The sequence below is a fragment of the Antechinus flavipes genome, chromosome 3 (assembly GCF_016432865.1).
Source record: "Antechinus flavipes isolate AdamAnt ecotype Samford, QLD, Australia chromosome 3, AdamAnt_v2, whole genome shotgun sequence".
NCBI lineage: Eukaryota > Metazoa > Chordata > Mammalia > Dasyuromorphia > Dasyuridae > Antechinus > Antechinus flavipes.
Genome location: NC_067400.1, coordinates 450,178,913 through 450,251,001, shown reverse-complemented (window position 1 = coordinate 450,251,001; position 72,089 = coordinate 450,178,913). Strand labels below are relative to the sequence as shown.

Sequence of the window (72,089 nt, the reverse complement as noted above, 5' to 3'; positions counted from 1 at the left end):
GAAACTGAGATACAGGGGAGCCATAAATAACTTGTTTAAAATTATATATGGGATAATGGACACAACTAGAAGTCAGATTCAACTTTTCTAACTTTTTTTTTGAAATCATGAATATATATTTCATATCGTTTTCCTTTAAAAATAAAAGCATAGCTTTGCAAACGTGAATGTTGAAAATTATCTATGCATATGTTTTGAAAATAAACAGCTTCAATCCAAAAATAAAAATTTAGAATCATGAAATATTAGGTGCCCAAGACATCTAAAAATAATAAAACAATCAAAAGACTATAAAGAAGAAGAAAATGTGAAGTATCTTGTAGGAAATACAACTGACTGAGAAATCAGATCAAAGAGATACAATTAAAGAATTATTAAATTTTATATTTTCTAATTCTCAAAGTAAAAAAAAAATAAAATAATAGCATGTAATAGGCTCCACATAATACACTTAGGTGTTCTGCTTGTCTACAATATCTAAAATTTCCTGAAAAATGATAAATTTGGTAATTTCTTACAATGAAAAATACTTCATTCTATTTATATGGTACATTTATTTAAGTGTTTTCCACTTGATATCCCTCCCTCCATCCTCCTTTTCCCTTCTTCTCCCCACCCTGCCAAATATTCTAGTTATTTTCTTCTTTTCTTTTTCCTACCCTCTTCAGGATTAGCAACTTTTCTGACTTTGATACCAGCATATTTTTCATTGTATTATGCAGGTTTGTAGGATAAGAAGGCTGAGTCATAATGGCATTCCAAAAATGTTGGGTGCAGCCAAGCAGTATCAGAGGAAACCAGAGTACTAAGAAGCCTCCTAGAAATATAACCTTCTAGGCTTTAGAGCTTTTTGATATTCATCTAGGGTAACTGAGCGATTTTATAGATGATAAACTGAGCCCTAAGAAATGTGGAATCTTTTGTTTAAGGTCACACAAGTAGCAAATGGAAGAAGAAGGCACTCTTATGGCTAAGAGTTCAGCCTTTAGAATAGATGGTTTCTTTTCCTTGTCATCTTTGGAAATAGACCTAATAGTGGTATTGCTGGGTCAAAAGGCATATACTGTTTTATAATTATTTGGCATAATCCTAGATTGCTATCCCAAATGGCTAGATCAGTTCATAATTCTGCTAACAACGTCTTAATGTCCCCATTTTTCCACATCTCCTCCAACATTTGTCATTTCCCCCCCTTTTATCATTTTAGCCAATCTGACAGGTATGAGATTGTATCTCAAAGTTATTTTAATATGCATTTTTTCCTGATCAATAATGATTTAGAGCAATTTTTCATGTGAATATATGCAGCTTTGAGTTCTTCATCTGAAAACTTTGTTCATATCCTTTCCATTTATTAATTGGGGAATGACTTATATGCTTATAAATTTGACAAAGTTCTCTACATATTTAAGATATGAAGCCTTTACCCAAAAAACTATATTTTTCTCCAAATTTCTGTTTTCTTTCTAATCTAGGTTAAATTGGTTTCATTTGTACAAAAACATTTAAGTTTAATGTAATTAAAACTTTATATCTCAGAATGTTCTCTAAGTCTTGCTACCAAGTCTTTCCATATTATAACAAAAATATTTGGAATGAACTCAGGAAGATCTGGGTTCAAATCCTGTCTTTGATGCTTGAAAGCCATGTGATTTTGAATAAATCATTTAACATCAGTTTCCTTATATGAGAAAATGGGGATAACATTTTCTATTAGACTAGCAGTGTCCTTGAGTCAGTATATGCTGGTTTTGAAGAGATAATTGTAATGTTTTCAGTGAAAGCATTTATACCTTAGACATCAGCAAATGCTTAAAATGCCTCAAATTAGAGCTTGATTTTTTTCTGATTGTCTAGATTTAATAAAGTGATGAAAAAATGTTAATAATGTAGATTAAATTTTAAAGTATGTCATGCTTACATTCCCCATTTCACTCCATTCCCCACTGAGAGCTGGGCTATTAAACATTTTTAAATCGTATTTTATTTTTCCAAATATATGCAAAGATAGTGTTTAGCATTCACTTTTGCAGAGCCTTGTTTCATTTTTTTTTCTCTTCCCTCCTCCCTGCTCCTTTAGACAATAAGCAATCCATATAGGTTAAACAAAAAAGGTGAAAATACTATCATTTAATCCACATTCTGTCTCCCTAGTTTTCTCTTTGGATGCAGATGGCTCTTTCCATCATAAATCTATTGGACTGTGGTATATGAATGTTATGGAATATTATTGCTCTGTAAGAAATGACTAGCAGGATGAATACAGAGAGGACTGGTGAGACTTACATGAACTGATGCTAAGTGAAATGAGCAGAACCAGGAGATCATTATATACCTCAACAACAATACTGTATGACGATGTATTCTGATGGAAGTGGATTTCTTTGACAAAGAGATCTAACTCAGTTTCAATTGATCAAGGATGGACAGAAGCAGTTACACCCAAAGAAAGAACACTGGGGAATGAATGTAAAGTGTTTGCATCTTTATTTTTCTTCCCAGGTTATTTTTTACCTTCTGAACCCAATTCTTCCTGTGCAATAAGAGAACTGTTCGGTTCTGCACACATATATTGTATCTAGGCTATACGGTGACATATTCAACATGTATAGGACTGCTTGCCATCTAGGGAAGGGGGTGAAGAGAAGGAGGGGAAAAGTTGGAACAGAAGTGAGTGCAAGGGATAATGTTGTAAAAAAATTTTACCCAGGCATGGGTTCTGTCAATAAAAAGTTATAATAATAAAAAATAAATAAATCTATTGGAATTTAGGCTATTTAACATTTAGTAGCCTTTGGACCTGCCTCATAGGATTATTGTAAGAATCCTAGAATCCCAGAATTATATGTCATATATAGCTAAAAGGGACCTCAAAGATCATTGATCCTAACTCTCTCATCTAATAGATAAGGATACTAGGGCCAAGAAGTCAAATTAGTGCCCAAGATTACACAGCTAGTGAGCATCTGAGACAGGATTTGAACACACCTTTTTGTGATTCCAAATCTAATATTCTCTTCATTAAGAGATGTAAAACTCTTTGTGAACTGGGAAGTACTATATAAATGGCAGTAGTAACAATAGCTTCTTTCTCAAGAGGAAAGCGACAAGAAGAAGATGAACATTAGGAAAGGGAGTTGGTTTTAATGCTGTCCAGAACATGATCCTATATGTTACTATATTCAATTTCCATCACAACTTTAAAAGAAAGTTTTGTGCTGTCTAAAGTTCTGTATTTCTTGCATATAAAAAGGAAGAATATCTTCAAATTTTTCCCTGCAGGAAGCTATTTGGGTTTTAGGAAACCTAGGCTTGTAAATGGAAGAATAGATCTACAATAGAAAGATTGGGACATTGTGGGGTCACATTACCAACAAGATGAAGAATTGGAAACTTCCTCCAGTCTTCACAATTTCTCAAACCTTTCCAACATGAGAATTGTAAGCAGTAAAAAAAGCAATTTCATGTGTCTCCATGGTCTAAGAAATAGGGATCAAATACATTGGCTATATTCCCCAGTTGACCAGAAACAGATTAAAATATAATTGTAAAATATTTTTAAAAAAATTTAAATATAATAGAATGCCGATAATGTTAATGTGTGGCTTTCTAAGTCAATGCTGCCTACAGGGTTCCTTTTGGTTTTTACCAATGATTTCTTTGAAGTACAAACCATATAGTAGAATTATAGTCTATCTAATTATACATAATTAGACTATAGACTATAATTAGGCACTTTATTTGCATAATTCCAAATTATTTCCCAAAATTTTCTATTTGAATTTAACATCAATGATCTGACACCAAGAATCTTAATAAGGTAATAACCCAAAAAAAGCAACAGCAGAGAACACAATATTGTAACCTTTATTGCTCTCATTCAGAAAACCTCCCTGTAGTCACCATACTTTGGCAGGGTTTGGCAGTGCAACCCACTGGATTGCAATAGAGTTCAGCTTTTCTCCTCTGCAACCTATGCTATAGAAAACTAAAAGGCAGAAGCTTGTTTGTGGCTGATTCTGCAACATGGCAACATTCTGCTGCAACAGAGCTCTGGAAAAGAAATGAGAAACCGAGGATAAGCAGAACATGTATACATATCACTATTAATTATTTATATATCTTAGATATCAAGATATCCTTGTTGGAGGAGGATTTTACACTAAATGTATCAGTGTATTTATGTATATACACTATATAGACACTCATATACATACACAGTTCATACATATGCACATATATATGTATATATATGCAGTTAAATATATGTACATTGTATACAGGTGACAAATCACTAATATCAACAAATAAAAATAAACATCTTGAGATCTCATTCCATATCTTGCAAATTAGCAAAGATGGCAAAAGATGGGATTAGTCAATGTTGGTGGTGAACTGTGAAAAAAATAAACAATTTGGGAAACAATTTGGATTTATGCCAATAAAATGCCTATGCTTTTAACCCATTTATTCTACTATTAGGCTTTTACTTCAAAGAGATTTTGGTAAGAAAATAATCCTTCTATGCACCAAAATATTTATTTTGTTGTGGTACCAAAGAATTAGAAACCAAATAGAAGTCCATTGATTGGAGAATGGCTAAACAAACTGTAGTACATGAATATAATGGAATATTACAGTGCCATAAGAAATGATGGATTTAATAACAACAGATAATCAAAGAAAGATCTATTTGCAGTAATGTAGTGTAAAGTACAACCAATAAAATAACATACACAATGACTATAGCCATGAAAATGGAAAAACAACCACATACACACAAAAATAAAAAAGTGAATGTTAAAAATTACTAAATATAAGCATGGATCTAATGTAGTGATATTGCAGAAGCGGTAGGTACAGGGTTGTGGTATAATGCACCTATTTTTAGATTTTTTTCCAATGTATTGATCAGTTATGCTGATTTCTCCCCTCATCCCACTTTCTTTTTCATATTTAAATATATTATTTGTTATATAGTATGGCTCTCATAGAAGGCAAAAGAAAATTGAGGAAAAATGTGTTGGTATAAAAACAAAAGACATCAATTAAAATTTACTTTTAAAAAAGAATGAAAACATCTACATGATAAATCTGAAGAGAACTTGAGAAAAACATCTGTGTAAATCAAACTGATGAGTAACATATCATAAAGAAATCCTAGTTAGCTTGCTGTTTTGTAATTTGCTGCTACCATTGGTGCCACATTTATTGCTGGGCATTTCCCACCTGGTACCTTCATTAACCAGATTCAAGCCATTCTCCAGGAGCTTTGCCTCTGTAATTACTGCTCTTTAGAGCTGATCAACAGCCTTTGATTAAAGCCTCCTTTGTTGACATCCCAACCATTCCACTTAGTAACAGCAACTTCGATAAGTAGACATTGCTATTCATTGTCACAGTGAGCTAACTCAAGGGATCTAAGTGATAGATGAAGGCTAAGATATTCTATATGGCATGGTGCTATCTGTTGTGAGAAATCATGGGAGTTCATGCCTGATCTTTACTTCTATCATGGTGCAGAGGAGCATGAAAAGTAAGAACAGACAATAGCTGAAAATATATTGACAAAAAAGAAGTTTTGGGGTTAATAAACTGACTCATCTCCAGAATTTACCGTTACTTGACCTGAGGACTATAGATACTTTCTTTGCCCACCTAGCAGTGTCCTACTGAATGCTGGGGTGCTCAGCTTGCTATTTACTGAAGATTGATTTTCAGCTCCTGGTGTTCAGGTCATTGATGGGTAAGAACTACCATAGGGTGTCCTTAAATTTTATTCCAAAAAGTCTTAGTGTCAAAATATATAGCAAGAAAATTAAAAAGTTTCTTGCAAAAAAAGTAGCTTTCCCATAGACTAAGATACATGTGCAAACAAAGAAATAGAGGACATCTGGAAAAAAAAAAACATAGACTTCTGTGGATGAGAAGTTATTAGACCCTATGATCACAATATCACAGAATCTCAGACTTAGAAGAGAGCACAGAGACTGCCTAATCTAATTTGTGCTTGAATAAGAAACTTTTTACAAGATAGCCAACAAGTGTAAACAGTTGTTTACATATTGTCTCCCTCTTTGGAAATGTAAGTTCCTTGAGGGCAAGGATTATGTTTTGGTCCTTTTTTGTATCTCCAAAGTGCTTAACCTTGTATCTAGAGTACAGTTAATGATTAATAAATGATTGCTTATTCCTTTTGGATCTGTAACCCAAAAAGATCATAAAAGAGGGGGAAAAGCCCACATGTGTAAAAAAAAATTGTAGTAGCTTTTTTTTTGTGTGTGTTATGACAAGGAATTGGAACTGAAGGCATGACCATCAATTGAGGAATGGTTGAATATGTTGTGGTATATGAATGTAATGGAACACATTGTTCTATAAGAAATGAGCATCAAAATAAGGGAAGGGGACCCACAAGTGCAGAGAGATTTGTAGTAACCTTTTTTGGTCAAGGAACAGGAAGTTGAATGGATTCTCCGTAGTTGGGAAATGGTTAAATAGGTTGTGGAATATGAATGTAATGGATTAGTATCGTTTTGTAGGAAGTAATGAGCAGGCTGATTTCAGAGGGGCTGGAAGAAATTACATGAACTGATGCTGAGTGAAGTGAGAAGAACAATATATAATAGCAATAAGATTATGTGATGATCATTTGTGACGAACTTGGCCGTGTTCAGCAATGAGGTGATCCAAGACAATTCCAGTGGACTTATGATGGAAAGTCCCATCCATGTCCTGAATGTGGACTGAGGCATAGTATTCACCTTTTTTTGCTAATGTTGCTGTTGTTGCTGTTTGTTTGCTTGTTTTTTTCACTGTTGATTTGATTTTTTTTTTTTGCATATCATGATGAATATAGAAATATGTTTAGAAGAATTGCACATATTTAATCTATATCTCATTGCTTGCTATCTTGGGGAGGGCAGAAAAGGGGTAGGGGAGGGAGAAAAAAATTGGAACACAAGGTTTTTCAAAGGAGAATGTTTAAAACTAGCTTTGCATGTATTTGGAAAAATAAAATACTTTTTAAAAAATGATGAGCTGGCTAATTTCAGAAAAGCTTGAAAATACTTACATGAACTGATGCTGAGTAAAGGGGAGCCGAACTAGAACATTGTACATAGTAACAGAAAAATTATGTGATGATCAAATAAGATAGAATTAGCTTTTCTCAGCAATAAAGTGATCCAAGACAATTTCAGTAGACTTGGGATGGAAAATGTCATACAGAGAAATAACTGTTGAGACTGAATGCAAATTGGAGCATTTTTTTCACTTTTTCTTGTTTTTTTTTTCTTTCTCATATTTTCTCCTTTTTTTTCTGATTATTCTTTCACAACATGACTTATATGGAAATATGTTTTAAATGATTGTACATGTATAACCTATAGCAGATTGCTTGCTATTTTGGGAAATGGTGGGAAGGAGGTAAGGAAAGGAGGAAGAAAAATTAGGAACTCAGAATCTTATAAAAATGAATGTTGAAAGCTATTTTTATATGTAATTGGGAAAAATATTAATAAAAATAAATGATGGCTTATTTTTATTGTTGTAGCCTTTATTTAAATCTTTAAATGATGAAAAACTTACTATGTCAAGCCATTCCACTTTTGGACAATTATGATTATTAGGGAATTTTTCTTTATGTTAAGTCAAAATGCCTTTTTGTATAAAAGAATATGTCATGGGTTTTATCTCCCTATAATGATCTGCACCAAGACAATCTTGCTCATCAGGGGAAAATTTCTCTGTAGAGTTTATCTCCCAAAAGGCTGAACACTAGCTTCACGAAATGGTTACCTTAATCAGCCCAGATTACAACTGTTCAGATAATTCTTTCAGCACATTCTAAAAAAGAGAAGACCAGACAAGAAAGACAGAAAAATTGTGATTAATGTGTCTACCTACCTACCTACCTATCTATGTATCTATGTATCTATCTATCATGTCTTATCCTCTAGTGCTACCTTCTGGGGCTAAGCTGAACAAATCTAACCCTTCTTCCATTGTAATAGGCATCATTTAAAAGTGAGTAAAGGAATAACTTTCCTAAATATTAGTTTTGACCATGTTACAGTTCAGAATCATTCTAAATTTAGAACTTGAAGGGACCTTGCCCAGAATCGCATAAGTAACAACTGGTAGCACTTTGGTACAAACCCTAGGCTTGTGACTTTAAAGTCAGGATCATTTCCAGTATATTCTATTGTTTCTTTTCCTGAAAGTATAAATAATATTTCTGCATACAAAAATCAGAAACAATGGAGGAAAAATAAATTTTCCAATGCTTGGTAACTTCTCCAAGTAAGCCAATACCATTACAAAGGTATTTTAGGATAAAAATGGAAGGAGAACAATACATAGACTCCCAAATAGAAATGATCTAAAAGGATTTTTAAAACAAATCGTTTTTGTCCATAAATTTGAACTAATAGATACTTACTAACTGTATGATCTTGCACAAGTCACTTAACCTTGTTTGCTCAGTTTCTTCATCTGTAAAATCACATGGAGAAAGACAAATGGCAAAAACCATTGTTGTATCTTTGCCAAGAAAACCCCAAATTGGATCACGAAGAGTTAGACACCACTGAACAACAACAACAAAAATATTATAGCTTCCAACGGATTATGTGAGGAAATAGAAATGACATTAAAGAAACAAAGGGAAGTAGCTAGATTAGATCAATTATAAGTGAAGGGGGATTAGGCTGGAGGTGACATGATTGTATGAGTGTTAAAGCATTAATTCTTAAGATATCTGAGACAGAGCTAGATACCAAAAGATTAGGAAAAATCACAGATGTTATTGCCTCCCAAAAAACAATTGAGATGACATTAAAAACTGCCAACCCATATATTTACATTCTCATCTCTATGACATTTTTTATAGTACATGCATGACATATCAAGGGCATGCTTGATCAAAGCATGAGAAGGGACTAGGAAGATTGTAATATTCTCTTCTTTAAAATATAATGATCTCTGGGAGCAGGTTTCTTGGAGGGGCTTCTGGAGGCAGCCTTAGTTTAAACTTCAATAAATACCCCAAATGCAGCCGGGAGTTAAAGTCCAAATCCTTTATTGTTTCCTTCCTTGGGCCCGGTTAGCTTTCTTAGAGACTTATCTCTCTCCTTGGTTTTGAGAGCTCCTGCCACTAGTCCTTTGCCTCTGCCAGCTTCAGCCTCCAGCCAGCACAAAGGTGGAAGATGGGATGAATCTGTCTCCACCTCCAAGAGTGGGCTTGTGTGTCTGGCCCTGAGATCTTCTTGCTTATATGCTGTACACTGAGTACACACCAACCATTATATCACTGGGAAACCATTATTTGTTGTAGGATTAAATCAATTCTATACTAGATTTAAACAATGTGTCCTCAATTCCACTTAGTAACTTGTTTCAAATTCTGGCCCATAACATCTCCTTGTAGGATCAGATCAATCATACTGAACCATACTAAATTAGATAATTATTGTCTCTATCAATTCCACTGTCTTAGTACCTTATAAGAATCTTAACAGAAGATTTTTTTACAAATAATATTCTACCAGAGACTATCTTTTAATAGTTAGAACACCATTATTGGCATTTATAAAGACCTTCCCAAACTGGTGTAAGATGACCTTTCCAGATACTTTACAAATTATTTGCCTTCATATACTCTTTGACCTATGATTTTACTGTTTCTTTTTGAAGTACACCATTTCATTTCATGAATGTAAGCCTTGGCTTTGGCCAATGTCTTCTGATTTCTGCCTCTTGAAATCACTAGTTTTCTCCAAAAATCAGCTTAAACATCACCTGTTAGGACAAACTCTTCCTGCTCCATACAGCCTTTCCTAGTGCTTTTCCTTCCAAATTATCTTATCAACACATTGTCTTCTCCAACAGAAAGTAAGCATCTTTATGGGAGGAAGCTATTTTAGTTTCTGACACACACAATATGTGCTCAATAAATCTTAATAAAGGTCTATTTATTGATTGAGCACATAATTGGTTTTAGTATGGAAAATGCAAGATCTGAATGCATTTATTGTTTATTGAAGATAAGCATTTGCCATGATGAAGAAAGAAAGAAAGAGAAAGAAAGGAAGAAAGAAAGGAAGGAAACTTAAGAATAAGGTTCTTAGCCTGGGATCTTTAAACTTCTTAAAAATATTTTGATAACTGTGTTAAATGTACTGATTTCCTCTTTAAATCTAAGCATTTTTATTTTATACATTTAAAAAATAGTTTAAGAAAGAGACCATAGACTTTATTAGATTGCCAAATGGTTCACAATATTAAAAAGGCTAAGAATAAATTTCAATACTTTAGAGGCTTTTTTTCAACAAAGTATCTCCCACAAGCATATGTAAAAAAATCACATTAGATGCCTTAAAAGATGAAATAGCAGAGATATCTTTGTTCAATTTTCTGATAAGTAGTGCTTTGAGAAGCTATAAAATAGGTAGACACATTTGCTAATGGTAATTTTCATTATCGTGAAAAATGTTTAGCATGGAATCCAAATTTAAGATACTGCTCCTCTAGAAGCTCTCTTAAAAAAAACAAAAAACAAAAAACAAAAAACAAAAAACAAACAAACAAACAAACAAACAAACAAAAAAAACAGATTATAGGCATAGGACATCCAAAAACCTTTTAAATAATCTTTATAATCACTTAGGAAAAGTTTGGCCTGACAATCTATATAGGAGAAATCAAATAGATGAAGACTGCCTATGATATAAAATTAAACTAGATATCCTATTGAGTTGATCTGTTAGCATACTAATGTACACTGCTACTAGACAAGAAATTGGGCCCAGAATTGATAAGGATGAATAGTGGGTTAGATTACATTTGGAAAATTTTACAGTGCTTTTGAGGATTCCAGACTCTTCCTTGAAACTTTCTCTTTTTAACTCTGAAACCTGTCCTATTAGTCTACTGATGCTGTGTGCCTATGAATACTGCAGTATCACAGTTATTCAAGGTTAAAATTGTGTGTCATCTAAGTTATAGACAGACACATTGTGGACATATTACTCATTAACAAATGGATTTTTTAAAAAGACATAAAAGATATATCAAAGAGATGTCAAACCCTGAAAATAAATGACCAAAGAGGCACAGAAGTCATAAAACAATTGTCAACTCTAAAAATACCAAAGAGCTCCCAGAAGTTGTGCACCAACTCTAAAAAAATAAAATAAAACCAAAGAGCTCACAGAAATTATAGGCAAAAAGCCCTCTTTATTCCTTCGGAGGGGGAAACTAGACATGACTTCAGGTGTCTTCTCTGGGAAAGAGACCTGCAGCGAGACAACACATAGATAGGTGTAGCAGTGTCTAGTCAAAGAAATAAGTAGTAAGTTGTAGTCATGGTAATGTGGAAGTAACAGCAATAATGAGGCAAGTTTGATTCATAGCAGGGCTTCATGACTGGAATGTGGGTCCTGTCCAGTCTCAAGGACCATTGAGGGTTAGTGTGAATTCTGGTATTTTGTTGCTGCAGAGTTCATCCAGAATGTGATAGCAAAGGATTGTTGTTTTGCAGAGATTAGGATACAACTTGCTCACTTGGCTTCAACTCTGGAAAATAGGTTGTCTCCTAAGAGTAAAACAATGGGTGGTCTTGGAATGGGGATCCTGACAGATGACTGGAGAAATCTGCAGAAGAGATTAGAAGTACTCATGTAATAAGAGGAAGGATGACAAATAGACACTGCATGCTGCATTGTTCGGTTCTCAATCCTCTCTTCTGGTGGAGTACATGAATAAGTGAAAAGGAGCTGGATGGCTTGCAATTAATACTGTTGAAGAGTACTCATGTATATGAGATCTCTGATCCATTGAGGTATGTATAGAACATTTATTTATGGCTTTTTGTAGTGTCCCTACAAAATCCCTACCCAAAAAAAATCCCTACCCTGACTTCTGTTGTAGAGAAAGGAAAAATGGGAATAGGTAGAATATTCACTCACATGCTACATCATGGTGGTGCTAGTATCCAAATATTGTCATTGATGGAGTAAAAGGCTTGTTATTGATACATACATACATACATACATACATATATATATACACATGCATATATATATGTGTGTATATATATATATATATATATATATATATATGATTTTGGGAAAGTAGGCAGTTGAATCAGTCTCAAATTGCTCAAGAAATAGAGGAAGTAATAGATAAGCAGAAAGTAACTGAAAAAGTCTAAAATTTGCAGGAGAATTAGAAGTAACCATGCTTGAGGAAGTAGTTCATACAAGTCAGACGTATGGGTGGATATAACATCCAGTTTGAACATCAAGATGTAAAATTACATGATTTCAGCCTTTGCTTATCAATCTGGAAACCAAGAAGTATCAAAAACTTGCAGGGGAATGATATGTATGTGAATAAATTTGGAAATTTTCCTATTTAAAAAAATTTACAGTGTTTTGAGATGCTATAGTGTTATTGCAGGGGTAGAAGTATAGTTAAATAGGGAGATTTTTTTCCCTCCTATATGTATCCAAATAGGGCAGCCAATTGTGCAGTGGTAGAATGCTGGTCCAAGAGTCAGAAAATTTTTTCCTGTCCTCAGAGACTTACTTAACCCTGTTTGCCTCAGTTTTCTCATCTGTAAAATAAGCTGGAAAAAGAAATAGCAAATCACTCCAGCATTTTTGCCAAGAAGACCCCCAAAGGGGTTATAAAGAATCAGACATGGCTGAAATGATTGAAGAGCAACAATAAAATGCAACTATATATATTGATAACTATTATTTTCAGAGCTTTATAGATGGAATCCTTGATTTTTCTTACATTAGACTCTAAGCTATTTGCTGATTTTCAAAAAAGCTCATTCAGAACTCTTGTCTCTTTTCCAAAAGACTGTCTGTGGAAGGAGCAGCTGCATAAACAAACATAGTTCAATTAACTGACATAGGGGATTAATGAGATGCAGCACAAATACATTCTTAATCTTGTAAAAAGCCATCAGCCCTGGTGGAAAGGAATATGATTAGAAAAGGAAATATACATGTCAGAATCAGTAAAACAACCCCTAGCCCTGTAGAAAGAAACTGATTTGATTGGATAAAGATGAGATGTACTTGCTATGTATAAGTATTGGTCATTGTCCTCAACTTGACCAAAGCTTTTCAAAAAAGCTTTCAAAATAAAAAGCCCTTTATTAAAAAGGCACAGTTCTCAAGTCACAGAAGAGTTGGATTTTTTCTGAATATTTGAAAAGAGAATTTACATTTCCACTGTTCCTTTGTTCATAAAAATGAAGAGTTCATTACAAGTTTAGTCAACCCATTTGGTGGTCAGCTCAGCAGGACCATGTCACAGAAATATGGGGGTAGTGACCCAAAATTTCAATTATAACTAAGTTCAATTCCAGGGCAAATTCTTAGGCATAATTGCAAAGGCAATTTTTTTTATCCTTCCCTTCCACACCCTTTTTTATCTGCTCCTTTTCCCTCATCCCTTTGGTGCCTAGCACTTTCATTTGTCCTCATTTCAGAAGGAAAATAGATATGATAACTTTCTAGCACTTTAAAGTGAGATAATTTAATACCTTACTTTTGCAACTTAGTAGTTGCATTTTATAAGTGTCTGACAAACTAAATCCAAAATAATGAATCTCCAATAATGAAATTTCAAATTCTGTTCTACAGTTGGGGGAGGGAGAGATACACTGAAGTAATAGAATTTTTCTAGGCTGTTGAGACAATAAGAGATAGGCAGCTACTCTTTTTCCTATATATGAGATTGGCTTTGTTCAATTTTTCTAAAATGCTTTAATCTGTTATTTGCATGGCCTATCCCTGAAGAGGAGTCTAGGTCTCAATAGATATCCTGTTTCACAAGAATAGAATCTTGTGCCAATTAGGTGTGAACTAACTTTATAGGATGATTCAATAGAAGATTTACTTTTTCATTGGTGGTGTGGCACAAAGTACAACAGTGAATTGTACCTTTTCCATTAAGAACTGGTTTGATATTTATTCAATCCAAGAATTCCTTAGCTTCTAAAAAGAAATAATGAGTTAAGATCTAAACATTAAAGACCAATTATATTTTGCTATTTGCTTCTTTAAAATCTCCAGGAAGAAAGTCAGGGATAGGGAAATGTGTATAGAATAATAAACAGAAATTCATTATTATGTGCACAAACTAAGGTATCACTGTAATCTGTCATCTTTGCCTTGGGATCACTATAAGTTCTCACTATGGCAGCAGAGCACTTACTTTGTTAAATCCAGTCAGATTTAGAGGGCTTTAAATATGGAATCTGAATTTGCCACTTGAGGACCAACCTTGCTTAGTTCAGAGAGTATCATCACCAAAACACTGACCACCAGAAAATGATTTTTTAAAAAAATTGCAACAATATAAAAATAATTTAGTCATGGAGAGGCTGCAATTTGAATTGATGATAATACTTGTACTATTAAAATCATGGCTCTTGGACTTTTTGAAGTTTAGAAGCCAGAGAAGGGTTAGTGAGCATCCTGTGTTGTTCCTAAGATAACCTTCTAAAAGAATTTGTGGGGTGGGGGAGGGGAGAGGAGTTGGAAAGGTGCATTATAAAAGTTTTCTTTGGCTGATTTGACTTTGCAAGTCCTAACAAATTTTAGGGTAGTCTTTTGCTTATCTGTGAGTGTATGTTAATAGCAAGCACATAGTAAGCATGGGATAAATACCTGTGGGTTGATTAAACATGTATTCCTATATGAATCATAAGTAAGGAAAGTGTAGAAAACGAGATTTAAAAATGTGATATAGGTGTTTTTATGTAAGGCCAAAATAGTTTGAATTCTTTGCAAATAACCTGCTCTATCTTCCTTCTTATATTGGAAGCCTCTAATTTGAGTGGGAATTGGCTTTTTTGGATCAGAGTGCATAAAGATAACATTTTCATCTCAGAATACAAAAGAGAAAAAAAAAATTTCTTGTAGATTTTGCCCCCAGCATGAAGCCACATGGATGCAAATAATTAAAGGAAAAAAAGAAGTTGCATAGTACCATTTGCATTTAGGTATGTTCTTTTGCCTGCATTTTCAATTATAGATAAAGTATAAGAAGAAAAACTGCTGATGCCATTACCATTTCACTAAAGGCTTTTGATATCCAAGCCCTTTATTAGATCATTCTCTTTGTTGTCTTATCTCTCCTTGATGGTGAGATGATTGTTCAAGTAAATGGGACAAACAGAATTAGCAGAACCAATTACTCAACTGCAGAATTAGAAGAGACCTTAATCTCCCCTACATGAACAAAGCTCAAAGTTTAATGGATGCATCACAGTGCTTTTCTTTTATTGGTTGTCTCCAGTTTATCTGTTTTATCACATTTACAGATTTGTACAGGTCTTCTCCACTAGACTAGGAGCCTCTTGAGAACAACAATTGTCTATTGCCTTTTTTTGCATCATCAATGCTTAGCACAGTCCCTGAAACATAGTAGGTACGTAATAAATGTTTATTGACTGACCAATTGATAGCCAAAACTATAAGCAGGGTCTCTAGCATTTGGAGTAAGTAGAGAGTTGGAGGTTGGGATTTAGGTGGGTTGGAGTGAAAGAATATGGAAGAAAACCTAGTAGGTTAATTGATACAATGAACAAAATAAGAGATATTAACATGCCTATTCCTGTGTTTGATTATAATAGAAGGAGCCAGCTAGTGGGCATAGTGGCAAGATTACTGAACTTGTAATCAAAGGAATCTGAGTGAAAATTCACCTCAAAACATGTTTGGCTAGTGATTTTGGGCAAGTCATTTAAATTCTGTTTGCCTCATTTTTTTCAACTATAAAATAGAGATCATAATAGCCACTTGTACGATAGAATTATTGTGAGGATCAAATTAAATAATATGTGCAAAATGCTTTATAAAGTGCTATATAAATACTAGTTATTATCATTATTATCATGGAGGCCATAGGAGTTGAATATTGCTTGAGGAAAATACATTTATCTTTGAGGTCAACATTATTCTTATGTGGTGTAGCCCTTAGGAATGATGTATCTCTTACCTTAGTTTACCTTGTACAACCAGGATACTGAGTCCAAAAGATTGCTGTCTGATGATAAGGTATGCTTGGAGTAAATGATCATCAATAATGTGATACCTGAAAACAAAACCAATGCAGCCAAGATAAGAAGGGAAGCAAAAAAGCTTGGGGGGGGTGTGAAATTTACAGTCAGCATTTCCTATAAAGATCTCATTTCTAAAACATGTAGAGAATTGACTAAAATGTATAAGAATACAAGCCATTCCCCAGTTGATAAATGGGCAAAAGCCATGAACAGACAATTTCCAGATGAAGACATTAAAGCCATCTCTTGCTATATGAAAAGAAGCTCTAAATCATTATTGATTAGAGAAATGCAAATTAAGACAACTCTGAGATACCACTTCACATCTCTCAGATTGACTAAAATGACAGGAAAAGATAATGAATGTTGGAGGGTTTGTGGGAAAACTGGGACACTGATGCATTGTTAGTGTAGTTGTGAAATGATCTATCTATTTTGGAGAGCAATTCTGAACTATGCCCAAAGGGCTATACTATTGTGTATATACTTTAATCCAGCAGTGTCATTACTGGGTCTATATCTCAAAGAGATCACAAAAGAGAGCAAAAAGATCCATATTTGCAAAAATGTTTGTAACCACCCTTTTTGTACTGGAAAAGAACTGGAAATTGAGCAGGTACTCATCAGTTGGGGAATGGTTGAATAAGTTATGATTCATGAATGTAATTTCTGTTTTATAAGAAATAATAAACATGTGAATTTCAGAAAAATCTGAAAAAACTTGCATGAATTGATGTTGAGTGAAGTGAGCAGAACCAAGAACTCTTGTACAGAGTAAGAATAAGATTATGTGATAATCTACTGTGATGGACTCAGCTCTTCTAAACAATGCAGTGATTCAAGGAAATTCCAAAAGACTTGGAATGGAAAATGCCATAAGCATCCAGAGAGAGAATTATGGAGACTAAATGTGAATCAAAGTATAGTATTTTCACCTTTGTTGTTGTTTGTTGTTTTTTTCCTAATATTTTTTCCCCTTTGATCTGATTTTTCTTGTACCATGTAACAAATATGGAAATATGTTTAGAAGAATTGCACACATTTAATCTATATCAGATTGCTTATTGTCTTGGGAAGGGAGGAAGTGAGGGAGAGGAGAAAAATTAGATAAACAAAGTTTTACAAAAATGAAACAGAGTTTCTTACAAAAGAAATGAAAACTATCTTTATATGTATTGTTAAAATAATAAGGAGATGCCTAAAGTTAACACAGGTACAGTACAAAACTGGGTGCTGGCCACTTGACTTAGTGACATTTTGGGCCTAAAAACACACTTCCAGAAGGTTACTTAATGAGCTCTGCCTAGGGAATCATGAATAGGGCATAGTTTTCCCCTGCTTATTCCCTATCTTCCTCTTTTGGAATTTAGCCTGCTTTAATTGGTGTTACCATTATAATAAACTTTGCTCCTTTACTTGGAGATGAGGCTGAGCCTGCAAATTCTTTTGAGACACTTCATGACACCAGTCTGAATCCCCAACATTTTGAGATCATCCTTAAACCCCAAAGTTTTAGTGGTGCCTTTCACCCCATTCTTATACCTTTGTTTTATCTTTGTTAGCAGACCATGTTAACTGAAATATAGTCTATATCTATGTCTGAGACCTATCTGTCTGTCTGAGTATCACTCTATCCCCTTCTACCAATAGACATAGACCACACACACACACACACACACACACACACACACACCCACCACTCAGTATCTTTAAGAGAGGCAATGTCAAAAGGGACTATTTTATTGACCTCTATCTTAAGGAGATGAAAAAAATGGATGAGTGAACTGAGAGATGATAAATATTTAATTTAGTTGAACATACATTTTGTGTATTTCACCAAAACTGGGATATATGGAATTGTTTGGAAATTTTAAAGAAATAGAAGGCTGATATGAAAGTACTCTCCATCACACCTACCATTTTTTCTCACTGTTCAGTATTTCATTCTCATTATAGCAACCAGTGGATAGGAATTGTTTCTGTTTTAACTATTAAAAGCTTCAACAGATGCCAACTCCAAGGTGGTAAGATGGGTAATGATAGCATTAGACAATTAACACATATGATGTTCAAAGTATACCAAATTAAAATCAAAATAGACTATCAAGCATTTCTTTTATAATCTTCTGAATACACTATTTCATAACTTCTAAAACATCAAAAACCTCTAAAGCATAAGAATAACATTTCATACTTGCAAGAATTCTACTTCCATAGATTTCAATTTAAAGATATTAAGTCATTAATCTTTACATCTATTCCTGCTGAGTGGGAGGATGATATTACTAGCATTTTATGGAAAGATGGAGAGAGAAGATGATTATACAGGGAAGAGAAAAGTAGCAAATAGATAATATCTGATGTCTTATCAACAGTAAGAGAGGAAATGAGAAAGAAAAGGTGATAAGCAAATAATAGCTGAATTGAGTAAAAAAAAAATCAGCAAAACTTTACAGATGACAACTGAAAGCAGCTACTGTTTGCTTTTGGGTTTTGGCAGGAGTCTGCTAAGATCAAGTAAATCTGTACAAGTATTTTCAGATATCAAAAGAAGAGAAAAGTAGGACAACTTGTTATCTAAAAACACCCTTATCTAGGATTTCCTGGTGACAGAGGCTTCAGCATAGCAAAGAGGTCTAGAAAACAGGACAGGGATGGAAAGAATCAGCAGCAAGAACTGGCAATCAGCTCTGGCAAATATGGAGGATAAATCACTATTCAAGGAAAGTTCATGGATGGAGCCATATCTATTTTGCTTATAGCCTCAAATAACAGCTATGTGTATATCCAAAGTAGAAAGTAATAGAAATGCCTTTGTAATTTTTAAATTATTATTAGAGAGAATGAATTATTTCCTGTAAAAATGAAAGAAGTGGTCCAGAAGGAAAAGAAAAATAAAATCTGTAAAGGCAGATGAGAATTCAAATCTTATGTCATGAGATCAGAGGGTAGAAGAATGTGACATAAAGATGAAAGGGAAGATGAAGGCTAATTGACTTAAAGCCATGAAATAAAACTAATAATAATGATAATGATAATAGTCTGATCACATGGTGCCTACTTTGTATCAGATACTGTGCTAAGCACTTCATGATTATTTCAGTTGATCCTCAGAACAACCCTGGCAGTAAGTGTTATTATTATACCCATTTTGCAGATAAGGAAACAGAGGTACATTACATACCCAAAGTCATCAAGTTAGTAAGACTCAGATCTTTCTGACTCCAGATCAACATTCTGTGCATTCTGGGGCCACCTAGCCTATTTAACTTTTTTAACTTTTCCTATAGAGAAGAGCTGGATTCGCTGAAGAAAATATATCTTCCCATGCACCAAAGAATATTGCTGAGGCAACAAAGGTGCCTCTAAAAGAAAGGATATATGGTACCAGTTAGGAAGTAGAGAGAGTAATATTAGTTGACCATATCCTATTGAGCTGTATTTGAAGCAGCCTGTATAAGTCTGATATGAAGGAGTAGAAGGTATGCTTTCTTACCAGAACATGTATCCAGTAGAACACACAGTGAAAAGATCACTGGCTCTAGAGCCAGGAAACTTACTTCAAATCTTGCCTTGGACAATTATTACATATGTATCTTGAGTAAGCCAATTAAGTATCCTGAGCTTCAGTTTCCTCATCTGTAAAAGAAGAGGAGTTGGACCATTCCTTTCTCTTCTAGATCTATGATCCTATGGAATACTCTTGAGACTTTTCAAAATTAAGGACTGATAACCACTTTTCATTATTGATTTAGGGGCAAATGATATTTACAAGAAGGAATCTATAAAGTATCCCTTAACATTCTGGAGCACTAAGAAACTAAAAACTTACTTGGCATATTTTTTTTTAATTTTAATTTATTTTTAATTAATTTAATTGGAAAATGGAAGATGGGAACTTCAGAAGGAAAGATAGATATGAAGAGTGGACATTTGTACTATAATTTCAGATATAGGAAAATGAAGAGGAGATTGAGTGAATCTAAAAAGGACAATAAAAATGCATATTTGTCTAAAAATTTGCTGATCTGATAAAGAGGGATGTAAATAGAGAATGGAAATGGGAAGGGAGAGATGTTCATATAAACCCCAAGCAAATACAGATAACAGAGAAAGTAACAGATAGACATAAGGACATTTGTGAGAACAGTCCAGCAATTAATAGAAGACTATTATCATCTAGCCAAGAAGAGACATAATAAAAAACATAATCACAGATGTTTAAACACAAAGGTCTAGTCTCTTTCTCCAGTAGTGAGGTGGAAGAGAAACAAAAAAAGATAAATAATTAGAAATAGAATTTAAAAAATTAAAGAAGATAAATTCAACCTCATAGATCTTTGAAACAAAGTAAAATGTGATGTATAACTAAAATATAGACATGGAAGAATGTATATTTCAACTTTTAAGAAAAAGAACAGAATTACATATTAGAAAGAGGTACTTCTTTAATGGAAATCCATGAATCAGAAGATCAAAAAGAATAGTCAAAGATATTTGGTGAGGAACAAAAGAGGAATAAAGAAAAGCTAGAATATGATAGGAAAATATTATAGATCACTAGGTCAGAAAGAGGAAATGGATGATTAGTTGAGAAAAGAAGTAATGAACCTTGTATGGAAGCATAGTATATCAGGAATGAAGAATTCCACTATCCAGGGGATGTCTCACCAGTAAGAGCAAAGCAGCTGACAAATTAATTTCTCTTAATGAATATCTTGCATAGAAACCAATCCCTTATTGTACACATACCCTACAATATTTTGATGAAGAAGAAGGTAGCCAAGATAGGTATCCTATCTTGGCACATGACTGCTACAGCATGGACTTGAGTCCATCTTTCACTTTCTTTATCAAACTGATTTTCTTAAAACACAACCTGAACATTTTGTTGTTGTTGTTGTTGTTGTTGAGTCATTTTAATTATATCTGACTCTTCATGTCCCATTTTGTGTTTTCTTGGAAAAGATGCTGGAATGTTTTGTCATTTGCTTCTGCAGATCATTTTACAGTTGACAAACGTGGGACAAACAGGGTTAAATGACTTGCCCATGATTGCACAGCTAGTAGGCATCTGAGGTCAGATTTGAACTCAGGTTTTCCTGACTCCAGACTTGGTGCTTTATCAACTTTATTGATTTGCTGCTGTATCTGTCAGCCACATATTCAATAAACTCCAAGGCCTCTCTTTTATCTCTAGTATCAAATATAAAATTCATAACCAATATTTTCACTGTCTATCCTCCATTCTCCCTTGCCTTTCTTGGTCGCTTTTTTTTAATCTCCTCCTGGCTTCTTTGATTTTCTTCAGTAACATTAAAACCATTTCTTTTATGAGCAGACTTTCTCAATATTTTTAATATTAGTGCCTTCTCCAAATTATCCTGGACATATCATATTTGCACATAGTCATTTGCATGTTGTGTCCTACTTTGGACTGTGAGCTTCTTGAGAAAAGGAACTGGTTTTTGTTGAAGTTATTTTGCCTTTCTTTGTATCCTTAGTGCTTAGCACAGTGCAGACAAATAATAGGCTTGTTGATTTGACTTGATTTGCTCTCCTCTAAATGCACCCCAGCTTATCAAGGTACTTTCTAAAAATTCTATAATTATAAAATGGGGGAGGGTATTGAATAGATGATCTTTAAAATTCTTTCTTGCTTTAAAATCTATGATCTACAAACTGAACAGAATATTCCCAGTCTGACTATGATGGCATATAATGAGACTATCATTTCCCTTCCTTTAGGTACTATGTCTCTACTAAATAGAAACAAAAAGACAAACTCTAATGCCATTTGAGTTTGTATCATTCAGACCTCACTGTTGACAATTCTCCAGTTTGCAAACCATGAAAATTGACTGAATGATACTATATATCTTATTTTTTGAACTAATTTAGGACCTAACTTTTATTCCTGTGAAATTTCATCTTAGTAGATTTGATTCATTCTAGCCTTTTGAGATGTTCTTGGCATCTGATTCTGTCATTGAACATATTAGTTTTTCCTCTTAGATTTACCCACAAGCTTAATAGGGTTGGTATATATTAATACCATGTTTCCCTGATAATAAGACACTGTCTTATTAATTTTTTTTGGACAGAAAAACCACCAGAGGGCTTATTTTCAGGGGAGGGCTTATTTTAATGAACATTGACAGCAATTTTAATAAACAGGTAAATGTGAACAAAAAAAAGTACCTTTATTCAATAATGATCATGTCATCTTCTTCAACAACATCGTCATAAGTGTCCATACCCTGAATTCTGTCCTGGATGTCTTGTGCCTCTATTTCCTTCAGAAGAAGTGGACCCAATCTGTCATGTCCAGCAATATAGCTCTCTTTAAATGAATATATCTTGTCCAGGTAACCTGCTCGTAGTGCCTTGGCGACACAGCTGTCAGTAATTTTATCCCATGACTTCTTCACCCAAGTCACGACTTCTTGCAGACAGGGCTTCCTGTTTCCACGCTGATTTCTTTCCATTCTATTTTTTTTTTTATTTTTTTTAATTTTTTTATTTAATAATTACATTATATTTACACTCATTTCTGTTCCGATTTTTTTTTTCCCCTCCCTCCCTCCACCCCCTCCCCTAGATGGCAAGCAGTCCTTTGTATGTTGGATATGTTGCAGTATATCCTAGATACAATATATGTTTGCAGAACCGAACAGTTCTCTTGTTGCGTAGGGAGAATTGGATTCAGAAGGTATAAATAATCCGGGAAGAAAAACAAAAATGCAGATAGTTCACATTCGTTTCCCAGTGTTCTTTCTTTGGGTGTAGCTGCTTTTGTCCGTCATTTATCAATTGAAACTCAGGTCTCTTTGTCAAAGAAATCCACTTCCATCAAAATATGTCCTCATACAATATCGTTGTCGAAGTGTATAATGATCTCCTGGTTCTGCTCATTTCACTTAGCATCAGTTCATGTAGGTCTCTCCAAGCCTCTCTGTATTCATCCTGCTGGTCATTTCTTACAGAACAATAATATTCCATAACATTCATATACCACAATTTACCCAGCCATTCTCCAATTGATGGGCATCCATTCATTTTCCATAAAACTACGTTTCTAAAAAGAAGTCCAGAAGCTTCACCAGGTTACAAAAGGGGTCCAAGATCCCCAAATGGTTAAGAGCCATGTTCTACATGTCTTAATACAGTATAGATAATACTGGACATTAACCAGCTCTCTCCTGCTTCTTACCACCTATAGACTACTTCATTTTAGGGTTATATTTTAGGGTTAGGATTAGGGTCTCTAAGACATTCTGTATATCACTTCTATTCAGTTCCTTATTGATAATGTGCCTCCCCCAACTAATGTCCACCAAATACCTTTCCATTACCCTTTGTCTTTTTTTTTTTTTTAATTTTTTATTTAATAATTACATTATATTGACACTCGTTTCTGTTCCGATTTTTTTCCCCCTCCCTCCCTCCACTCCCTCCCCTAGATGGCAAGCAGTCCTTTATATGTTGGATATGTTGCAGTATATCCTAGATACAATATATGTTTGCAGAACCGAACAGTTCTCTTGTTGCGTAGGGAGAATTGGATTCAATGTAGTCATTGACTTTCATGTGCAAATGGTCCTTGAATGGCTTGTTTCTTGCAATATCAAGGGTCTAGAGATAGACAGTCATTCCTGCAGGAATCATTACTTAATCTATTCTTCTCTCTGCAAGGAAGTTCTTCATTTCTTTAGCACGGTGAGTACTGGCTGAGTTCGTCTTTTATCCTCCATCATGCCCCTTTTATCCTCCATCATGTCCCCTCCTGCTTACATACGGGGTTTTTATGTTGTCCTGCCTCAGCTCTCCTCCGTGGCACTGCTCTCATTGGCGCCAGCAAGCAAATCACTGGGGAAGAACAGGATGCTTTGATCCAGCAGTGTTTCTACTGGGCTTATACCCCAAAGAGATACTAAAGAAAGGAAAGGGACCTGTATGTGCCAAAATGTTTGTGGCGGCCCTGTTTGTAGTGGCTAGAAGCTGGAAAATGAAAGGATGCCTATCAATTGGAGAATGGTTGAGTAAATTGTGGTATATGAACGTTATGGAATATTATTGTTCTGTAAGGAATGACCAGCAGGATAAATACAGAGAGGACTGGCGAAGCTTACATGAACTGATGCTAAGTGAAATGAGCAGAACCAGGAGATCATTATATACTTCAACAATGATACTGTTTGAGGATGTAATCTGATGGAAGTGGATCTCTTCAATAAAGAGAGCTAATTCAGTTTCAATAGATCAAAGATGGACAGAAGCAGCTACACCCAAAGAAAGAACACTGGGAAATGAATATAAACTTCTTGCATTTTGTTTTTCTTCCCAGAATTCTTCTGAATTCAATTCTCCCTGTGCAACAAGAAAACTGTTCAGTTCTGCACACATATATTGTATCTAGGATATACTGTAACCTATTTAACATGTAAAGGACTGCTTGCCATTTGGGGGAGGGGGTGGAGGGAAGGAGGGGAAAAATCGGAACAGAAGTGAGTGCAAGGGATAATGCTGTAAAAAATTACCCTGGTATGAGTTCTATCAATAAAAAGTTATTAAAAAAAAAAAAAAAAAAGGAAGAACAGGATGACGCACTCACTGCTGCAGCTCTGATTGGAAGCAGCTCGGAGCGCGGCATGCGTTTCACGGGGGGTTGGGGGATGGGGGTGGGGGACGGTGCATCCAGAGGGTACCGTAATGTAGTGTGTAGCACAGGGGATCACCTTCACTACAGTAGCAATCTCAATAGGGCTTATTTTCGGGGGAGGGGTTATTTTAGAGGAATCTTACACAGTAAAGGGAGGGCTTATTTTTGGGATAGGTCTTATTATCGGGGAAACACGATATGTACTAGCTCTATTAAATTTATATGTATGTGTGCCTATAGGACAGCTAGGTTGTACAGAGTATTAAATCTGAAGTGAAGGAAATGGAGGAAGACATATCATTGTGAGTTCAAATGGCCTTAGACTCTTAGTAGGTATGCGACCCAGGGCAAGTAAATTAGCCCTGGTTGCCTCAGTTTCCTCATCTTTAAAATGAACTGGAGAAGGAAATGGCAAGTCTCTCTAGTAGTCTTTGCCAAGAAACCCCAAATGGGATCATGAAGAGTCAGACATAACTTAAGTGATTAACCAGCCAACAACACATGTATGTGTGTGAATGTGTGTGTATGTGCATATTTGTATATATATCTAAGTCACTGATAAATTTAATAACAATATTAAGAACCAAGCACCATGAATCTGCTGGAAATCATCTGCCAGCTTGATTTTGATCTATTTATCATGATTATTTAGGTTTGATCATTCATTTTATTCTATATGCACTGATTGCAATATGTTAAACTATAGAAAAATGTGTCCCTTATGTTTATGTGAAGGTATATTTGTTGTCATTTTGTCTTGCTGTTTGATTAAAAGTTTTTTAAATAACTGTCCAATAGCGCAATGGCAAAAGTAAATCCATTGGCGAGAGCTTGTGATTGATTATAGATAGTGATGTGTATTATTCACAAAGTGCCTCAAACCTGGGGAAACTTTTCCAAGTGTCCACATATGAACTGGGGTGTCCCAAGGGCTACATCTTGGACTTTGCCTGGTTTTTCTGTTTTTGAATGTGTCAGCACTGCAGAAATCTGTTGAAGTGTTTTTTTTTTTCTTTTTTTCTCCATTTTTTAAAGATACAATTTCTTCCCTTTAAAGTTAGATTGACCAGGAGGATTTTCTGACAAGTTGTTCTACCATAACCATTGCATATTTATATGCTTAAGTATTCAAAGCTGGTGTGTCATGATTATGAATTAAGCTAAAAATAAACAGAATGAATGTTTAATCTCTGAAGCACTGGTGCAAGGCTTTAAGATTGAATCCCTCTAAAGGACTTTTGGTATGAGGAGTGCCTCTTGGTATTGAGGAAGGGCATTAAGAGTGCCCTTCAAGATTCTGTGAATGAATTTTTTTTGGAGAAGGGATAGGATGTGAAATACTTAGCAAATGTTACAAGGTATTACATAGAGTCAAGTCTGTGCTTTATAAATTAGGTGAATAAGTAGCACATTCTAGCATCACTGTGGAGATAAATAGGTTGAATACCAGGAAACTCATCACTAGACACTCCACTCCCCACATCACCCCAAAAGAGATAGAAATAAAACTCAAGATATTCCTGCAAAGGGCATTGAAAAATGTTGTGAGGAATGGGTATGGGAGATATAAAACATCTGATGATAGAGAACAAGCTAGTGCTGGATCCCAGCCAGTGTCAGGACTTTTCTGTGCCAAATTTGATTATTCTTAGAGGAGTTTTCATTACTTATCTAGAAAAGGACCACATGAGTCCTGATTAGGATATGCCACTGAAATATGATAGCAGGGACAAGCAAATGAAATAAAAGAAAATGATGGAAAATTTTAAAGGAATAGTATTTGATCTGGTAGGTTATAAGAAATTATAGGACCAGGATGTCCCAGTGTTTGAATGTTTGCAGGGGCTAGAGAAGCAATTTTATTTCCTAGGGAGAATTAAAAGAGTTCTTTTGAGTTTTGCTGAATATGAACAGACAGCTTTGGAGTCCAGCTGTCAAGGGAAGGAAGGCCAAAGGAAGATTTCATTAAACTGTTCTGAGCAAACTCAGGATACTGTATGTTAGGCAGCTTTGGATCCAAATGCACCTAATTAGTTTTGAAAAGGTAAAATAGCATATCTTATTTTTTGAAATTTTTTATTATTTTAGCTTTTTATTTTCAAAATATATGCATAGTTTTCAACATTCACCCCCACAAAACCCTGTGTTCCAAAATTTTATCCTTCCTTTGCCCCCACCCCTTCCTTAGCAAGTAGTCCAATATACATTAAATATGTACAATTCTTTTATACAATTATCATCCTGCACAAGAAAAACGAGATCAAAAGAAAAAAAATGAGAAGGAAAACAAAAAGCAAGCAAACAACAAAAAAGGTGAAACTACATTGCTGTGATCCACACTCAATCCCCACAGTCCTCTTTCTGGATGCAGATGACTCTCTCAATAACAAGTCTGTTGGAATTGGTCTGAATCTTCTCATTGTTGAAAAGAGCCACATCCATCAGAATTGATCCTCATATAATTTTGTTTTTTGTTGTACATTGTTGTACATTAAATATACATTATCCTTTTGTTCTACTCATTTCACTTAGCATCAGTTCATATAAGACTCTCCAGGCCTTTCTGAAATCATCCTGCTGATCATTTCTTATAGAACAATAGTATTACATTATGTTCATATACTATAACTTAATCAACCATTCCCCAACTCATGGGCACCCTACTCAACTGCTACAAACATTTTTGCACATGTGGTTTCTTTTCTCATTTTTATGATCTCTTTAGGATACAGGCCCAGTAGAGACACTGCTGGTTCAAAGAGTATGCATAACCTTAAGACATAGCTATTTTCAAGGTGGAAAGGCTATTGGCAAGAAGATAGAGAAATCCAGATTATTATCTAAAATATTTATTCATGAAAGTTTCATTTTATTATTGATTTAGAGTATTTTTCATATGGATAGTGATAGCTTTTATTTAATCAATTGAGAACTGCTTGTTTGTGTCCTCTGACAAATGATCTAATGGTGGGATAATGTATATATAAAAACACAGACATGTATGAGGATATATATGTATATGTGAACATATATAAGTATGCAGGTGTATTTATACACATAGTTACATAATATATACTTACATACATGTTTCCTTTATATAATGGATATCATACCTTTATCAGGAAAATTTATCCCTTATTTAGTTAGGAATATTCTGCTAGTATTTCTAACAATCTTACCTTATATATTTATATATATTTCAATCACATGTTGATTTGGCATTGAATATAATATATGGCATAAGATATTGGTTTAAACCTAATTTCTTTCAGAGGATCTAATTTTCCTAAAAGCTTGAATAAATTATTTTTATTCTACTTGGTGATATCTTTGGGTTAAATAAAGAATATGATACTACTATAGGTTTAATTCCTTTTAAATATTATATTCTTAATTTATTCCAGTAGTCAACTTTTCTATCTTTTAACAAGTACTAGGTAATTTTGATGACTGTTCATTTATATTATAAATTGAAATCTGGTACTGTTGGCCCTTTTCCTTCTCACTTTTTGGTTAATGACCTGACGTGATGATTATTTGTTTCTCCAAGTAAATTTTATCATTATTATGTCTACTTGAACAAAGTAAATCCTCAGTAAGTTAATTATTATTACACCAAATTTGTGAATTAATTTAGTTGGTACTATTATTTTTGCTATATTGGGATGGCCCAACTTTAAACAATTAACATCTCTCCAATTATGTAAGACTTCCTTTATTTTTAAAAAGAATATTTTGTGGTTGTACTGAGAGAAATCCTTCATTTTTCTTGATATAAAATGTGAATTTCCATCTTCTTAAAAATGCATTTTATGGGAATTTTGAATTTAATTTCTTTTTTCTATTGCCTTTAGTTTTTTAAATTTATATAGAGAATGATTTTTTTGTAGGCAAATGTTTTATTTGTTGTTCACTTATTTCAGTTGCATCTGACTCTTCTTGATCTCATTTGGGGTTTTCTTGGCAAAGATACTGAAGTAGTTTGTCATTTAGTAGGTGAGAAAATTGAGACAAATGGGGTTGATTTGTCCAGTGTCACACCACTAGTAAATGTTTGAGATAGAATTTGAATTCAGATCTTCCTGACCCCACACCTGAAATTCTATCAACTTTATATCCTGCTACATTATTAAAGTTTTTTATTTATTTCAATTAATTTTAGTTAATTTATTGAGATTTTCTAAATGAACTATTTTATAATTTGCAAAAAGAAATAATTTTTTCTATACTTATTCTCTGGATTCTTTTTATTGCATCATTGATATTACTAGCATTCATAGGGCTATTTCAAATAATGGAGGTGACAATGAACAGCCTTGCTTTACCCCTAGTTTTATTAGAAAAACTTCTAGGATTTCTCCATTATGAATAGCTCTTGATTAGGATAGAATTGACCAAATTAAGGAAAGATTCATTAATTTTTACTTTTTCATGGTTTTAATATATTTTTTTGTGTTTATTGTTATAATTATATTGTTAATTTTATTAATGTCTATTATTTCTACAATTCATAATTATCATCCAACCTTGCATTTGCAGTGCAAATACAACCAAATCATAAGAAACAATTTTAGCTATGTACTTTAGGCCCTTTGCCAGCATATTTTCCCACTTGTTTGAGGATCATGATGAAATTTATCTCATAGAAGTTTGATTAAATGTTATTTTTCAACATTTTTGCAAACAATTTATGTAATATCAGAATTAGTTCTTCTTTGAATTTTTGATAAATTTAGTTATAAATCCATCCAGTCCTGTGATTACTTTTCTCAGAAATTCAGTTGTGTCTTGCTTGCTTGATTTTTCTTAGAATTATTTGTTTAAATTGTCTACTTATTTTATTGATCTGGATTTTTTATATTTTCATAAATATTTCATTTAAGCTATCAGTTTTACTGGCATATAATTTGCAGAAGTATTTTCAGATAACTTTCCTTTATTTCCTCTTCATCTGTCTTAATTCTTTCTTAATTTTTTTATGTTGAAAGTTGGATTTCTTCTCTTTCAGAATCAAATTAGTTAATGATGATTTTACCTGGCATTTTTCAATGGCTTTTGGAGACAATGGCTAGAAACAAGAATTATCTGGAGGTCTTGATTTATCCTGATGATCTCACTGACTTTGTTAAGACATTGAGGGAATATGAGAATGTTTTTCATGACTTCATCTGTGTAATGAATATCACATTTCTTTTTTCCTCAATTGAGTCAGAAGGGGTGAGGGAATAAAAGAATTTGATACGTGAAAACAAATTTTTTTTAAAGGAAAAGAAGAACCCCCAAAAAAGATTATTTAAAAAATAGATCACCTGGAAATTATTGGTCTAAAGCTATTAAATTCTACAAAGCTACTGTCAAATATGAGTTGCATAGTGTTTCAAAAGGGAATTAGCTCATATCCAGAGAAGATTATGTCATGAAATTTCAATAACAAAAGAGTTTTCTAAGATTTATTAGAACTTTGTAGAAAACTATGATATCATCATAAAGCTACTTAGTGATTTAATGTGTAGTTACGTGATTGAGAAGAATCCAAAGAAAAAGCAAGAAAGGTCCATAAAATCTGAGTCCTTTGACAGAACTTAGAAATCAACAGAGAAAAAAGTGAGATCAAAAGATCTAGTGAGAAGACTATGGCACACACCACTATTGGTTTGTGCAGAACCAGGCAAACTCTTTGATACTACATGATATTGTTAGTTGGAAGACTTGGGAATAGGCTTATACCAAGAGAGTGAGGGTCACCAGAAATGGCATCTGTATGAGATAGGATGCCTAAATATGACACATTTTTTTCATCCAAGTCATCATAGGGTAACAATGTTAGATAATGTGAGAAACAGACAAAAAGTCACACAAAATACTTGTCTCTATGTTCAGAGAGCTTAAAACTTAGAATGTTAAGGGAAAATCATAAATGACCACAATACAAAGAAATGAGATTTGAGTGTACACACAATGTCTGATAGACATATAGAGAGGGGAAAATATGAGGATAATGGTCATGAAATATATAGTTTTTCATCTTATAATAAATTAGACTGTTCTTATTAATTTTAAACTATTGCATCCAATTTGTACTTTACAATGTTTACATGGAGGCATAGAGAATGCTGTTTATGTAGTAAGTTAAGCTGATGGCATATTATCTGTTTAAATAAATGCTTTGAAGGAGACTTTTCCCCATAGTTTCATGAGTTTATTAATAATATATGGATGAGGCCCAATGTTAATTGCATTTCCCCCCACTTCAATTGAATTAATCTTGCCAATAGTTCAATAGTTGCATATAAGTTTTGATGTTATAATGGAAAACAAAATTTGTTTTCAAGGTCAAGATTATGAGTAACTCCAGAGTCTGCTAGATCCTCACTGGCAGAAGTACTAAAAAATAAGTGGTCTGTAAACCAATTAGCATTGATATAAGTCAAATGAAACATATCAACTGAAGCGTTATGTATTATTCTCAAATACTTTCAATTTTAAATTTATTTTTAGCTTCAATGTAATAATTATAACATGTTAATATTAACAATTGGCTTGCCTAAGTAATAATTAGCTGTCATTATTATCAATAATATTATTAAGTTGGTAATAATAATTAGCATTGACATAGCCCCTTAAGGTTTGTAAAATGCTTTTTTATTTTTAACTCATTTGATCCTCACAACAATTCTGTGAGAAAGGTAATATTATTATTCCCATTTTACAGATGAGGAAACTGAAGTATAGAGAGGTCATGATTTATCCAGGATTACTGAACAAAGGATTTGATCTAGGATCTTCCTGACTACAAATCTCAGACTTTCTTCATTGTGCCACCTTAGTTCCAGAAAAGTGGGAGAATAGTTGATATTTTATAAAGTGTTTCACTACCGTAGGTAGGTACCAAAAGTTCTGAACAAGGAGGAAATGAATCACTTGCATTATCTTTTCCCTATTAGCCTCATTCCACAATGGTCTTTTTCTTTTCTTAATTCTTTTAGCACACCGGAATTTACCAGAACAATCCACCACTCACTTAAAATAGTCTTGTCTTGATTTCTAATAACATAAAATATCATATAATCTCAGAGTGGAAAAAGATTGACCATACAAACTACATTTTCAAAGAAATCCCCTTGACAACATCCCCATGTGGTCATCCAACCTTTGCTTGAAGAGCTCCAGGAATGACAAAGCCACCATCTCCTGAAGGTAGCTATACATGTTTATATTTTTATATATTTTCATATATTGAGCCAAAACCCGATTCTCTCAAAATTCCATACATTACTCTCAAATCTGGTGTCAGTAGTTAAGCATAACAATATTCAATCTTCTTCCAAATGATAGCCCTTTAAATATGAGAAAACATGAATCATGTTCTCCCCAAGTATTCCCTTTTTCAGGCTAGGCATCCCCAGTTGCTGCAAATGACCCTTTTATGGAATTATATCCAGGAATATTTTTATCATCTGGGTTTCCTTCTGGACATATTTCAAGTTGACAAAACCTTTCTTAACCTGTAGTATCCAAGTTAAAAAAAGTATTTTTGGTTTGTTTTGAACAAGGTAGAGTTCAATACAACTATTTCCTCACTCATTCTGGATATTAGACTTCTTTTGATGCAACCTATTATCCTTTCATCTTTTTTAAAAAATTGAAATGCTACCTTTCTTTTTTGCTTCTTTTTCTTTTCTTTTTTCAAATTTTATTTTAATAGTATATTAATTTTTCAATTACATGTAAAGATGGTTTTTAAACATTGTTTTTTTGTAAAATTTTGAGTTCCAATTTTTTTTTTTGCCTCCCTTCCTTACCTTCTCTTGTTCTATACTAGCAAGAAATGTGATACAGGTTAAACATGTATTAATATTTTAAACCATATGAGTCATGCCGGGAAAGAAAAATCAGAACAAAAAGGAAAAACCAGGAGAAAGAAAAACAAAGCAAAACAAAAGAAAGGTGAAAATAGTATGCTTCAACCCACATTCACTCTTCATAGTTGTCACTCTAGATGTAGATGTCATTTTCCACCCAAACTTTATTGGAATGGCTTTGAATCACTGAATTGTTGGGAAGAGTTAAGTCGATCATAGCTGATTACCACATAATCTTGCTGTTGCTTTGTATAATGTTTTCCTGGTTCTGCTCACCTCACCATCAGTTCTTGTTAGTCTTTCCAGACTTTTCTGAAATCGACCTGTTCATCATTTCTAATAGAACAATAGTATTCCATTATTCATAAACCATAACTTGTTCAGCCATTCCACAACTTATGAGCATGTATTCATTTTTCCAATTTCTTGCCAACACAAAAATAATTGCTACAAACATTTTTGCACATGGGGTTCTTTTCCCTCTTTTATGATCTCTTTGAGATACAGATTCAGGAGTGACTCTGCTGGATGTCAAAGGATAAGCAGTTTTTTAGCCCTTTGAGCATAGTTCCAAGTTCTCTCCAGAATCATACCACCCTCTTAATATGACTTATTAAAGATGAAATTTGGTAAGCATCTTCTCTATGCCTTCTTCTAATTCACTAATGAATAACATAACATAACATAAATGTAAATAATGTAAAATGTAAAATAACATAACGTAACATAAATGTAAATAATGTAAAATGTAAAATAACATAAAGTTCAGGGACTGATTTATGAGGCTTTCTCCTAGAGATTTCCTTCAAGGTTGATATCATTCTACTAATTATTGCTCTTTTAGATCCATCATTAAACTGGTTCTGTAACTTATCTTGCTATTCAGTCAGTGTCTCTCCATCTTTTCCACAACAATGTCCTTACAAATTCAATTTTGTTTCTGAAACCCATGTCTGTATCCAATATCTATAGCACTGACCATATCAATTTGTCTAGTAATTCTTTCAAAAAGGAAATAAGGTTATCGTAGCATGACTTTCCCAGTCTAAATCCTATGATACCATGACCTCTTCTTTATGAACCTATTCCGGTTTTAGTGATCTCCATCTAAATGCTAAATTTAGAGAAATATGGAATTTCTCCCAAAAAACACGTCAAGTTTTCCCTTTCTATAGTTGAGATACTTTACACATTTCTCTTTTTTAGGAAACTGGGCAAATATGTTCATCTTTAGTCCTGGGTTATCATCCTCATTTTTGTGACTTTTTAAAGATCAACTGCTGCTGAACAATAACATATGAATTCTTTCAGTATATTGATATTTAATCTGGACTCACCTCCTCATTTATTTTGTTTTCTACTCCCTATTTTTATAAAATAAATTCATTGCTATCATTTGTTTATGGATCATCTACATTTCTCATTATATCTTCTTACAGCCTCCCAGAGAAACAGATGTTATAAAAAAATTAAGTGGAAGAAATGGGAGGAAAAGTTTTTTAAAACTAAGAGTTGCAACCTGTTATAGAAATAAATCTTATTTTAAATCTTCAGTAGATATAGTAGCCCCTCAGATCCACATGCCTCTCTCTTCTATTGCTTTAGGGAGTTTATGTGAAATGAAACATAGGTGCATAATTATAGTTGCTCCAGTTATGAAAATCTTTAACATTAAGGTAAGACATTGGTTCTTTCTGTGAAATCATTGCAGTTCAACAAAGACTTTTCACACTTGATATAAAATTTTTGATTGATAGTCTGAGGCTTGATCTGACTTCATTAAGTTTCAGTATATATTCTAATTTTAATGGTAAAGGAGGGAAGGGAATATGCATTTATTAAGCATCTACTGTGTGCCGGGCACTGTGTTTAGTACTTTGCAATATCATCCCCTAAGTGGAGTGGTAGTGACTTGATTAAATTAATCAGTCCTCTATCCTTACATTACCAACATCTCCCATTTCTGCAAGTGAATTTAATTATATATGTTCTTTGGGGTCAAGTTTGTTCTTTGTAAATTTTCAATATTTATTTCTATTATTTTGTAATTTTTGTTCTTTTCCTTTATATTGCTGCAGTCATTATGTAAATTATTTTCTTGGTTCTGCTTAATTCATTTTGTATAAGTTAATATAAATCTATTTGTTTCTCTGTATTAATTATATTCATATTTAAGGCACAGTAATATTAAACTATGTTAATATACTCATATATTGAGGCACTTCCCAATTGGTATGAATCTATTTTATTTCCAGTTCTTTGCTAATGCAAAAAAAAAGTGTAGCTATATGTATTTTTATTGCACATGGACCTGTTGCTCTTATCCTTATTGTTAACCTATCTAGATTATATGGCTAATAGTAGAGTGATATTTATTTATTTATTAATATTTATTAAAAGCCTATTATTTTCTAAGAACCAAGCTAAGCAGAGGGCCAAAAAATAGTGACATTTTAGTCACTTCTATTATGTGATTCCAAATTGTTTTCAAGAATGGTTCTATAATTGATAGCTCAATCAACAATGCATTAATATATCTATCTTTCCACAACTGCTCTGAAATTGACCATTCCCAACATTTGTCATCTTTCCCAATTTGGTAGATGTAAGGTGAAATCTTGGTGTTATTTAAACATTAATTTCTTTCATAATTAGTAATTTGAAGTTTTTTTTTATATGGTTCCTAATAATTAGAAATTCTTTTGAGAAGTGTGTCCATATCCTTTGATTGATTTTCTATAATTTGTCATACTGAAATGCTTTTGTTGGTTGTTGTTTCTTAAGCAAAAATAAATAGTTTAATGACGCAGCAGCAAACACATAGTGTCTCAATTTTTTTTTTTTTTTTGCTGAGGCAATTGGGGTTAAGTGACTTGCCCAGGGTCACACAGCCAGGAAGTGTTAAGTGGCTGAGGTCAAATTTGAACTCAGGTCCTCCTGACTTCAGGGCTGATGCTTTATCCACTGCATCCTCTAGATGCCCCTCTCAAATTTATTTTTAAGTTTAAGATTACATTAACCCTTTTTGGGACACAATGTAAAATTTAAGATCTGAAAATGCTATTTCTCCTTTTATTCTGAAAATCCCATTTCCCTTTTAAGATATAATTATTCCTACATTTTATATTATTTTCCTTGATATTCTAGATTTTCCTTTCTCCAAATGTATTTTGATTTAATTCTAAATATGAAAAGAATCTCAGTATTATGATTAGTATAGCACTAAATCCATAAGTTTACTGAGAATATTATCATTTTTATTATATTGATAAGAACTGTATATTTCTCAAGCTATTTGTTATTTACTTTTTAAAGACTGCTTTGTAATCAATCAATATCTAGATAATTCAGTAAATTGACTCCAGATAATCCATGCATTTTCTAGTTATTTTGAATGGGGCCTCTATTGCTATTACTGTCTCCTGGGATTTGTGTTATTATATAGAAATGTTATTGATTTTTACAGATTAATTTTATAGCCTGAACTTTGTTCTGTTATTATTTATCTCAGTTAATTTCTTTGTTGATCACCTAGGATGTTCTAAATAATCATGACATCAATAGAACAGAAGGATAGTTTTCATTCTTCTTTGTCAATCTTTATGTCTGGAATTTATAGAATAGTGTCAAAATAGCAAGGAAAAAGTTTTGTTTGTTCTATTTCTGTATTTATTGGGAGAGATTCTAGAATTTGTTCATTTTATATAACGTAGCTTTTGCTTTTAGAGATTTTTTGTTATATTAAAATAATGCTTATAATTATGTAAGACATATGTTTATAATTTGTAAAGTATATTTATTTACTTATTTTTTTCTCAGCAAAAATGATTGTCATAGTTTGTCAAAGATTCTTTTTGCATTTTTTGAGATGATCTTATGGTTTTGGATTCTTTTCTTTATAATACTATTGTGATCATTTCCCCCCTAATGCTAGGCCTTCCCTATATCCTTGGTACAAATCTAATCATAAGGAATGATTTTTTGGGGGAGAGGGGAATTTACTTAGTCTTTTTGTGAGAATTTTAAAGTCTGTTTGATGTTTAATTTGCTTATTTATTGACTTTCTAATTTTCTAAGTGCATATTCACTTTATTAATTTTATTTTTAAAATTTTGTCAATATATTTTAGGGAAAGACAGTTTTTGTTCTATGTTTTATTTTCTTCCTCAAATTGTTGGTAATATTGTCTCCTTATTATTGTTTTTTCCCCACAGTTATTAACCTTTTGTAAGATTTGTTCCTTGATATATTCATCATCTAGAATTTTGTTGCTAAATCTCTTTTTCTATTTTTCTATTTCACTATTTTTCTCTTCAGTTATTTGAATTGATGTGCTTGAGACTGCCATTGCCAGTCAACAATTTTCAATATATTTTGGTGAGATTCTTTCTATCAGGTGATAGGTTGGTATAAAATAAATTTATGAGATAAAATACAATTAAAAGAAAATCACTGACCCAACATCCATGGTTTCATTAGTTTACTCTTTTTGGAGGAACACAATGTCAACACAAAGGGAACAAATGTGTTAACCTAGGAAATGGGTAAAATTATAGATCTTGTAATGCAATATTTTCTTATATTAACATCAAAATTTATTCAGCCATTCTGTAATCAGTGGACAAATAGATTGTCTACTAGTAATTAATATAAATAAGTCTGCTTTTCTCTCTTTTTTATTATAAGATAAAATCTTTGTAATAAAATTGGCAGTTTGAAAAGGTACATGTAATTTTGTAACTATCCTTGACATCAACTTCTATTTGTTTCTCTAAAATGTTTTTATCCTGGAGTTCCACTCAAAATGCCTCACAAGGATTGTTTTTCTATAGTAATGCCAATTTTTAAAATTTTAATGAAATACTATTTTATTTTTGAAATCCAGGAAGCACTTCAAAAGAAATGAAATCACCCCCCCTCCCCCAATGGAAAGTTTACCTCTTGATATTAGATTGTAGATTTTCAAAGATCTTGGGAGTACATTATATATTTGTAAATATGTATGTATATTACATATCTACATATATAAAGCACATATGTGTATGAATTTTAAAAAGACTTTGCACAATTCCTGCACAGAAGAGAAATCTAATTAATATTTGTTAAAGAAATCATTGTTCTTCTAGGTAAAATTGTTCCTTTGAATTCATATAGGATCAGATGGTCTTAGAGTTAGAATTGATTCCAGAGACCAACTAGTCTAATGCCTTCATTTTACAGATGAGGAAACTGAGTTCCCAACAAATGAAATGTCTTGTCTAAAGCTGTACAAGAAATAGATGAGTTGGGATTCAATCCCAGGTCTCTGACTTCAATTCCAATTCTATGCCATGCTGCCAACTTCTCTACTAGCAGCTGCTGTCACAGAAGGAGCCAAATTGTTTATGTAGGCTTATGCCACCTCAGCTTCTAATCTGTGGATTATAAAATTGGGTTAATTGTTATTATATGACATGCTCAAAAAAAATCACCCAACCACTCAAACAATCAACTATAAAAAAGCAGGTTTTATTCATTAGTGCTCTAATCTCATTCCACTATGCTTTTGTTGTGGTTTTCTTTTTATCCCCAAATTAATTGTCCTTCACAAGGATGTTGGAATAGTTTAAACCCCATAATAACAATTTGCCTTTAAAAATCACAGAGTCCATTGGGCTTTACAGACCAAAACATAATGATTACCAAGGAACAAAACATATGAAAAGATATTAACATAATATTAGTGAAAATCAATTGTCCTTGTATTGATGAAGCTATTTTGTTGTATGGGAAATCTACTTTATCTATTGTGATTAAATAAGACATGGACTACTAGATGGTGGGGATAAAGAGTGGTTTCTATTTTATTGGGATTTATTTTAATGAATTTTGATTTAAATTAAAAATATATGCAAAAACTTATGTACATATAAAAGTTGAATCAGAGACTATGTTGAAATTTAGTCAAAGGAAATGTTTCATAATGGTAGGGCTACATCTTTAGAAAAGCCAGCATGAGATAAACTCATTCCCTTGCTCCCTTCTTCTTTCTCCATACATTACTGACTGTGATAATACCAAGTCAAATCCATACCCAAGAATTAAACACAGTAGGTTTGAGCTGAGTATGAAAATGTCAAACATAAGCTGCACTTTGGGAAAGCATATCAGGACTATACATGGCAGTGTTAGTGAAGCAAGTTACTTAGCAACCCTGAATGTTGCCAAATGTAAAAAAAAAATCAGGGAAAATTTTGTTAACTTTTTCAATGAGGTCTACATGGCATACTAAAGATGTCAACCTTACAAAAAATGATGAAATAGGAAAAAAAAAACAAATCTCTTGCACCTGTTCTCATACTTTACACATCTATTTAAAGGTGGAAAAAGTTTTTTCAGGTGTGATGATATTTTGGTTGGTATGCATCTTTATAATATTATCTTAATAAATAGTAACATTTATTCTATAGAGGTATATATGGAATAATGTCAACTGAAATTCATTTCTTTTCATTGTTTCCATTATTTTTAGGTGATCATATTTACCTTATAAGATAATAATTGTCAAAACTGGTATTGCTAAAAATAGAAAGGTAGATCAATGGAATAGAGCAGACATACAACTTATAGCAGCAAATTGCTTATTTTGACCAATGTAAAGATTAAGTTTTTGAGAAAAGAATTCATTATTTGGTAAATATTTATATAGGAAAACTAGAAAGCAGTCTGGCAGAAGTTGGACATAGAACAATATCTTACACCATATGCTAAGATAAGTTCAAAAATACATGACCTAGATATAAAGAGAGATGTTACAAGAAAACTTGAAGAATATGTAATATATCACCTATCAAACTTATGAATAGGTGAACAAGTTACAAATAAACAGAGTGAAGTATAAAATGAATTATTTTGGTAACATGCATTGAAATTCCTATACTACTCTGCTTTCATGCATTGGAATACAGAAATCAGAGATCATAACAATCAGTCCCACCTCTTTTTTGTTGATACTTACTATTGTGAATTAATTAATGGGCATTTCTTCCACTCTTATTCTTCTTCCTATTTCATACCTTTTGTCATCCACAATAATTGTCACCAATGCCTATCTTTGATTCACATCTTCTCTTGTTATTATCTACGTTGTTTCTTTGATTCATTTAAAGACTTTTATTTAAAATTTAAAGAATATGATTTTTAATATTATTTAAAATTTATTTCTTTAAATATTTTAAAAGACATTTAAAATTTAAAGAATATTATTTTAATTACTTAAAATTTAAAGAATTTTATTCTTTGATTATCAACAGAGATGCTTCATACTTAAGATGACTAAACAGTTCATTATTACTATTATTTGTAGTATGTTGTACCTATTCTTCAAGAATCGAATTTCTGTATCCTAAAGAGATCAAAGAAAAGGGAAAAGGCTATATTTGTACAAACATATTTATAGCAAATCTTTTTTTGTGTGTGGTGGAAAAGGTTTGGAAATCAAAGAAATGCTCACCAATTGAGGAATGCTGAATAAGTTGTGATATATGATTGTAACAGAATACTTTCGTGCAATGAAAAATTATTAGCATAATGTTTTTGGAAAAATCTGGGAAGACATATGAATTGATGCAAAGTGAAACAATACTGTAAGGATGATCAACTGTGAAAGACAACTATCCTAATCAAGACAATAGTCCAAGACAATTCCAAAGGACCCATAATGAACAATGCTATACACCTCCATAAAGAGAACTGATAAATCCTGAATGTAGATTAATGCATACTTTAAAAAAAACTTTTTTCTTTTTTTTTTTTTTTTTAAAATATGTTTGCAACATGACTAATATGGAAATAGGTTTTGCATCTGACTTCTCATATATAATCAATATAAATTTGCTTACCTTTTCAAAGAGAGAGGAAGAAGAAGAGGAAGGGAGAGAATTTGACACTCAAAAATTTTGGGAAACATTTTATTAAATAAGTAAAAATATATTGAAGGGTCTTGTTTACTTTTTAGATCAAATTTCTGGTATTCTGAGCTAACTTTGTATTATTAGGCTCCCTGGAGTCTTGTCATATCCAATTCCATTGCTGAAACAATACTTCTTGATTCTTATTTTATTATTCATCTACAGTTAGTCCCTTTCAAGTCCCCATCCTCTCCTTTCCAAAATTACTTAGGTCAATGGATAACTTTCAGCCTGTCTCCTAAACACTTGACAAGAAAGATGTTGAAGACAAATGAATCAAATTAATTTGAGTAAATCAAGATTCATTTCTCACTAGAATCACTGCTTGGTTTTAACTCTACTGGTATCATACCCTCTTCCTTCTTTTTGCCCCCATGTTAAATTCATCACAGACCAAACATCATGATTCAGTTTTAGAATTGGTACTCATATCTGAGAAGAAAACTTCTCCCAAAGGATAACTTTAAAGAGAGCCTAGTAACTCAGTCAACTTCATTTTCTATCAGCAGCATTGCCTGACTTCAATTCCATCATGTCCTTGAATTGGGAATCTTCTCTTCTCAGCCCCTTGCTTTTCAGCTTCCTTCTGTGTGTCTTCCTACATTAGATTGTGACTTCTTTGAGGGCAAGGACTAAATTTCTTCTTCTGATTTGTATCCCCAGAGCTTAAGATAGTGCCTGGTACCTAGTAGATGCTTAACAAATATTTATTGAATTACACTGAAAACTTTGTCTTTCATTCATCATTTCACCTAATATTGATTCTGCATGAGATTCTTGGTCTTTGTAAAAAGAATCATCTGTTTCCTGCTCTAACATTTCCTCCTCTAGATTACTTTATTCTATCAATAAAGTAGATTATCCTTGGTTTTTAAAAATATAAGTCTTTCTTTGGACATAAAGTATCTTACATAGCTTGAACCAAAGTACCTATAATACCTTTTTAAATTTATCAGTCAGGTGCTTTGCTAAAACCAGTGGAAATATATGATGGTCTATAAACAGTTCAAAAAATTAATTCATGTCTTTTGTCATTGGACCTCTTATTCTATTATGAAGGTACTGAATTCCATGTTCTTTTGACAATCTGAAAATATCCTCGGTATATTTGGTTACTATTAGAATTGGACTTAAAAAATACTAAACTTGATACTGACAACATACTGTGCAGCTAGTATCAAATATAATAATTCAAAAGTTGTCATTCCTTGTTAGTAATATTGCTAGATCATTTCTCTCTCTTTCAAACACATCATTCACATTGCTAACAGGTAAATTTTATTTAGAATTCTTTATCTGGTCATGTCAGTCAGTCAGTCAACAAGCATTTATTAAGCCTTAGTATGTTATCAGGTATAGTACTGGGCACTAGGGATATAATGAAAAAAATAATCCCTGGTCTGAAGGAATTTACATTGTATTAGGGTAGATAATATGTCAAAAATTAATGTTATGTTTGTGCTCAAAAATCTTCAGTGGTTCATTATTATTTCCCGGATAAAGTTCATACTCTTTTGTTTTGTATCCTAGGCCCTCCACAGTTTGGAGCCACCCTACTTTGCAGTTTTATCTCAAGTTAATCCTTTCCAAGTAATCTACACCCTAGCTAGTCTGGACTGTTCTCTCTCCTCTTAACATGAGTTATACTCCTATACTTGGAAGGCCTCCCTTTCTTCTTCTGGTAAATTCCTGTGCTTCCTTTAAAATTCAACTCAACTTGCGTCTCATCCAAGATTTTCCTGATACTTCCAATTATCAATGAGCTTTTCTTCCTGAGACCTCATAATACTTTGTTTTGTAATACTTTAATGCAATTATTATAATTAGTTTTATATAGTTACCTGTGTTCTATATTCAGAATATACTATAAACTACATGAGAACATATAGTTTATCCATTGTATCCTCTATGAAACAAATCTACTGTTTTGGGTTTTTGTAATTGTTTTAATAATTTCATGAGTGTAGTTTTTCACTGCTCTTCCTTCTTTTATCTTATATCATATTAAATCTCCTTTCTTCCCTATACTTCTAACAAACTTTAGTAACCTCCATGACAAAGTCATCTGTGGAAACATTTAACTTCATGTTATGGTATTTAATAACTTTAGAACAAGAACAAATCTTTCATTTAAACTATGCTAGTGGATAATATAGTACTTTTCTGTGTAGATAAAGGTTTTTTAATTGAAGCGAATATTATCTAAATTGTCCTGTGCAAGGAGAGGGAAGGACTTTACTTAAATTGTCTGGACAGTTAAAAAGAAGTTTGGAAGGGTCTTAACTATTTTCTATAGTTCTCTTGGTTTTTGGAAGTTGAAACACACTTAGCTAATCTGTGGCTGGAAGGTTCCCCAGACTATAATAATATAGCTAATTTTCTTTGGGCAAATTTGACTCATTTTAGTACTCTTTATTTTAAGACCATCTTCATTTCTTTCTGTTCTTATTTACTAGCATCACTTAAGGAACTGATTGCACACAGCCTAGAAAATTATGCACTTACTAGCCTCTATTTGCCCATGTTGTGTTACTGGATTTCCAGTCCTGCACCAGATTTGGTTTGATTTCAAAAAAGTCATAAATCTGATATTCCTTAAGTGTCAAACACAGTCCTACATTATGACTTGAAATTGTCAGCCACAGACTTTTGTTCTTTCCTGGATTACTATGACTTTTCAGGTTCATGAAAGAAATATTCTGTTCAAGTTAGGGATAAGGCATTAATATGCAGTTTTCCAAGGAAGCAGAAGGTAAGATAAAATGACAGCTCCTAGCAATGAAATGATTTAGACCATGCTTAGCACAGTGCCCTGCACATAGTAGGTGTTTAATAAATGCTAGTTGACTGATTGACTGTTCTCTCCTTTAGACCACATCTGTTTCAGATGGCCAAAGCAAAGCATGGCCAACTTTCTAAAAATGACAAAAGGCAACAGCCCTGAAATGAGGAAAGACGGCAGTCTAAATTTTAGAAAACAAAAGACCTCAGAGATTGTCTTGATGTCTCTAAATTGATCACTAGATGGCAGTATACTGAAGTATACACATTCATTCCTGTAGTCTAATTTAGCTACAAAACACTTTTGAAAATTTATGGAAATTACAGGTTCTCATGATAGACTTCTAAATTCATTATTGACTCCCTCCTGAATGTTCCCTTTCTTCTCCCTTGGTTTTTAAAACTCACTCTCTCCAGGGACTCTCCCTCTCTTTACTTCTAAAGTTATTAAACAACTTAACATGAAGCTAAATGTTTCCACAGATGACTTTGTCATGGAGATTACTAAAGTGTGTTAGAAGTATAGGGAAGAAAGGAGATTTAACATAATATAAGATAAAAGGAGGAAGAGTAGTGAAAAACTAGACTCATGCAAATGTTAAAACAATAACAACAAAAATCCAAAACAGTAGATTTGTTCCATAGAGGATACAATACATAGAAAGTTGGGTCTAGAATCAAAAAGACTTGAGTAGAAATCCAGTCTCAGACATTTGCTAGCTCTGTAATTCTGGGCATGCTATTTAATCTCCGATTGACTCAGTTTTCTCAACTATAAGACAGGGATAATAAATTAGAGTTATTGTGAAAATCAAAGAAGATAATGTTTGTAAAGCCAGTACCTGGCCCATAAGAGATGCTTAATAATTCTTCTCTACTTAGAGATTTAAGACAGTTACATGAGTCTGGTCTCTAGAACTCTGTGTGTGTATAGGGGAAGTTGGGGAGAAGAAAGAAGCACCTATTCAAAAAGCTGCTCATATCCCATCTCCTCTATGACAGGGCTTCTTAAACTTGTTCCATTCTGATTCCTTTTCACCTGAGAAAGTTTATACATGACTCCGGGTATGTAGTTATAGAAAATAGGTATACAAATCAAACATTTACTGATAATAAATATAAAGAAATTTATTTTTAAAAATTCTTTGGTATACATATAATTTTACATTTATTAAAGAGAAAAGCAAATTTGTATACTAATGAGATGGATGTTTTGTTTTTACATAAAGAATTAAACCTTAGCAGAATATTTGATATCTTTTACTGTTGCAATCCCCATATTCAGATCCACAGTTTAAGAAGCTTTGCTCTACAAAGTCTGCTTTCATAAAATGAGCAAAAGAAGTGTATTTATTTAACTTTCACTTAACAAATGAAGGCTGACTCATATACCCCCCATATCCTCCCAAGTCACTGTTGTGCCACTTGACTATCCATGCCAGGTCATTAGCAGAGAAAAACAGTCAAAACTGCAAACTTTTGGTTCCTAACCATCCACTGAGACTGTGATTTCAATGGCTTCTTTTCCTAAGTCTCTTCTATCATGGTTCAGTAAACCTCCCACTCATCTACCATCTGGATTCTGGAGGATCACTTCTCTGGAAGTTATTGAGCTCCATTTTCAATTCCAATACTTGGGTCAAGACTTACAAAGAAATCAATAAATCCTAGAATCAATTGGAAAGAGATTCCAGAGGACACCTCATCTCACTTGTAACCGAATCACAAGCCTCTCTACAATGTACCCAACAAATGGTCACCTTGGTTTTAGTATTTCTAGTGAGTGGCAATTGTATGTGCTCCTCATCCAGCCCATTGGTTTCCTTAGATTAAGCCTATATTTACTCCTTTATAAATTCCACAAATTGCTCATAGTCCTGATCTCTTGGTCCTAGTTATTGTTTTTGCTGCTGCTGTTATTGTTGTTTAATTATTTCTGTTGTGACTGACTTTTTGTGACCACCATTTGGGGTTTTCTTGGCAAAGATCCTAGAGTAGTTTGCCATTTCCTTCTCCAGCTTATTATACAGGTGAGGAAATTGAGGCAAACAAGTTGAGTGACTTGCCCAGGATCACAAAGCTGGTAAGTATCTGAAACTAGATTTGAACTCATGAAGAGAAGTCTTCCTGATTCCAAGTCCAATCTTCTATCCACTGTACTACTTAGCTGCCCCTAGATCCCAGTAGAATAAGTTTAATCCTTCTTCACATGACAGATATTCAAATACATGAATACACCTATTATCCCTTACCCCATTTTCTCTGACTAAACATATATTCAACTGACTCTCATAAAGCACAGCCTGTTAGGCCCTTCAGCATCCTGGTTATCATGGGATAGTCTCCAGGTAACTAGGTAGTGCAGTGCATAGAACACAGGATTTGAAGTGAAGAAAGCCTGAATTCAAATCCTGTTTTATGTCCGAACTGGATGAGGTCACGAAGAGTCAGATGTGACTGGACAATTTAATAATAAAGTGAATCCTTGATTCAAAGTTTGGATTTTTGGGTTTATTGCATAGTAGATTACTATGGTTATTTACTTATATATAGTATAACTTATTTATTTCACTGATCACCACTCTATTTTTATTATATTGGCTTGGTCTATTTATTAGCAATGAATATTTCTCTAATTATTTAAATCTGAATTTATTTGTATGAAACAACATATTATTGGATTCTGATTCTAATCCAGTTATCTACCTCCTTTTTATGGATGAGTTCATTCCATTCATATTCACAGTTATGATTACTATGTATTTCCTCCCATCTTGTTTTTTTCTCTCTATATATATCTTTCTCATTCTCCCTGTCTTTCTTTCCCTGTCTCTCCTCAAAAGTATGTTTTGGTTCTGATCACTGCCTGCTTTAATTCATTCTCCCTCTTATTACCCCATTCTACCCACCACCTCCCACCTCATCACAATCCTACTTGCCTTCTGGGTAATGTGGATTTCTATACTTTACTGTGCATAGTTTTCTCTTTTTCAACTAGTTCAGATAGAAATAACATTCAGATATTGCCTTCTCTCCTGAATTCCTTTTCTACTATAATAACTTTTCCTTATATGCTTCTTTTATGTAAATTTTCCCTATTTTCCCTGTACCTTTTTCCAGTGCCTCCCTCTATCTCCCCCACTTTTTTTTTTTGAAATCATTCCAATATAATTGACTCATACCAGTGCCCTCTCTCTATGCAGATCTTTCAAACTGCCCTAACAATGATAAAGTTCTTTGGGGTTACATGTATCATCTTCCCATATAGGAATGTAAACAGCTCAACTTCTTGAGCCCCTTATGTTTTCTCTTTTATGTTTATCTTTTTATGCTTCTCTTGAGTCTTGTCTTTGAATGTCAAAATTTCTATTCAGCTTTGGTCTTTTCATCAGGAATACTTAAAAGTCTTCTATTTCATTCATTGTTTATCCCTACCCATTCATCCCCCTGTGAAAAATTATACTGAGTTTTTTAGGTAGGTTGCTCTTAGTTGTAATGCTAGTTCCTTTTCCTTCTGGAATATCATATTTTCTTCTCTTTTGTCATGACAGCTGCTAAATCTTTTGTGATCCTGACTGTATCACTATAGTATTTGAAAGATTTCTTTTTGACTGCTTTCACTATTATCTTTTAGACATGGGAGCTCTGGGAATTTGCCTTAATATTTTCTGGGAGTTTTCATTTGGCTCCTCTTTTAGGAGATGACCAGTTGATTTTTTTCAATTTCTATTTTGCCCTTTGATTCTGAGGTATCTGGGCAGTTTGCCTTTATAATTTAGTAAAATATAATGTCCAGACTTTAAAAAAATCATGGCTTTCAGATAATCCAAAAATTCTTAAATTATCTCTCCTCAATGTATTTTCCAGGTCAGTTGTTTTTCGATAAGATTTCACATTTTCTTTATTTTTTTCATTCTTTTGAATTTCTTTTATTGTTTCTCAATGTTTTGTGAAATCAGTAGTTTCCATTTTCCCATTTTAATTTTTTAAAAATTCTTTTCTTTAGTGAAGTCTTATGAGTCTTTTCTCATTTGACCATTTTTGTTTTGTAAGAAGTTATTTTCTTCACTTAGGTTTTCTACCTCTTTTGCCATTTGGCTCATTCTGATTTTTAAAGTTATTTTCTTCAGTATATTTTTGTGCCAATGATCTGAATCACTGATAGAGAAACACAAACAATAGTAACTTTGAATCTCTGCTTCATTTATGCCTTTCAGACTGAAAAGATGATAAAAAATGAAAATGAAAAATGTTGAAGGAACTATGGCAAAACAGCTACACAGCTGTAAATGCAACAGTGAACTGATCTAGACATTTTAGGAAGAGATTTGGAACTGTGCTCAAAAAGTTACTAAAACTTGCTAAGTCTTTGACCCAGCTCTACCACATTATACCTCTACTCCCAAGAAATCAAAGAAGAAAGGATATATAAATATGAGGACATGATCATTTAATTCAGGAAAGGCTAATGAAATTATTGTTTGTTAATGTAATGAAATATTATTGTGCCACAAGAAATAATGAAATAGACAATTTCAAAGGAAACTGGGAAGATCTATGTAAAGTGATACAGAATAAATTTAGGAGAAATAAAAAAATATTATTCCATTTTGTTGTTTATTTGTTTCAGTCCTGTTTGATCTTTGTGACCCCATTTGAAGTTTTGTTGGCAAAAATATGGGAGTGGTTTGCAATATCCTTCTAAAGAGTAATATTATAGTATATGAATCCTTAAGTTAAAGTTCACTGGGTGTAGAGAGCCTCTCTAGAGAAGTATACTTGAAACAAGGTATTAACTCAGTGGAACTGATGAGATAATGGTTCTCTAGTTCACATATATACTTAATACATAGTATGGTGATATAATGGTTCTCTAGTTCACACATATTTAGCACACTGTAATGACGTAATTAAAATAGGGTATTTAAACTGGGGACAAAGTCAGACTCAGGGGGAGACTGGTTGAGACTGGCAAACTGTCAGACTGCTGAAGGAAAATGGGTAAGACTGAGACTGGATCAGACTATGATAGATACAGACTGGACTTGGACTCTATTCTTGTAATTCTCATGGTATCTATCCTGCTGAGACCAAAGCCCTTCCAGAGGACCTCCAGAAAGCTAGCCCAAACTTTACATAAAGGAACTCCTTAAAGTCTTAAACACCTACACAATGCAAATTTTAACATATATTTTTGGAAAACAAAAAGGAATTACATGCATATTTTCAGTGTTGAAAGTAAAACTCAGTGGGTTACATTTTCTAAGCTTTTTCTCTAACATCAACAATTTTAATTATTAAAACCTATGAATGTCAAATAATTTAAAAAATAATTTCCTTAATTTGAAAACCAATATTTAAAGGAAATTTAATGCTCCTCGCTAGTTAACTCATCATTTTGTTAGGTTTTTAAAGAGTTACTTAATAAACTTTTCATAAACATTTTAAGCTTTCTTTTCTTTGAACTCAATGTCACATTGTCCGAGCTAAATGGACTCTGAACTGGAAATGATTACATTTTATTTTGTCTGAATCCCCAAGAGGTTCTAGAAGATTTTCAAAAGTTAGCAAATTGTATTTTCCTATTACTACAATGCAGACTCCACTATATCATTAGGAAATATTGATTGGGTTCCAAGACACTGAAGTAGATGCAAAGCCAGCCAGAAATAGCCCATTTATTTTCATTATCTATAATAAATTAAGTATGAAAGGCAAATACCATATGAGGAATGAAGAAACTAGCATTTCAGTCTCACATTTATAAATTTAGCTCCTTTTAGAAGCATGAATGTTAAGTATGTATTCCAGAGCCAATGAAAGAGACTTGTGTGACCTGAGCAAAATTTGAAAATTCTCTCTCTAAATCTTGAAGGCTTATGGGACTTAAATTTTACACACATACACACACACACACACACACACACACACACACACTATCTTTTTATCATGCAGAGGGAAATTTTTTTCCTTTAAATACAATCATAAAAATTATTATTATTATTACAGTATTTCTAATTCCACCCTGTGCATGTTTCTCCCTAGAAAAGATATCCCTTCTCTTGGTGTGTTCAGATGGCAACATTTTTAAGTTCCAAATTCATTAAGACTTTTCAGTTCTAAAAGTCTAAGCCCAGAAAACCCATACTTAAGATTTCCCAGTATTCCATTGAATTTGATGAACTAAAAACAAACAAAACAAAACCCAACTCCATTAATAACCTTTTGCAATCCAAACTGAACAAGATTTTATATGTTAGATTCTTTCTAGATATTTTTATAAATTTAATTTAAAAATACTTTAGGGATAATGTCAAACTACAAGTTTTGAATTTGTTGAGGTTATGAGTTATGGAACCTGTTTTGTGGGCTCAAATTCCAAACTTTTGAAGGAACATTGACATAGGCCCTAGATATGATAGAAAAGACATTAATTAGGCATGCCTTCTCTGCTTGTATATTATGGCTTCTCACTAGATTGTTAATTTCTTAACAGGCTAAAAATCATAGATTATTAGAACAGAAGTGAATTTTAGAGATTTTTCTGGGGAATTCATTCATTCAGTAGATAACAAACCTGAATATCAGAGTTCCATAACCTGATTGGAAGGGTCCCATGGTTCCTAATATAGACAAGCTTGAGAGAATAAGGAAAAGCCCAGAAGGGATTGGCTAGAATGTAATGACCCTTTGATAGATAGAAAGTTTTCACATGGTTCTCTAGTGCATTGTTAGTCTAAGGACAAAGTATCTAAGAATTCCCCAGAGATACACATATAATCACAAATATAGACTCATAGCTAACGCCACCCATATAACCAAACTCCATTGAATCCTACTTCTTTGTCACTAAGAGATCTTACCTGGCTCTCCTGGCCTAAAAAAAAAAAAAATACAAAGTTCTTCCAGCACAGTATGATCAACCAGTCTAACACCAGCCCAGAGGTCAGGGATTTCTCTGTTGCACAGGGCAGCCTCAGAATGAAAAGAAGTTATGGCCCCCATCTGGATTACTGCTGACAGCTGCTGACTTCCAGCTCCACAGTTCAATTCCCCTTCTTATCTGATTGTGGCAACCAAGAGCTCCAAGAAGGTTGAATGGCTTGCTTAAGATGAAGGTTGAAGAGGTAAGGCTTGAACTCAGCTGTTTTGATTGGTTATGTCCTGTACTTAAAATTCTCTGCATGTTACTTTCCCTGGATACCTTTAAATTCCAACTAAAATCCCAAGAAGCCTACTCCATCCTCTTTGATTCTTTTTTTTCTTGATTTTTTCAATTTATCCTGTATATATCTTGTTTGTACATAGCTGCTGGCATATTGTCTTCCCTCATTAGACTGTAAGTTTCTTGAGATCTGGGACTGAATTTTATTTCTTTGTAACTCTAGTACTTAGCACAGTGCCTAACATAATAAGTACTTAGTTGACAGGACAATATAGTAAAAATGACAATTTTACCTAAACTAATTTACATATTCAATGACCAAACCTAATTAAATGATCAAAAAATTATTCTACTGAATTAGCAAAAAAATCATTTAGAAGGACAAAATAATCAAAGCAAATAAGGGGAAAAAACTCTAAAGGAAGAAGGTTTAGCAGTACCAGATCTTAAACTATATTATAGGCAGTATTATCAAATCTATATAGTACTGGTTAAGAAATAGAAAGGCAGGGAACAGAGTTGACATACAATTTACAGCAGTAAATAAACATAACAATTTTGTATTCAGTAAGGGTAAAATCTTAAAATTTGGGTATAAGAAATTTTTTTTTGGCAAAAATGAAAAGTAGTATGGCATCAATGGATAGATCAATATCTTATGCCATTTACCACAATAAGGTCAAAATGGATATCTGACCTATATATAAAGAAAATTAGAAGAATATGGAACATATTATTTTTCAGATTTATGGATAGAAGAACAATTGATAAATAAACAAGAGATAGAAAACAAAAGTAAATATAAAATTAATAATTTTGATTACTTTAAATTAAAAAGGGTTTGTACAAATAAAAAAATGTAGCCAAGATCAGAAGGAAAGCAGAAAGTTGGGGGAGAGGACTTTATAGACAGTTTCTCAGATGAAGGTCTCATATCAAAAAATACAAAGAACTTTGTCAAATTCATAAGAAAATTATTGATATAATAATTGATGTAAGATCAAATAATATGAACAGGCAGTTTCCTAAAGAAGAAATCAAAATAAATTATAGTCATATGAAAACATGCGCTATATCAATATTTGCTAGAGAAATACAAATAAAAATATCTTTGAGATAGTATTTTATGTTTACCAGGTTGGCTAAAATTAATGTATATACACATATACATATATGTATCTATCTGTATCTAATAGTAATCATCTCTTGGGAATGGAGAAGGGTAGAAAAAAAAGGAGAAAAAAAAAATTTGAATGACAATTTTCTTATATATTTGAAAGGAATAGCAAGTTGTATATAGTGGATTTGTAGTTTCATTTATAATCATCTTTTTATGATACATATTAAGGAAATGTTTAGTTTGTTCTACAAATATGTATTGATGTAATAAAAAGGGAAAAAATAAAAATAAATTATAGGCACTTAAATGTTTGTTGACTTGTCAAGTCAAAATTCAGTATTTTGTGTTTCTATCATCTTCAAAGTACATATCACAGTGTCTGGAACAGAAGAGGTAGTGAATAAATATTTGATAGGTATAGACATAGTTATAAATCGGTATAGATAGAGATTGAGAGATAACTGCTGGTCAGCATCAGTGCTCCACTGATATACATGCTCTATTTATGAATTAATTTACGTAGAGCAAATTCAGAGTAGCTGAGGTATTTGGATCAAGGCAAGTAAAAAAACTAAGACTGACAATTACTTGCATAGATGAGATAACCTGGTCATGAACATGTGGTCGTGAAAATTGGAGAAAAAAAGAAAATGGGATAGCAGAGTGTGAATGGTGTGTAATTTAGGAAGGGGAAGAAAACTGTGAACCAGTTTTTGCATTTATTAAGAATAAGGACAGCAAATTGGAAATCCACAGATGACGGAAACAAAGATACAGACAGAATGGACTGAGTATTATTGGAGTAGAAGAAATATTTCCATCCCTATGCTTTAGCAAAGTCCTTATCTCTTCATACTGGTTTCAGCTCTTAGGGATAAAGCATTTATGAGAAGGCATGAACAAGATTCCTACTGTTGAGGAAAGCATGGATTCTTTATATTGACTGGAATGAGCATCCACATCAATGAGATCATATCCATAGAAGATTTGATAACAGTTAAAATGGATACTGGAAAATAAAATGGAAACTTTCCCATATTCTTGTGGCACTGTGACTACTTCTCGCTTTGCATAGTTTAGCCAGTTTCTCATCTGAGGCACTTTGTAAGTGGTATACAGTTCCAATTATTTCTAAAATTATGTGATCACTGATATTTTAAAATGTAGAAGCAGCATGAGGTAGAGACTACAGAACAGACTTTGAAGTCTAGAAGATTTCTAGAAGTCTGTTTTCAAGTCTTGCCCCCAACATATCCTGGTTATACGAGCATGGTCACGTCACTCTGGGCAAATCACTTGGCTTCTTGGTGCCTCAGGCAACTCTAAAACTGATTTGCAAAGAAGATGGCAATTTGCTTTAGTAGAGGGTTCTTCACTATGAGTTTATATACTGATGAAATTGGTCTGGTTCTCCCCTCCTACAAGCCTTCAAGAAGCTAAACTGTATAGTCTTATTTCATTAAGGCAGGTGCTGAGACCACTACCTTCGTAAAAATTGTTGAGTTAGGATATCACATAAAAATGGATTTATTAAGTTGGTCCCTTAAGAGATAAGTCTACTTTTGCTTTTGTTTATGTTCCCAACACTTAATACAGTGATCAGTACATAAGTACTTAATAACTACTTGTTAATTGCTATGATAAAATATTCATTTTGTTATATTCATATTGATATAGAAATAAAACCATTTCTTATATAAATAACCATTATGTGACTTAGATGACAGAATACTAGACAAAATCAGAAAAAGCTGGGTTCAAATCCTGTTCTGGCTCTTAGCTAGCTTTTGGACTTTTGCTAAGTCACTTTCTCTTTCTTACCCTGTAAAACAGAGATAATAGTGCCTTTAGAACTTACTTCACTGGGTTGTTATTAGATTCAAACTGGATAACTTCCAAACTTTCAAGAACTATATAAATGTTAGTTATTGTAAATCAATACTGTATTAATTTTCTAAAATGATGGTACCAAGAACAAAGAAGTGAAATTGACATGTTTATATGATGTATGGGCACTGGTTTACTGAATTTTGAGTACTTTTTAAAAGAGATAACAATAGTAACCTTAAGAGAAACAGAAGGAAACTGAAAAAAATTGAAAGGCAATAAGAAGTCACTCTGTAGGTATGCTAGTAAGAATAGAATGGACCTTTAGAATATATATATTTTCAAGAAAAGCTTATGTGAGACCTGGAATTTAATTTCTAAGACTCAAGAGAAGCTATATAGATGGTCCTGTGGCAGATTGTAATGAGGAGAAAAAGCCAAAGACTTTACTCAAAACAAAAGCCATTTTTAAAATTCTTTGGACAAAAAATTCGTGTGCAATTACATATATATTGTTTAATTGAATTGTATTAAGCTTATGAGTATTTAGTCGATTTATAATCAATAACCACACAAAGAATCTAAAATAATCTATCAAATTTCATGTCAAACTGGTAAAGGAAAAGGCATGTACAAACCATTTTGAATACATCCTTAGTTATAAATTGATTCCTCAAAGGAAAACAATTTCAAGAAGATACCATAAATAGTCCATTTATTTTCATTATCTCAAATAAATGGAGTATAAAAGGTAATCACTCAATATGAGGGAGGATGAATTTGAATGTCCACAGGGCTCCATTTGTACATTCATTTTCTATTTGAAACACAAACATATATGTGCTCCAGTGCCAAGACAAGGCAATCATGGGCTCAAAGCAAAGTTATTGTTTTCAATTTTTATTGAAATTTTTTATTTCAGTGGAAAGCAATCAAAGGAAATATATTAAAATAAATTTGAATAATAAATTCTTGAAAGAATAGATTGTCCTAAATTTCCATCAATTTCTTTCTTGGATTAGTTTTTAGTGGAATCTTGGATTCTCAAAGTTAGCAGAAGCCTCAGAGGTCATTTAGTTCACCTATTCAATCCCTAGATAGGAATCCTCTTTATACTACAAATAGATACTACTTCTTTTGGTAGGTCTACAATGAGGAAGAATTCAGTATGTCCTGAGGTAGCCCATTTTGTTCTGGAACAGCTGTAATCATTAGACTTTTTTTCTTATATTAAACTGATATTTGCTGTTTTATGGCTATTATCCCTTGCCCTAACATTACCCTAATAGGATACCAAGTATAAGCAAATTTAATCCCATTCCTATATGAATTTCAAATAATATGATAGCTATCATGTCCCCAACTCTCTCTTTTTCAGATTAAACATTCCTGATTCCTTCATATTACCCAGTATGGTTTCTAGAATCTTCACTGCCTTGGTTACCCTTGTATCTTCCCATCTGTGTTTCTGAAAATAGAAAACCAAGAACATATTATTCTATGTGGATCCTGGCCCAGGCTATCTGTGCTCTTTTACTTAACTTTTTTCATTTAGGAAACTGTGCTACTTCAATTAATTTAGCCTAAAATTGCAGTAGCTTTTTTTGGCTGATAGATCACATTGTTGATACTACTTACAATTTACATTTATATAATCCTTTCAGATTTACAAATTATATTTCTCATAATAGCTTTGTGAAGTTATAGGAGATAAGTATATTATTATCCCCATTTTACAGATGAGGAAATGAGCCTCAATGAAGTGAAGCATCTTATCTGTGGTCACATAGCATATGTAGGCAGGGTGTAGACTCCCTGCCTTCCCAGTATAAAGTATTTTCTACTATGTAAGACACTGAGTTTTCATTTCACTAAAATTTCCAACATAAACTGTTGCTTTACTGTATCTCCTTCATTGGATTGAAGGAGACCACTTTATGTTGATATTTATTAATTTTCATCAATTAGACTTACATCATTCTAGAATAATTCTAGAATATCTAGATCTTTTTAAAAAATCCTAATTCCCAAAGTTGGATTTTAGGCTATGTTTAGCAAAGTAGACCATGGTCTGTGTTTTGATTTCATTCCATTTCTCTGAGACTAAACATTCTTGTCTGTAAAATAAAGGATGAACTGAATAAGTCAAACAATCAGCAAGTATTTATTACGTCTCTATGATGTTTTAGGCATTGATTTAGTTTCTGGGGACACAGACAAAATGAAACAGTTCCTACCTTCAAGGAGCTTTTGTTATATATGGATACTATCTGAAACCCCATCAGAATTTAAAATTTTATACTCTGGGGTATTTTTATTTTTTAAGATATAATTTTGTATGGGAGGGTACCAAGCTTCTTTATTTTTAGAAAATGTGGCAATTCTCTTAAAGTGTCAAAGAGAAAATTGAAATAGTGGAAAGATATCTCAAGAGAGAGTTAAGAAAGAGATAAGTAAGAGGTAAGAAAGCTTCTTGGATTTGAAGCCAGGCTTTGCTACTTCTTGTTTAACTATGGGCATTTACTTGGAGCCTCAGTTTTTTCCTCTATATAATGGGAATTGGAGTACTATTTGTTTTAGCTGCCTCACTGATTGATATGCATAGAGCTCCCCCAATTTCATGAAGAAAGCATTTCATAGAGTATCACATAAATGTGGGTGATTATGAGAAATAGTATATCTCAATAATTAGAGCTGAAGTGAGCTGTCTTGGATAATAGTGTGATTCTCTCTCACTTACTCTCAAATCTATTTTTGTGGGGATTCTTTTTGAGGTACACATAGGACTAGTCTGTGAGGTCACTTTATATACTTTATACTGCCAATTCTGTGAAATCTTTATGCAATATTCATTTAGAAATATTTTAGAGTCCCCTGGTCAGAACTATAACTAGGCCAGGGTGATTAGAACTTTGCTTCAGAGTGCCAAATTTGGAGAGTTCAGAAATTAGAGGATGCTTATATAACTTATCATCCTCCAGCATCACAGAAACAAAATGACTTAACATCTACTTAGTAAGAATAAATCATTGAAAAAGGAAACTATCAGATGGTAGAGTCTCTTCCCATCTTTTATCTTTCTCAAAACTCTTCATTTAACAGAGGGCATACAACATGTTACTTATTCTAGATGTTATTTGTTATTCTTGCCTGGGGCACAATTCTACCTATAGAATTATGATACTTTGGTCAGCAGCTATATTATGAAACTTAGAAAATCCAAGGCAGGATTAGCATTTTATTTCACTTTGGAAAGGGAAACAAAATGGGGCTATAAACCGTGCTTGGAAATTCTGCCTGAGTATCAATTTGCTGATGGGCTAATAAGCATTTACATTTGCTGATCTTTTAGTTAGCTGCTTAATTACTCAATTTGTGCCTGCAAATGGAAATCCTTTGCGTGAGTAAATGGATGCAGGTGCAGATTTGCATGTGTGGTATTAGGGACTCATTTGAAACTTGGTCATGAACCTTCATCTCTCCAAAGTTGAATAATCAAAAGTGATGTTCACAAAACCATGGCTCCCTGAATGAAATAACATCTGTGTAGATCAGGATTATATTTTCAATGTAATTGTTCTTGCAGAATAGCTATTTCTGGATCTTCTAAAACTATTTCTTTAAATGAGATTTCATAACAATCAACACACGTTGAAAAAATAATTTGTTACACTCAATTTTATAAAGATAGATATAAACTTCCTAATCTTTAAGACTTATCAGAATTATAAAGAAATGAAAAAAATTGGTTTGTGGTATTCAATTTGGTAATATGGATATTTTGAATTTCTGTCTCAGTGTAAAACTATTTCAGACTATAGTGTAATGAGTTGGCACATTGTACATTCATTTTTGTCTTAATGTTTTAGAAAGAAGAAAGAACTAAAAGCTAATGAGACAAAATGTAGCCCTTAATTACATTGTCTTGTCTTGTTTGTTTTTGTTTTATATGCATCCATTTTTTCTATCACATCATCAAATCACAACTCTAGCCTTAATCTTTCTCTCTCTCCAAAATTCTGTATCTACATATTCCTATGAATATTTTTCTTACATTTAGCCAAAATGTCTTAAACTAAATGAACCTTTTTCCCCAATAGAACTTGCTTCTTCATCTGACTTCTTTATTTTTTTATTATTATTATAGCTTTTTATTTACAAGATATATGCATAAGTAATTTTTCAGCATTGAATTGCAAGACCTTTTTTTCCAACTTTTCCCCTCCTCCCCCCTCCCATCCCTTCCCCCAGATGGCAGATTGACCAATACATGTTAAATATGTTAAAGTATAAGACTTCTTTATTTTTATTAATGGTATCATAGCCTTCCATTGACTCAGGACTGAAACCATGGAGAAATTTTTTACTTTTCATACTCTCTTATTTCAGCATCCAATTGATTCCTAAGTTTTATCATTTCTACTTCTATTAATATCAGGTTGGATAAATCAAAAACTGGAATTAAGATTTTCAGTAGAAATATCAAGTATCTCAAATATGTGCAGAAGATACCACTCTGATGATCCCAAAAATGAAGTAAGAAGCCTCTTGATGAGGTTCATGAAAAAGAAGAATGTAAAAACTGAGTTGAAGCTTAACATAAGAAGTAAGATCATGGCAACTAGTTTTCTCACTTCCTCTCAAATAAAGGGGAAATGGAAGCAATGTCTGATTTTATATTCTTGGATTCAGAGATTATTGCACACATTGACTGCAGCCATGAAATTAAAAGATGTTTGCTCCTTGGAAAGAAAGCTATGGAAAATCTGGATAACATACTAAAAATCAAAGACATTACCTTGACAACAAAGGCCTGAAAAGTCAAAGCTATGATTTTTCAATAGTGATATATGGCTGTGAGGGTTTGACTAGAAGATTTTTCAGAATCCCTTGGACAGCAAGGAGATTAAATAAGTCAATACTTAAAGAATTAAATTTATACAGGACAGTCAAATATGAACCTGAAACTTATATACATTGGTCACATAATAAGAAAGCAGAACTCATTGGAAAAGAGGGGGAAAAGATCGAAGGTAAAAAGTAAAAGTGACAGAAGAGGATGAAATGGATAGATAGTGCAATGGAAACAATGAACATAAAGTTGGACAGTAGTGAAGAATAGAAAGAGATGCTATGCTACAGTCCAGAGTCATGAAGAATCAAACGTGATTGAACGACCGAATATTTTTCATATCTAGCTTCTTCCTTATCTGGATTTTTATAATCACCTTCATAATGGTTTTCTGATTTCTACTCTTTTCCTCTTCAAACCTCCTTAGATATTGCTATTAATATAATCTCTTAATATATAAATCTGCTAATATAAATCCATAATTACAAAATTGTCAATTATTCCCCATAACCTACTGAATAAAATAAAAGGCCTCAGTACACACTTAAGGCTCTTTTACAGTTTAACCATAAACTACTTTTCCAGTTGCTGCTACCTTCCATTATTCTTCTTGGGGTATGATAATACAACCCAAAAGAATACTCGGTATTCTTTAATCATGCCTTAAATATCCTTGCCTTTTATGTTTGCTTTTGTATCTCCCTTATTTTTTAAGTGCATATTCTATTTTATATATTAAGGCTATTTTGCATAAATCTTCTCTAACCTACTAACGCTATAAGCTTCACTAAGAGGAATAATGTCTCATTTTTCTTTGTATTTCTTTTGGTGTGTATCACAGTGCCTTATACATAACAGGTTTTTAATAAATTTTTATTGAATGAATGAATTAATGATATCTTTATGCCATAGAGATTTGGACCATATGATTATAAGATTATAGATACAGAACTTAGAGGAGTCTCAGGGGCTATCTATCAAATTCTCTTATTTTAGAAATAAAGAAAATGAAGCTCAGGGAAGTTAAGTGATTTGTTCTTTATCACATAGACAGTAGATGTCAGAGGTGATCTGACTCAAGAGCCAGTTTTAGAGTTAGAATCTGAAACTAACATTTTGAAATTTATTGCTGTCGAGATTCAGGGGAAAATGTCAAAATGTCAATATTTTATCTGTAATTATAAAAATCTTACAACTAACAGAAAATAAGAGGCATTTCCCTACTTTAAAAGAATTCTCCATACTTTGGAGATTCATTGAGGTATTCCCATCAAGCTATTTCCCCTCAATTTCTAATTTTCTTCTAAAGTATTATATAGAAGATATATTAAGAACTGTATAAAAAAGATCCCTTAGGATATTTCTATTTTTATTAAAGACATTTCATTCTTCCCTATAAGTTATAAACCCTTTGAGAAAGTGAATATGGGAAGTTCAGGGAGTATGATTTAACCCTACAGATATCAATTGTTTTAGAATTCCTGTTTCAAGTGTCTTTGACAGGTTTCACAATTGGAGAAGGACTCATACTGTCCTTGAAAGCACCATTCTAATTCTTTTACATGATCTGTTTCAACTGAGTTGTAGATATTTGTATTCCAACTTTTTTCTTTTGTTCTATGTGACACCAAAACAACATTCACTCAAACTATAGCGCCTTCATTTTTATGAACACCTTGGTTTGGAGGAGTCAATTGTGTCAGTAAGAAACTACTTTCCCAAACCATTGTGTCAACTATTGTCAATAATAGTTGTTTTGGTGTTATTGTTGTTGTTTTATTTTGCTTTGCTTTGTTTTCTTGATTGGTTTTTGTTTTTTAATAGTATTTTATTTTTCCAAATACATGCAAAGATAGTTTCCAACATTCATTTTTACTAAATCTCTGTTCCAAATTTTTCTTTCTCCTTCCCTTCTCACCCTTCCCCAAGTCTGCAGGCAATTAGATATAGGTTAAATATGTGCAATTCTTGTAAACAAATTTCCATATTCATTGTGCTGCACAAGAAAAATCAGATCAAAAGAGACATGAGAAACATGAGAAAGAAAGAAAAATGAAGCAAACAAACAACAACATAAGTTGAAAATACTATTCCACATTCAGTCTCCATAGTTCTCTCTCTGGATGCAGATGGCACTTTCCATCACAGGTTTATTGAAATTGCCTTGAATCACCTCATTTTAAAAAAGATCCAAAAAGTCCATCACAGTTGATCATCATATAATCTTGTTTTTACTGTGTACAACATTCTCTTGGTTCTGCTACTTTGTACAGCATTAGTTCATGTAAGTTTTTCCAGGCTTTTCTGAAATCAGCCCACTTATCAGTTCTTATAGAACAATAATATTCCTTTACATTCATATATCATAACTTTTTTTAGCCATTCCTCAACTGATAGGCATCCCAACTATTGGTTTTTTGACATATACATAAAGTCTGATTGAATAACATCTAATGAGGAATCAGAGAAAATCTCTGGGAAGATTTGAATAAGTGAACTAGGGCTTCTGTCTATGACTATGTTCTTTAATAGATCAATTATGTCATCACTGTGAATATGTCTCCCAAAGATGTAGTTAGCAGTTCATCTGTATCTTCTTGTCTTTTTCACTCTTGTCCACTTAAAAAGGATAAGGGGGGGAAATACTAAAAGAACAGTTAGCTGCTCTCAATGAATTCAAGTGAACAAGAATGGATTAATGACATCCTCTGATACTAAAAGAATTAGTGGACAGGATTGCTGTAATATATATTAGTGATCTTTTAAAAGGTACTAATGTTTTGGAGAAAGGAAAATGTTACTTTTTCTTTTTTAGAGGTCAGGAAAAAAGGAGAGTGGGAAGAAAAGAGAATGGAATTTGCAAACTAGAGTCCAGTCAAATGGACATCGATATATGGGAAACTTGTTATTAACTTGCAATTAAATAGGTGATGAATAAATATTTCAAAAAAGAAACAATGATCACAATAACTAGAAAGGCTTCATCAAGACCATGTCATGTAAGACTAAACACTTCATTATTTGACAGATTTACTTAAAGAGGCAGATTTAGAGAATGTTATAGATACAGCTTCCTTAAATTCTGAACAAATCATTTGATAAAATATCCTGTGCCATTTTTATGAGGTTAAATTTAAGAAATGTGGGCTAGGGAATAGTAAAATTAGTAGAATTTTAAACTAGTTGAAAAGATAAAATGAAAAACAGTAATTACTAATGATTCCATATCACCTTGGAAGGAGGTCTCCAGCAGAATATCATATATTTATGCTTGGGGTTTAGACTTTTAGAGATACAACTGGGTCAACGTGTATATTCAGTTTAGTAACTTTAGAGATATAGTTCCAAACTGCTTCACATAACAGTTGCTTACTGTCTTCACCAACAATATATTAGTGTGCCTTTTTTCCATTACCTCCTCTAACACTGTCATTTTTTTTTTGTCATCTTTGTCCATGTGGTGAATTTGAATTAGAAACTCAGAGTTGCTTTAATTTATATTTCTCTAATTAGTAGTGATTTGGAACACTTTAAATATTGAATTTTTTTTGAAACTACCAATTCATATCTTTTGACCATTTATCTATTGAGTAATGGCTCTCATTCTTATAAATGTGAATCTGTTTTTTATATGTCTTGGATATAAGATCTATCTCTGAGAAACTTTTTGCAAAGATTTTTTTTCTCCAGTTAACTGCTTACTTTCTAATTTTAACTGCATTAATTTTGCTTGTGCAGTTTTAAAAGTATGCAATCAAAATTGATCGTTTTATCTTTTGTGACCCTTTTGATCCCTTTCTTTGGTCATTAATTCTTTATGCATAGTTCAGAAAGTTATTTTCTTATGTGCTTTTCTAATTTATTTGTTATGTGAACTTTACAAAGTCATGTATCTATTTGGAGTATATTTTAGTATATGGTATAAAATATCAATCTTTACCTAATTTCTGCCAGACTGCTTTCCAGTTTTCCTAGAAGCTTTTATTGAACAGTAAGTAACATGGCCAAAAAGCTGTTTCACTGGCATCTTAAACTCAACATGTCCAAAACAGAACTCATTATATTTGTAATCCACTCTTTTTCTACATTTTTATATTTCTATTGAGTACCATTATCTTTCCATTCATCCAGGTTAATATGCTTAGGATTATTATCAACTTCTCACACCCTTTACCCACATTGGTAACTAAACCTTGTCATTTCTCTCCCCGTAACACTTAAACCTTTCCCTTCTTTGTTCACAAAGCTACCATTCTAGAACAGGCCCTTCTTAGCTATGACCTGGACTATCACCATACTCTCCCAATTGGTCATCCTGACATATATATTTTACCTCTCCAATCTGTCTTCTACACAGCTCTTGGGGTGATATTTCCCTGCTCTAAAACTCATGTAGGCTCATCACTACCTCCAGAATCAAAATTTAAAAATCCTCCAATTGTCATTTAAAACTTTTAACTACCTAAATGTAATCTAGTTTTTATAGGCTCACATATTGCTCTCCTTACCCACATGCTACAGTCCATCCAAACTGGCCTTCTTGCAGTTTCTCAGCATGTGACCCTCCATTTTTCTGTCTCCATGCTATTTGCAAACCTGAAATGAATCAATGAATTTTTTAAAGCATTCACTAAATGCTTTCTATGGGCAAATCACTGTACTGGGGATACAAATAGAAAAGCAATATTGTCTCTGCTCTCACGAAGCTCATATTCTAATTGGGGAGAAAATGCACATAGGAAAATTCAGCTACAAGTCAGATGGAAAAGTCCCATGGTCCCTAGAGTGTAGTAGGAAAGCAGATGGTGATGTATTACTTTAAATATAGTTTCTACTGATAAAATTATATCCATTTCTTATGTTGAGCCATTTGACAATGCCAAGAATACTATGGGAGAATGTTGTTTATCACATCTTTAGTAGCTGTGGCTGAAGAGGTAAAGATGAAGCATCTGCAGAAGCAATGGCTGTATTGCATTTCCAGACAGATTGCAGCTCAGATTTTGACCTCAGGATAGAAGTGGGAAGCTGGACTTCTTAGGTCTAGTGAGGAAAGGGGAAAATGCTGCTTCTCCTGGACTACTTGACTTTTCCTGATTAATAGTGGTAGTTGGTCAGCATCTGGTATTTGTGGGGACAGCTAAGTGGATCCCTTCTCCACAGTGATTATTCCTCCCAGTGATTGTTGTGAAGTCCAGGATGGAAAAAGGACTGGGGGTAATTGACAGGACACGGTTATTCCCAAAGCTCATGAGTTCAGGGTCCTGTGCTATTTCTATCAGAGTTTGAAGGGAAGTAGTCATCAAGATGATTGGCACATGCCCAACAAGCTTCCTCCTTTTTCTCCTTCTGAATCACTTGCTGCCTTAGTTATATTGGCTTTTCTTCTCCATAGTTCCTCCTCACTTCCACCTTTTAGAATCTCTTGTTTCCTTCAAAATTTAAACATCTTCTTGTAAATAAAGCTTTTCTTTTTCCTTCCTTAGCTGTCAGTGCTCCCCTCTCTTGAAAAAAATTACTTAATATTTATTTCTTATATATTTATATATGTATATTTCTGATAGACTTTTCTGATAGACTAAAACTTTGAGAGAGAAATTATTTTATTTTGTCTTTTTATCTCCAATGTCTACTTCCAAAATTCTTTTTTTTTTTTAGAAATTCTTAAGCTTTTTGGTGTTATGGTCCCTCCTTGGAAGTCTGGGGAAGGTCATAGACTCCTTTTTCAGAATCATGTTTTTTAAAAATGCACAAAACAGAATGCATAAGATTACAAATGACATCATGTTGAAATACAATTCTAAAAATACATTTTAAAATCTGTTGTTTTTATTGTCCATTTGAAGTTACAAAGAGAAAAATTTAGCTTAATGTTCCTGTTTTTTCTTTTCTTTTCTTTTTCTTTTTCTTTTTCTTTTCTTTTCTTTTTTTTTTTTAATAATTGTAAGTCTTCAAAAGTAGAATGGTCAGGAGGTAATAGGCATCTTCTCACTGGAAGGCATCAAACAAATCAAGGACTGTTGTAATGAGTATTTTTTTAAGTGCATAAGTTGAACCAGATGCTTCTGAGATTCCTTTCAACTTTGAAATTCTGTGATTTCATGTCCTGTGGATTTAACACAAGGAGTCCATCCGAAACTCTAGGATCCAAAATCCATACAATACTCTTACTATGTGGCCAAACTGTCTCTTTTTTCTGTCATATAATTCTCTGACAACTTCTATATTGTTTATCCTATATAAATTTGAGACTTTTAAGATATATATTCTTCTCCTTATTATTAGTAATGTTTTTCAATCTCTTTTCTCCCTTTTTTAAAAGTCTGCAACAGCCTGCTCATGTCCATTGTGCATCTCTCCACTGTCCAATCATTCTCAACTTCTATTTTCCAGAGGTTTCATGATTCTATGATTCACAGCCAAATTTTTCCTACTAGCACATATATCTTGGACTGGCACTGCAAATGAACAATGAACACAAACTTGAACAAAAGGGCAGTGCAATCTAGGTTTCCTTCCAGAAATTGCAGTTATTTCTTATTTTCAACCTTAATTTGTTCAGTACTACTTCCAAAATTCTTTCTTTCTTACTAGAGATTGGTAAACTTTTTGGTGTTATAGTCCCACCTTGGAAGTCTGGAGAAGCTCATAGCCTTCTTTCTCAGAATAATGTTCTTTTAAAATGCAGAGTAGAATGCATGAGATCACAAAAGACATCAATTATATTGAGATATAGTTCTCAAAATATATTTTAAAAAGTTAAGTGCACAAACCCCAGATTAAGATTCCCTATTCTAATAGAGAGGACTGGCGAGACTTACATGAACTGATGCTAAGTGAAATGAGCAGAACCAGGAGATCATTATACACTTCGACAACGATATTGTATGAGGATATATTTTGATGGAAGGGGATTTCTTTGACAAAGAGACCTGAGTTTCAATTGATAAATGACGGACAAAAGCAGCTACACCCAAAGAAAGAACACTGGGAAACGAATGTGAACTATCTGCATTTTTGTTTTTCTTCCTGGGTTATTTATACCTTCTGAATCCAATTCTCCCTATGCAACAAGAGAACTGTTCGGTTCTGCAAACATATATTGTATCTAGGATATACTGCAACATATCCAACATATAAAGGACTGCTTGCCATCTAGGGGAGGGGGTGGAGGGAGGGAGGGAAAAAAAATTGGAACAGAAACGAGTGTCAATATAAAGTAATTATTAAATAAAAATTAAAAAAAAAAGAAACAGTATCATGTATCCCATTTTCTAAGACGCTACTGAACTGAAAAAATCTATTCAGGATAGGTAGCAGAGTCAGAGATGCAAAAACTATTCTTTTCTTTGTTTAGTCATTAAGAATTGTGAGCATATGGTGGGAAGTGGGTTAGAATGAGATGATAATATTTGAAGCCCAGAAATATCATTATGTTTTGTCGTTAGTTCAGCAAGACAAGCTCTGTTGACCTCAACAACAGTAAACTTATTTTTTAAATCAATCCATCATTCTAACACTGTACTGCAAACCAAGATATAAATGTTTTGAAAAGAAAAAAGACATACAGAATTGCTTTGATATTTTTAAGAACAACTTCCTTTGATAAATTTCTTAAAGAAAATTTTCAATAAAGCCTCAAAGAAATCTAAAAATCAGAAAATAGTTGTAAGGTAAATAGACAGATGGGCAGCTAGGTGGTACAGTGAATAGAGTGCCAGGCCTAAAGTCAGGAAAATCTGATTTCAAATCCAGTTGCAGACATTTACTAGTTGTATGATTCTGAGTAAGTCACTTTACCCCATTTGCCCCAGTTTCCTCATTTGTAAAATAAACTGGATAAAGAAATGGCAAAGTATTCTAGTATCTTTGCCAAGAAAAGCCCATATGAGGTCACAAAAAGCTAGATATGATTGAAATCACTGAAAAGAAGATAGATGGATAGATAATTTATTAAGCAAAGTAAATCAGATAGGGCTATACTCTCAGAGTTTACATTCTAATGGAGGAAGTTAAGAAGTAATGTGGATCTGAAAAAAACAACAAGGAGAGGGAGGAGATAAAATGATGTGGAAATGGCTAGTCTCTCCAATTACAGTTACATTAAAGTAAAAGCTCACCTCCCAACCCCAGAAGTAGAGTCAGTGGTTTGCTGGTATAGGTTTAACAACTGGCTCTTTAAAAAAAGTATAATCAATATTAAAAACACTTTCTCCATCACTTTCTTAGAGCAAAACAATAAATCAAGCTCTTGTTTGAAGTGTTTTCTGATTCCTGTAGTGAAAATGCTCACAAAAAAGAGCAAAAAATGAAACAAATGTTTTTGGGTTGTAAAAGTTATTATATTTCTTCTCCAGAGCCAACTTTGATCTCTAAAATTACACAGTATTCAGTTTCCTTTTATTGTTCTTTCTATTTGCATTGTGGTAATTATTATGAAAATTATTTCTCTGACTTTGCTTACTTCACTTTGCATCAGTTTCTCTGCATTTTTCCATCATCACATCTTAAGGCACAGCAATATTTCATTACACCCATATATCAGCATTTGTTTAGGTACCTTCTATGTTTCCAGACTTTTGCTGCCACAAAAAATGCTATAATGATCATTTTGGTTATACACAGGGTATCTTTTGTTTTTGACTTCCTCTAGATGAGATATATCTTAGATATCTAGCTATCTGGATATTTAGAAAGAGCAGTTTTAATCTTGATAAAGACACTGAGGAAGAAATACATACTAGAGTTTTAGTTTATAAGAGAAGGAAAAACCAAAATACAGTGATGGTGAGACATATATAAAGGGACACATGACCAAGAGATCTCAAGTTCCCATTCCTTGTTTTGGAAAGTTCACCAAGTCTCTGAGTAGTGACCTTTAGAGGAAATTCAGCAAGTTGCTTGACTTCTGGGCTCTTTTCAAGGCATAGCATTTCTGCTGGTTCCACTGATTTTTTAAACTTGTTCTTCCATGGTCAACTGCAGTCTTTTTCTACTTTTAGCCCCTGGCTGGGTTGGGTAGTACTTCTTCATTGAGAGTATTATTGTACTTTTTTTTTTTTTTTAAAGCTCTTTGAGCTTAGTACAACAGAATTCCTTTGATTTTCCCAGAGTTTCAGCTCTTAATTTGTCTTTTATCTCTAGGTCTAAGATGGGAGATAGCTTTGACTTTTCTATGGGATTCACTCAAAAGTTCCTTCCCTCCCTATGCCAACTTCATGTTGCCTTAGGATGATGAGTTTCAGTTCAGTCATTTCCAAACTCTGTTTAGAATCTTGTGAATTCATATGCATATTTAAATTGATATGTTTACATAAAGGTATAACTGTCACCTGTGCCCAACCATTTCCTTTTTATTATTTTCCTAATCTCTTCATATACAATTAAAGTATTCAAATCTCTACCTTTTCTTAGTGAGGAATATTTATTTTTCATCTGAAGGCTTCAGTTTTTGCTGGTTATATACATATACAATCATTCACATATGTATAGATATCTATACACACGTATATATTTGTATGTCACACATGTACAGGATACATATATGTGTAACACATGCAGATATGCTACACATGTATTTGTGTTTATTCATATGTATGTATATTTGTACACATATGTATGTGTATTTGTACATATGTATGTATATAGGCAACTACGTGGCACACTGGGTAGAATTCCAGGTCTGAAGTCAAAAAGACTTATCTTCCTAAATTCAAATATGGCCTCAGAAATTTATTAATTGTATGACTCTGGGCAAGTCCCTGAATCCTGTTTGCCTCAGTTTCCTCATGTATAAAATGACCTGAGAAGGAAATGACAAATCATTCCAGTATCTTTGGGAAGAAAACTCTAAATAGGGTTATGAAGAGTCAAACATGACTGAAATGACTGAACAATTACAAATACTTGTATATGTATGTATATATATTTTATATATGCACATATTTAAATAGGTATAAAAATACACATATATACACATACACACATATATTCCTTCATAGTTATATGTGTGTATATACATTGCATGTGCATATGGATATATGTATACATAAGTATACTGTATGAATTTTTAATTATTATACTTAATGAAGGGCTAGTTTTATAGTTGCTAAACTGCTTTGGCACGTCTAGGTGCTAGGATTCACTCATATTCTACTAATTTCATGCTATGAAACAGAGCATGTATTACAGTGGAAAGAACAACAAATATGGGGGCAGTTAGATGGCACAGTAGGTAGAGTACCAGCCCTGAAGTCAGGAAGACACAAGTTCAAATGTGGCCTCAGACACTTACTACCTTTATGACCCTGGGCAAGTCACAACCCCAGTAGCCTCAAAAAAATAAAAAAAAAAAACAAAAAAAAAGCATCAAATATGGCATATTGATGACCTGAGCTTGAGTTTTTACTCCAGCATTTACCTAAACTCTTCAGTTCTTAGCAATTAATCTAAATTTACTCTAAGACTTGGTGTCTATAAAAATATTTCAAACTAGTAGATTGATAGACTATGAAACAAGAGAGAGATCATTTCTGAGTCCAAGAACTTGAAGATAGTTTAAGGTGAATTTGAGCTTCACTTATTTGTTTTTATTATTGTGGTGCTTTGCATATAGAAGACATTTAATAAGTGGGTGATAAATTAATGAATGGGAATGAAATGGAGAAATATTAGGAAAAGGGAATGAGGTATGTATCTTCATAGTCAGAGAAAGACTATCTGATCTGCTCAGGGAAGTGGGAAGTTTTTCTGGTGCATATCTAGTTAAAAAAATTAATGAGCTCTTACATAGAAAGACAAATGTTTCAGGAAATGAAGTATCAATCTAACAGACTTTTTCTAAAAATCCATCAGCTTGTTATATTTTCAGCCTCCTTCCCACACTTAATGTCTTAGTGATGCTATCTGACAGCATGTGATGGCAGTGAGTCACAGTACTAGGAATACATACAGTGTGTGTTAGGGACATGTTTCTCATTTAAATGAAAGTTCTTGCTTGCCCTCAACTTGATATCATATTTTTTATTAATTTCTTTTAGATTGGGAACACAAATTACAATCCTGATCCAATTTCATTGTTGCTGATTATTACTACAGAACAAGAATATTTTCAGTATTGGATAGCAGATTGAAATTTTAATGGATGTTTTGTAAATGTGGACGTGACATGGTTGAAAATTAAGAAACAACAACAAAAAAAAAGAAACACTTTTTATCATGCCATTGCCCAGCTCAAGAATATAATGGTTCCCTATCAAGGTATCAATTCAAACTCCTTATCTAGGCATAAAATGTTCTTTATAATTTGTTTCCACCTTACTTATTCACTTTAATTTTTAGGATTTTGAGGATAATTGGACTAGTTTTCTTTAGTATATATTCTCTAAACATTTCATATTCATTTGCAATGCCAACCATTTGCTTATGCCATAACCATTCCTAAAAAACCCTTCTCGCTCCTTTCTACATTCAGTAACTCACTTTTGTCTTTGTAAACTCAGGTCCTAGCATAGGGCCTGGCAATGTACTTTTAATCAATGCTTGTTAAATGAAATGAAATTCATTAGTTGACTTATATTTACTACCATAAAGCAAAAAGTGTAAATTTAAATTTAGAAGCCTCTCTTCAGCCCATTGACCTTTTAAGAAATATTTACCACATATACTAGAAATCTCTCTCCCTTTGTCTGTTCCAATGTGTTATAGAATTACTTGGTTAGTAGTCTCATCTATGGACAGCTGTTAAATGAGATTTTAGAGAGGAATTGAAAAACCCTCAGAATAGTCATTTTATATCTACATATACCCAGATGATTATAATTTTTGCCTTTCAATAACCAAAAACATCTAGATGACTAAATGTCTAATATTCTAAAATAACTAACTTTATAATCTAATCTAGAGATGTTTCTATTAACGTTTCATTTTTGGTACACTAAGATTACATCCCATTGCTAATATAAGTCATTGCATGTACAAGTTTTGGCATGTGGTTTGGTATCAGACAGCCAAAAGTGATGAACTGTCTTGACATATTAAAATGTAAATTTGATTGACGAAAACAACCTGCAAAAATTTATGCTTCTGCATTATCTCTGTGATTAAATGTTATTTGTTTCAAAGCTAATGTTTCTGACTCTTTCAATTACAGCTTTTGGAAGCTTTATTTCACATCATTTAATCTATTTTAAATGACTTTTTTTGTTTAGGCTTCACATAATGATATATCTTCTTAGCATCTATCTCCAATGCAAATGCAACAATAATCAATGCCCAGTTTACAAATCATTTATTTTCTATGTAGAAAATGAGTTTTTATTTTGTTTTCAGTTGAATCTTAAAATTCTAGGACCTAAAAAAAAAGATATTCAGTCTCCATGCAACTATCTTTAATATCCATTTTTCGTAAGAGGTTAAATAAACTGAATATCATTAAAGATCTAACAGGGTTTGGCTATTAAAATTATAAACATACTTTATGGAATTAATAACAAGAATCTTATTTACCCTTTTGTTATTTAGAAGATGGTTAAAAATCATGGGAAAAAAAAGTTGTTGTGGAATCAGACTTGAAATGGTTTACATGTACATACATTTGAAATCGCAAATTCAGTAATCTATAGTTTTCACATCAGGTTCCTTTGAGGGAAAAAAAGTCTTAGAATTGAAGGCAGTCAAAACATAACTCCATTTCAAATTGTTTTAAATGAGACTTCTTTGTTGTGCAAAAAAAACTATAAATGCAACAAAGAAGAGAAAACTGCAGTTTATAAATGATCTTTCAAAATTGGAAAATAAAAGGATCTACAATGGCGCTCATTGAGCACTGGTTTGGCTGAGTGTATCTTTGCAACGTGAGTTCTGCCACCTTGTGGTCAGTTGTAGAATTGAACTCCCCCACCAAGGAAATAATATTGGAAGACAGGGGAGTTCAAACAACGGAGGGGTAATGACCAGCAAAAACATCAATTTTAAAATAAAAATCTGTGCTTTGTATTGAAGGTAAACGACTGTAACTCTCAGAACATATTAGAACCTAACCCGACTTCATGCAAGAATTGTTCCTGGGAAGGGAATAATAATAATTGACAAACATGGTGCTCTTTATAAACACCTAATTTATTCTTCACAGCAAGCCTCTGAGGAAAGTCCTTTAAAAAAAAAAAAAAAACAAAAAAACAAAACTAGATCTCTGATTTTATTAGTATAAGGAATTAAAAGTAAGAAACATGCTCTACCAATTTGTTGTTGTTCATTATATCTGACCCCATTTGGGGTTTTCTTGGAAAAGACTGAAATATTTTGCCATTTCCTTCTTCAGCTCCTTTTACAGATGAGGTAACTGAGACAGAGTTAAGTGATTTGCCCAGAGTCACACAGCTAGTAAGTGTCTGAGAACAGATTTGGACTCAAGCTTTGCTCACTCTAGGTTTAAAACTTTATCCACTTTGACACGGAGTTGCCCTATCCTCTACCAATGATTATGTTAATAACCGCTAAAATTTGTCTGATATTTATTATGTGTCTGGAACTATGTTAAGCACTACAGTATTATCTCATTTGATCTTCCTAACAACCGAGAATGGTAGGTGTTATTATCCCATTTTACAGATGAGGAAAGTAAGAAACAAGAGGTCAAGTGACTTGCCCAAAGTCTCACAGCTGATAAATATCTGAGTTTATATTCATAAGAACATTTCTATTGACATCATTCTTAGCATTATTTTGTTATCAAAATACTAAATGACAGAGGAAGAAATTTTGAGATAAAGATCCTTAAT

General features: G+C 32.9%; 1 long non-coding RNA gene across 1 annotated transcript; it reads left to right on the top strand.

Annotated features, from left to right (window-relative positions):
- The first annotated feature begins 31,469 nt into the window (after positions 1-31,469).
- On the top strand, positions 31,470-47,926 carry LOC127558019 (uncharacterized). The gene is made up of 3 exons (XR_007952704.1): positions 31,470-31,633; positions 31,739-31,949; positions 47,562-47,926. It is a non-coding gene; the product is annotated as an uncharacterized LOC127558019 (long non-coding RNA).
- Positions 47,927-72,089: the final 24,163 nt, after the last annotated feature.